At 42.2% G+C, this 56,646-nt stretch overlaps 4 protein-coding genes and 1 long non-coding RNA gene across 5 annotated transcripts; all 5 read right to left on the bottom strand.

Annotated features, from left to right (window-relative positions):
- Positions 1 to 4,132: 4,132 nt before the first annotated feature.
- On the bottom strand, positions 4,133 to 7,499 carry LOC115666411 (receptor-like protein EIX2). The gene has a single exon (XM_056320601.1). The coding sequence runs from the start codon at positions 7,112 to 7,114 to the stop codon at positions 4,133 to 4,135; it is 2,982 nt and encodes a 993-aa protein (XP_056176576.1). The 5' UTR covers positions 7,115 to 7,499.
- A 10,240-nt stretch (positions 7,500 to 17,739) lies between these two features.
- LOC130140589 (uncharacterized) lies at positions 17,740 to 19,725 on the bottom strand. Its single transcript, XR_008818569.1, has 3 exons — positions 19,618 to 19,725; positions 19,430 to 19,502; positions 17,740 to 17,875 (listed from the first exon to the last, which is right to left on the bottom strand). It is a non-coding gene; the product is annotated as an uncharacterized LOC130140589 (long non-coding RNA).
- Positions 19,726 to 22,068: 2,343 nt separating this feature from the next.
- Positions 22,069 to 25,701, bottom strand: LOC115693975 (uncharacterized). Its single transcript, XM_056320602.1, has 11 exons — positions 25,470 to 25,701; positions 25,150 to 25,264; positions 24,932 to 25,043; positions 24,761 to 24,805; positions 24,605 to 24,672; positions 24,078 to 24,223; positions 23,844 to 23,961; positions 23,528 to 23,661; positions 23,262 to 23,409; positions 23,074 to 23,153; positions 22,069 to 22,255 (listed from the first exon to the last, which is right to left on the bottom strand). Exons 1-11 carry the CDS (start codon positions 25,634 to 25,636, stop codon positions 22,150 to 22,152), a joined length of 1,239 nt encoding a protein of 412 aa, XP_056176577.1. The 5' UTR covers positions 25,637 to 25,701; the 3' UTR covers positions 22,069 to 22,149.
- Positions 25,702 to 26,031: 330 nt separating this feature from the next.
- LOC115693971 (receptor-like protein EIX2) lies at positions 26,032 to 28,605 on the bottom strand. Its single transcript, XM_030621055.2, has one exon. The coding sequence runs from the start codon at positions 28,537 to 28,539 to the stop codon at positions 26,032 to 26,034; it is 2,508 nt and encodes an 835-aa protein (XP_030476915.2). The 5' UTR covers positions 28,540 to 28,605.
- A 5,512-nt stretch (positions 28,606 to 34,117) lies between these two features.
- On the bottom strand, positions 34,118 to 37,148 carry LOC115693973 (receptor-like protein EIX2). The gene has a single exon (XM_030621057.2). The coding sequence runs from the start codon at positions 37,146 to 37,148 to the stop codon at positions 34,167 to 34,169; it is 2,982 nt and encodes a 993-aa protein (XP_030476917.2). The 3' UTR covers positions 34,118 to 34,166.
- Positions 37,149 to 56,646: the final 19,498 nt, after the last annotated feature.

Genomic DNA, 56,646 nt, shown 5'->3' on the forward strand with positions numbered 1-56,646 from the left:
TTTCCCCGTGGTTGGTCGGCCAAGGAGGTATTTATAGCTTTCATAAGTCTAGTTCAAATCAGGATCAATGATAGACTGATTAGAGTTCGAATGGATTTGGAAATTATCCTCAAGACTTTGACCGGTTTTGGTAATTATCTCTTACGCGCAGGATCGGATGAATGACCAAGATTCAAAGCCAATAGATAACGTGGTTATTCAAGAATGAAAGATATCAACATTTTCATAACAACCTGAAGAGATAAACTCCACCATGCGAGAGAGAGTGTACCCAATTGACAGCTCTCTCTGCACGGCGTGAAAAGTGGCGTCCAAGAGGAGGGGCAAGCATTATCTATGCTTCTCGTGGATGAGACCAGAAAGCACATCTTTTTGTTTAGATTTATCCCACTTTTATCTCCATTTTTGAATGTTCCCCTCCACTTCTTCACCAAATACTTCCACGGCCGAACCTACACTCACCAAATCACATGTTCTCTTGAATCCCAAGTCCTTATCCGAATTGAAATAGACACGAAGTAGCCGGGCATGTGGAATTCTTGTCCTATGTGGATACGATCCGTGGAGATATGAATATCATATCTGAAGCTCGCCTCTCCCTTTCCAATCACCAATCCTTTATTGCGTCATCTATTGAGCTCGCCTTAGGCTTCCTAAAAGATGCTTGATGCAAATAGATAATCCATTATGCCAAATTTTTGTCTGGGGTCGTACCAACCTCTAATTTTCTTATGCGATAAAGAATTAAATATAATAGCCAAAATTTAGGTGTCAACAATGACACATACAAACTTTGGCCAATGTGCAATGTGGTCTCTGAACATTTAATTTGTTCAATGTCGTCCCTTAACTTTTGATACATGCTCAATTCTATATAAATGTAGCAAAAGTTCAGGGATCACATTGAACAAATTAAAAGTTCATGGACCATATTGAATAGTAGATTAAAGTTCATAGACTATATTGAATAAATTAATAGTTCATGAACCACATTGTACATTAGATCAAAGTTTAGGAACTGTTTATGTCATTATCCCATTACTAAACAAACATTTAAAATTACAATATAAAGGCTTAGACCTTCCGTTTTATACAAAAGAGCACATAACTATAACACTTGATAGCAGAACTACACACTACGGTGCTGCATATAGCTGCCGTATTGTCAGAGGCCTATTGCATACATCATAAACCTTGAAAGGGTCGACGGACTAAACAAGTCGCCAACTGCAATCGGCATAAATTGAAATGTAGATAGAGCGCATGGATCGCTCTAGAAATGATCTTAATGCTGGAGGTTTTAGACAATTGTGCGAAGTGCATGCTATGTTATCTGTTTATGAATGTAGTTCAAGTACGAACCCATAGAACCCTCCAACCTTAAGTCGCAAAAATTCCTGCATTAAGGTTCACGGTGTCGAGATTTTTACTCACTTGGTCTAGTAGCTCTCCAACAATTTGGACGGGAACGGAGTGCAGTCCATTTCCACTGCATCACCGATGAAGACCTCTCAATACCTCGAGTTGGGGGGTCTCGATCGCACAGGAAGTTCTTCAATAGTTTGCATTCTTTGGACAATCAGATATTATAGCCGATGTCAACTATGCTTCTTTTTGGTACACCAGCATGACATGTTACATTAAGCCTGAAAGTTCAAGAGAAATATAATAAATAGATCAATAAATGTGTTTCTTTTTGAAGAATCGCATCTTAAGGGCTTTGCTGTTGGAGATATGCGTGTATCAATTTAGGATTATAATTGATTGACTGACTCAATCCAGGATTAGATTTGATTTCGTGTATCCGTCTTTATTATTTCCTTAATTGCTCATACATTGAATAATAAATAGGGACTCATACATGTAAAGAAAACAAAGTTGAATCAATATAATATACAATATCCTCTCAACTTCCTCTTCTTCTTCACTCCGTGTCATGGTATCAGTGCCTACAGTTTCTATCGATTGCCTCTGGTTTTCTATCTTCTATTCTTGCTATTGCAGATAAACACAAACCTGCAAAACAAGGTTAGCACTCCGGTGTAGGAATCAGTAATTGAGCAACTAAACACAAAGCCAATTCACTTCCTTACCGATACCATGCCGAAGAATCAGTCACCTTCTGAAGACAACAAAACTCCAGAAATTTCTGGTATGGAAGAGACCTCGCTCACCTTCGCATTCGAAGCTACCTGTTGAAGGTGTGTCGAATCAGAATCTCGGAGCCTAGACACAGCCCATCCCATGGTTTCCTTGTTCAGGCCCAGCCAAACCAGGGGCAGCCCATTCCGAGCCAACCCATCTAGTGGTTGCCTATTCAGGCGCTGCCCAATCCATGGATGTAAGGATAGGCCCAACCCAACTCATGGTTGATTCCTCAAGGGCCGACGAATCAGGCCCACAGTGAACACACCCAACCCAGGGAGAGCTCACTAGCCATTGTCGGGGCAAGCCCAACTCTTGGGCCAAGATGGTTCCATTCGAGTCAACCACCCGAATCGGGCATATCGGGTCTTGGAATGAATCCCTATTCGATTTTCCAATTAGGATTCGTGCCTTATCAAATCTCTGCCGCAAGTGGTTCCTTGGAGCCCGGTGACCCATTATATACCTCCACAGTCGATGGGCTGAAGCTACGCCTCATCACCCAACAACTCTCCAATGCCGAGAACTACTCAACGTGGTCTTGAGAGTTCCGGCGAGCCATGGTGACAAAGGACAAGGACGTTTCCTTGACGGAACCATCCCGATTCTGTCCGACGATTGCTTGGCGCGACATTGGAGGAAATGCAATCAACTCGTTTGAACATGGATCGGAAATGGCATTGTCCCAATGGTCGTGGCTAGGCTCCCTTCGACGGAAGACTTAAAGACTGTGGGAGAATAGAAAAGAAATGTACGAGAAACTTGATCTGGTGAAATTTTTTGGCCTTACCCAGGCATTATCAGAATTAAAACAAAGGAGCATGTCGATTACGGCCCTCTGGAATGAATTAAAGGCAGCCAAAGAGAAGCTCAAAGGACTTGAGTCGACTCTACAACAATACAGAAACATCAAGGAACAAGAGAAGGTGACTCGTTTCCCGAGTCAAGTTTTTTCTCACTTAAAGAATTTTTTTCACCTTATTGAAAAATTAGTTTGGAAAATCTGTTCAACGCATTTGAATGGATAATGGGAAAGAATTCTTTAGTCATGAATATAAATATTTTTTTCTCTTCCCATGGAATTCTGCATGAAAGTTCGTGCACCTATACACCTCAACAAAATGGAATTGTGAAGCATAAACACTGTCACCTATACACCGTCATCCATTCTTGAAACTTTTTGGGGAGATTGTGTGGTCATGACAATTTACCTGATCAATCGCAGCCCAACTCAGGTTCTCACTATCACCTTTGAAGTACTTTTTGGAAAGAAGCTTGAGATTTATCACTTGAGAATTTTTGACTGCCTATGCTATGTCACCACTTTGGGCCCTCGAGATAAAATGAGTTCCCACGCCTGTTGATGCATTTTCGTGGGATATCCAACCCTCCAAAAGGGTTATCGTGTCTTCGAAGCCTACTTTTAGACCTTGATGGCCAAAGCTGTTTCTAAAATAGTTTGGATGTGAGGCCTACTTTTAGACCTCAATGTACAGGTTGAAGGGCCAACCAATTTATTTTGCAATATGTAAAATGGTCCATAAACTTCTAATTTGTTCAATGTGATTTTCAAAATTTTGGTACATGTTCAACCTAGTCCCTGGAAATATTGAACATTTTCAAATAGTGCAGAAACTAGCTTGAGCATGTACCAAAAGTTCATAGATCACATTGAACATATTAAAAGTTCGGGGACCACAGTGCACATTGGGCTAAAGTTAATGGACTAGATTGAAAATTTAAAAGTTCAAGGACCACATTATATATTAAGTCAAAGCTCGTGGACCATTTGTGTCATTATGAAATTTGCATAAAATTCAGTCTTTCTTTTACTGCCCAAAGCTCATTTTATTGACAATACTGGAAACAAGTACAGTATGTTCCCTATGCATGCTTGTAAATAGCTGCTACATTCATATGATGTCTAATGATGGTATGGAAGACAGATCTACGCAAGCATCGAATCGAATCCTAACATGCTTGCAGACTAGCCCGTCCGACGTGCGGCGAGCGCGGTTAGCTTGTTCTTCATTCTGTCGATGTAACAGTAGTAAGCCTCTCTCCAAGACTTCTTTAAGATCAGAGTGCCGCATACGCCCCAGAACCCAACGAAAAAACCGAACCCAATGCTCAGGATGAGCCAAAGGTATTCGAGATCATCGCCTCCGTCCTCGCTCTCGTTGTTCTCGCCCCCATCGTCAGGAGATTGGGGCTGTTTCTCGTCTCCCGGGCATAACTTTGGCAATGGAATCCCACAGAGACCGACGTTGCCCTCGTAAATAGATGGGTCGTTGAGGGTTAGGAACTGGTTGGCCATAGGGATTTTCCCCGACAAGTCATTGTACGACACGTTAAAGTGATTTAGCTTTGTTAAAGCGGTCATGCTCGGAGGAAGCGGCCCCGAGAGATTGTTGCTCGATAAATCGAGAGTTTCTAGCCATTCCAAGTTCCCAATGTCGATCGGTATTTTTCCAGTGAGATGGTTCATGGACAAATTCAAGGTCCACAACCTCACGAGGCTTGTTAGCGCTTCAGGAATCTCCCCCGACAAGCGGTTGTCCGAGAGATCCAAACTGTTGACGAGGTAAAGAATGCGTTGATCATATTGAACAAACCGTCCTTTGGCCACCACGGTCAAGCGTCCCTCATACCTCTCCGTGTCAGCATCCGTGAGCTCCACTTTCAAGCCCGTTAAGTTTCCGATGCACGGTGGGATCGATCCTGACAAGCTGTTGTGCGAGAGGTCTACAATGTGGAGATTTGAAAGACGGCATATTTGAGGAGGAATTTCCCCGGTAAACAAATTGGACCGCAGGCGCAAAATCAACAACGAAGGAATGTTCTCTGCAATCCATGCCGGAATGTTTCCCGAGAACTTGTTCTCACCTAGATCGAGACTGTCTAAAGAGCTGCAGTTCTGCAAGGAGGACGGAAGTTTGCCAGAGAGATTGTTGTTACTGAGTATGAAGAACTTGAGAGAGGAAAGAAAGCCGACCTCGCTCGGTATTGGTCCCGAGAGGCTATTGTTCGACATGTCGAGAATATACAGCAGAGAAAAGTTGCTCCAGAACCACGGTATTTCTCCAGATAGGTAGTTGTTGGAGATGACTAAGGTTGTCAAAGTGGCCATATTCCCAATGGACAAGGGAATGGTACCATTTAGGTCATTCCGAGATATGTCTAAATCTGTTAGGTAAGGCATGAGCTCGCCGATGTTGGGAGGAATGGGACCGGAGAAGCGATTATCTCTGAGATACAGTGTTGTCACGTTGGAAGACCAGATAGGAAGAGGACCTTCGTAGTGGTTCGAACTCAAGTCGACATTAGACTGGTCGTCTCCAAATATCAGTGAGGTGGGTGGCTCGCCGGTGAGTCGATTATACGCGACATCTAGTTCATCTAATTGCAGATTCAGCTGGAAGAACCAATCGGGTATGGTTCCTGAAATGTTAGCGTTGTTCAACACCACGGTCTTGAGGTTGTTTTGATTCCTGAGCCAAGTAGGAAACTCGGGACCCAATTGGCAAGACCTGATGTAAAGGTACCTGAGCTTGAAGGGAGGAATCCAACCGGGGGCTATGTTGAATGCCAAGGAAATGTTTGGAGACAATTTATTCAAGTCAAGATCCGTGAGGCTCGAGAGGTTTGCTAGATGGCGCTCCGTCACGACTCCTTCCCACAAGTTCTCAGAGAGATCCACTGCAACCAGCGTCGACAGTTGCCCGAAACTTTCTGGAATCCCACTCATCCTGTTGTTGGCCACGTAAAACTCTTTCAAAGAAGACAAGTTTCCAATCGTCCGTGGAATGGAACCTTGAAATGAATTGCCCAAAAATTGGAGGTACCTTAACTTCTTCAGGTTCCCTAGAGAATCTGGGAAATTACCAGACAACTCATTGATCCCCAAGTCCAGATTCTCCAACTTGCTATTGTTGCATCGAGCTAACCCGTTGATAAAATCATTTATCTCACCGGTGATTCTATTGGCTGAAAGCTTTAGGACACTCATATCACATAAGCTCCCCAATGATTTCGGAAGCCGACCTTCGAGGTACGAATTCCGGGACATGTCGAGTTCTTGGAGGGATGCTAAATTCGCAAATTTATCTGGAAGCTCGCTCCCGAGACTATTTGAGTTTAGATCAAGATGAATGAGGCGAGTGAGATTGAATAGCCACCGGGGTAATGTAGAGTTGAAGTTATTGTTCGAAAGATCGAGGACCTCAAGCGATGTGACATTGATGAATGGAAGAGAAAGAGGAAGCTTTGACAGGAAAAAGTTGGGCAAGTGCAACTCTATGAGAGAAGGTAGCAAATTAATAGCTTGAAGCCATTGATCCGCGGCTTTACTGAGATCGATGGCTCCGAGATTAAGGTATCTAAGGGAAGAAAGGCTAGGAAGCCAGCGAAGATCGTTTTGGCTCGATCCGGCAAAACAATTGCTGAGGTCCAGATACTGCAATCGTGAAAGATTCCTGATACTCTGAGGGATCGTTCCGCCGAAAGATGCGCCCGACAGATTGAGGTATCTCAGCTGCTTTAGCGAACCGATGAATCCCGGGAGTTTGGTGCCTCCAAAATTGTTCATGCTCAAATCCAAGTACTTCAACTCTTTGACATCGAGCAAAGAAGGACTGATCTCACCCCCTAGCGCTTGTCCCGGCTTGAGATCGCCGCTTAGATTATCATCCACATACGGGTTGTGGAGATTAATCTCGACGACTCGCCCAGTCAGGTTGCTGCATACAATTCCTCTCCATTTGCAGCAATCTTTCCCGACCCACGAAGCGAGCTGGCCCGAAGGATCCGTGAAGCCACCTTTCAACTTGGCGAGTGCTCGTCTTTCACTTTCAAAGCAACCTGAAGTGATTCCCCCAGTGGAAAGTGCAAATTTTACAATTTCAGGAAATAGAAGTCCTGATAGGAACAGGAGAGGAAGAAGTTCAATGCGGGAGATCTTATGAGCCATTCTTGCAGGCAAAACAAGAATAGACGAAAGGAGGGTAGTATCAGAAGTTCAGACTAGCTTGTTTAGACATATATAGGGGACTAGTGCCCGCCTATAATGCAAAGTAGGCAGCGTCCATTGTTAGTCTGACTTGACTTTGACTTCGAGTTGATGTCATCAAAATATAACGTCGAACCAGTTGAGCGTCATCGACCATGTCATCTAAACTGTTCTTGTTTTCCCCTTGTCTGGAACGCATTTAAAACTTGTAGACTTGGATGACAAGTTCTGGTCTATGGTTTTTATGACATAGAAGCGCCATCCGGACGGTCAGAAGATTATATGTTCCTTGCCCATGTTCTTGAAAGTTGTCAGAATTCGGTAGTTCACCACGAGGTCCATCGAATTAAGTTGATCACACCGGGGACTCGAATGAATCTAAGTTGATCACACCATGGACTTGGACTGCATGAATCGAGTCTATGTAATGACATTTTTTCCCCCTGCACAGCTAATGTCATAGGGGAGGCAGTTGTCCAGGTGACATGAATCACGTACTCTACATCTACCGCGCAGATGCACCCACGTTTACGCGTATCCGGGATTTGCTTGCTCGGTCGCGTTGTATGACGCCCTAGATTAACTCACCGGAAGCCTTCCAAGAGCCACTTCGGTTTATTCCTACTCTTTCGCCATCCTATAAGCCTGTCATTAGCCGCTCTTTATCTAGACCCGTTGGTCCCGCCGACCACTCTCTCTTCTCATCGGACCGGGTCGTTACACCATTGTTCCTTAGTTTAGGGAATAGGAGCGTGAAGAGTCCACAAGTGACGGATTGCATCTAGAGGACAGCGTTGGACAAGGCAATGATGGTGGTCAACACACGCCAAGGGCTCTTTGAAGGGATTGACTTGAGATTTATCTACGTATTCTCTGAGACATTTCACAATGGGCATTTTCTTTCTCCAGCTTAGGCGGCTGGAGCTCAATCAAACAACTTTTCTTCGGGACGGAGAGAATTTGGTGGGGGGAAGTTTTGGTGTTTTGGTGTTAATGGAGAACGAGACGTTCCTCGAAATCGCAATGAAGGGAAAGACTTACTCAAAACGACGTATTCAGCAGATGTGGCTTCTTGACCAAAAGCTGACCACACGGTTTGACTACGAAGACTCCTGCATCCACATTACAATGGCTAGACGCCCAACGTAAAGCATCACGCCTGCTTCTTCGATGAAGAAACCACGGTAGCAAAAAAGAATGTGAGGAACTTTACAAGGTGCTCCTCAAATGCCCCGGTGACCACCATTCCATTGAGTTTTGGTGTATCATCGGAGAAATTACCAAAAAAAAATCATAAACCTATTGCACTTGTGCCGATTCAGATACTAATTTTTCAATTTGGCCAATTTAGTCCTAAACTTTTTGACGATTTGCCAATATAGTCATTCCAGCTAATTTTGGCCAGAAATCGCTAACGTAAACGCCGGCAATGCCACGTAGGACGGTTGGCACTGACGTGCACAATTTTTAAAATTTTAAAATTTTCTTTTTTTTCATTTCCTTTTTTTTTCTATCAAGTCCGGCGAGGGTTGCGAGGCTTAGAAGGAAAAACGGGAAAGAAAAAAAAGAAGAAAAAAATTTAAAAAGTTTATTTATATTCGCGCTAGCCGTATCACATAAGACAACCGACGTTCACACTAACGATTTCCAATCAAAATTGGCTAAAAAAACTAAATCGATAAATTACCAAAAAAGTACATGACTAAATTAATCGCATTGAAAAGTTTAGACGGCATATACTCTTTTTTTTTGATAATTTTTCCTCTCTCATCAAACATATAAATTACAAAATAACGACTTTGACCACTTCGTAGGCAGATCTACGGTGCAGAAAAAGCCGCCGTACTGTCGAAGGCCAAACGTATCCATCATAAATCTGGAAAGGGACGTGGGACTAACTTGAGACGACAGCTGAAATTGACATAGATTAGAACACAGACCGCTTGGCGCATGGGACCACTCTGGAAATGACCTTAATGCTGGAGCTTTCGGACGAATACGCGCAGTCACCGTGACGGAGACAATTTGGTGGGGGGAAGTTTTGGCGTTTTGGTTTGTGTTTGGATCTAATGGAGAACGAGACGTTCCTCGCAATCGCAATGAAAGAAAAAGACTTTCTCGAGAGGGCATTCACATTCAGATGTGGCTTCTTGACCAAAAGCAGACCGCACGTTTTGACTACGAAGACTCGTGGTCCACTGGGTTGACGCCCAACGTAAAGTATCATGTCCGCTTCTTTGATAAGAAACCACGGGAGTGAAAAAAGAATGCGAGGAACTTTTACGAGGTGCTCGTCAGATGCCACGGCAGTAGACATGGCCACGGGCCGGTTTTGGCCCGAAACCGGCCCGACCCGGGATCGGCCCGTTGACCGGGCCTGCGGTTCCGGTTCCGAGCCCAGTTCAAAAAAAAAAAACTGCTGCTGCAGCCCCACGTTCCCACCCCCACCCACGCCCACCTCCTCCAGTCCTCCTCCTCCAAATCCGTCCTTCTCCCCTCTCCCCTGCGCCTCCTCCGGCCCTCCCCTTTTCTCCTCCGCCCGCCCCCGTCTTCCCAGATTTGACCCCCGCCACCGTCGCCCCCGCCCATGGCCGCAGCCGCCGACGCCCCCTCCTCCTCCCCCCTTGCTACCCTTCGCCTCCTCCCCTTTTCTCCTCTGCCCGCCCCCCGTCTCCCCAGATCTGATCGCCGCCCATGGCCGCAGCTGCTGACGCCGACGCCCCCTCCTCCTCCCCTCCTCCGACCCCACCCAGCCCCCGGAGGAGGAGGACCCCCCGCTCCTCCTCCTCATCCCCGTCCCCCTCCCCCTCCCGGCCCCCTCCTTCTCACCCTCGCCGCCGCCCTCGGCTCCCGCTTCATCTCCTTGCCGCCTCGAACCCCGCCTCCGCCACCGTGACCAAGGCCACGAAGCCCGAGCGACAACCGACGGAGGACCAGGCCTGCAATTTTTATTTTATAATTTATTTTATTAATTTTTAAATTACGAACCGGAACCGGCCGGAACCGGAACCGGCCCAAAACCGCCGATTCCGATTCATACATGGCCATGAACCGGAACCGGCAGTTCCTGAACCGTGGCCATGTCTACGCGGCAATCGCCATGCAAACATTTATCATTGGAGAAATTACGAAAGAATCGTAAATTTATTACGCTTTTAGCAATTCAGTCATAAACATTTCAGTTTGGCCAATTTAATCGTAAGCCTTTTGACGATTTACCAATGTAATCTTTCCGGCCAACGTGAATGCCGATAATGCCACGTAGGACGATCGTTACTGATGTGAATAATTTTTTTATATAAATTATATTTTTTCTATTTTCTAATTTTTTTTAATAAATTATTATATTTTTCTTTCTTTCCATTTGTCTTTTTTTTTTCTATCAAGTCATGGTCGGGCCAGGCTTAGAAGGTAAAAAAAGGAAAAGAAAGAAAGCAAAAGAAAAAAGAGAAAAAAAATTATAAAAAATTCAAAAAATTCAAACAAATTAAAAAAAAAATTATCCATATCAACGCCGGCTATGCCACGCAGGACGTCAATAATTTTTTTATCAAGATTGGCTAAAAGACTTAAATTGAAAAAATTAAAAAAATTTGACCTAAATCGGCTTAAGCACAATAAATTTAGGATTTTTTTAGCATCTTCCCCTCTATCGTCAAACATATAAATTACGAAATCGCGACTTTGACCACCTCGTAGCACATCCATAGTGCAGAAAAAGCTGCCGTACGGTCGGAGACCAAACCTATCCATCATAAATCTGGAAAGGGACGTTCAACGAACTTTGAGTCGCCAGCTGAAATTGACATAGATTAGAGCACAGACCGCATGACACCACTCTAGAAATGACCTTAATGCTAGAGGTCCGAAATTGACATAGATTAGAACACATACCGCATGGGACCACTCTAGAAATGACCTTAATGCTGGAGGTTTCAGACGATTACGCGAAGTCACCATGACTCGATTCAGAAAGGAAGCTCCCCAGCAGTCTGCACTTTCTGGTCGACAAACAGATAAACAGCCGCGGCAGCACGGCATGACTGACGTTCAAGAGTTCATTTGTCGAGCGCCTTGTAAAAGTCCTCACGTCCTTTCTTACTCTGATCTTCTTAAGAGCTGTCGTCTCTGCTCATGCCATCCATGTCGTTGCCGTGGCCTGAATGATAAATTCATTCTCGAAGTTTCTCTCGACGTGACCTCGAGAGGTCATTACAAATTGAAGTCAAACTCATGACCTCGCTTCCTAAGTCAAAAAATTGTCGTGCCGATTCACCTACTCAATAGATCCTTTAGTCCACTCCAATATCTAACCTCCAAAAAATTTATCCATCATGGCTCACGGGCAATGAAGCTAGAACTGTGCTTTTGCGAACTCCGACTGGTCGATTTTACAGGGATTTACCTTTATTAAATCCCACTAATGGTTATCATCAAAGTTGAACCACAGCAAAAGCCAGAGGACAAAGATCCCTCCAAGGAGATTCTCATAGAAAATGTATTAGCTTGATCTAACACTAACCCACTATTCAACAACAGAGTTTCCTTTATAAATAACTGATGCAAGTCGCTAACTGCAATTATTTACAAACTTAGTTTCAGGACGGTTTGATTGTAATTGAGACTAAATGAGGAGACCCCCCTCTATCTCTGTATGTATCAGACCGCAATTAAGGGCATTTACCTCAATTAATAGCAGGTCAAACGAATGTCTGCTCCTCAAGGATCAATCGTCAGTACCAAAGTAACGATCGCCGAACTCACCCATACCCGGAATAACATGGAACTCTTCATTCAACGCAACATCAATCTCTGAAGTCACAATTTTCAAGGAGGGGAATCTTTTGGAGACGCAATGGATTCCTTCAGGAGCATGCAGTTATTGCAGCAGTAGGATAAGCCAAACTTGATTTGCAAGAAACTACAGTGATTAATGTTAGGAAATAGTAATAGAGGTAGAATAGTCAATAGTTATTTTATATTGAGAGGGTTATCCATATATATATCGTATGTATTCTTGTAACCCTTTCTTTGATTAAGAAATAAAAAAAAATACCATCAACATGGTATCAGAGCAAGTAAAAAAAACCCTAATTTTCAACCCCGCCGCCGCCACCCAATGACCGCCGTCACCGGAGTCAACACCTCCACCCAATCACCACCGCCACCCATCTCAGCCCCACCGTCGCTGTCGCAACTCTAATACCAGATCTGGAACCAGTGAGCAGCCCCATCGTCGTCACCGTCGCCCCATCTCAGCCCCATCGTCGTCGCCGTCGCCCCATCTCAGCCCCATCGTCGTCGCCGTCGCCCCATCTCAGCCCCATCATTGTCGCCATTGCCCACCGTAGCCACAACCGTCGTTGCCATTGCTCCATCTCAGCCCCACTGTCGTTGCCGTCGCCCACCGCAAACACCACCGTCACTGGAACCATCGGTATTTGCTCATCTTTTATTTTCCATGACGAAGCAATTAACATTGGTGGATCTACTGCAATTCGTGTGCCTGCTGTTTGACTACTTGGCTGAGGAGTTCGGCGGCTGCCCGATCGTATACTAGGGGTTTCCCCAAAAGGTCATCGAAAAAAAAAAAAGAAGAGAAAGGAAAACAGAACTGGAGACAGCGGCTGATGTTGTCCAGTAGCCTTCTATGACCTATTCCTACGGCATATTATTCCTTCAAGTGCTGGTTGAAATGCACCTCGTATTCTTTGGAGTGTTGGTATGATTTTATGGTCTCTTGGCACATTATTATGACTTAGTGGTGAACCCGACGTGGACCGATTGAACCCTCATTTGTGTTTATTATTTTGTGGCTGATTGCACACCTGGAGTTAAGTGCCTGATTATTGTGACATTACTCTTGGGTTCAATCGTATCTTGTGTTCAACCTATTTGGCTGATTGTGTTATTGGAGTTAAGGGGAGTCAATATTGATGGCTTCTGACCACCCGCCTGGGTGGCGCTGCTGGAAAGGGCACTCTTCCTCTCGCAAAAGGTTGGGTGTTCGAATCCCGGGCGTCGCAGGGTGACTTAATCGGTGCACGTGTGTGGTGGCTAGCACGTGTCGTCCCCAGGGTTTACCTTCCGGCTGTCGGCCGTGCGGGGGTTCCCTGGGTTACCAAAATATATATATATATATATATATATATATATATATATATATATATTGATGGCTTCTGGATCATCTACTGGTCCACCACATTTTCAATTGACATATGTCAAGTTGGATAGCACTAATTATCCATCTTAGTCCAAAGCTGTAGAAGTTTATCTTACTGTCACTAGACATAATGACTTTCTTACGTCTACGATCCCCTCAGATAAGAGCAAGATAGATGACTGGATTGCAGGAGATGCGCTGATTCGTGCACTGTTATGGAATAGTATGGACCCTAAAATTAGTCCTCACTTCATTCAGTGCAATTCTGCTAAAGAAGTTTGGGAGAAGTGTGCTTTACTATACTCAGGCCAGAATAATATGACACAAGTGTGTGACACATGGGAGGCCCTGTTTGATCTTCAGCGTGGAGATCAATCTCTATCTGAATATTATGCTCGTTTTACTACACTTTGCCGACAACTAGATACTTATCTCCCAGATTCAAATGATTTGAACGTTTTAGTCAAACGTCAGGAGGATCTTCGAGTGATATTATTTCTTAAAGCACTAGGGCCTGAATATTCCTCCCTTCGTCAGCAGATTACGTCTGAAAGCTCCCTTCCTACAGTTGATGAGGTTTTCTCCCGAGCCCTTCGCTCGACACCTACCGACAAGATCTCAACTACTACGTTAGAGGCAAGTGCCATGGTTACTCATGGCTCTAGTGGGACGTGGAGCTCGTGGTCGTGGTTATCAACCATGTTACTCATGGCTCTAGTGGACGTGGAGCTCGTGGTCGTGGTTATCGTGGTCGTGGATGTGGTTTTGTTCAGAGTGGTAGTCGTGGTGGACGTGATAGAGGTATTGGTGGCCGTGGCTCCCGCTATTGTAATCATTGTCAGAGGGTTGGACATACCAAAGCTTACTGTTACATGCTTCATCCTGAGCTTCGACCTATGCTTGTTGCATTTGCCGAGGTGGAAGGTTCTTCCTCATCAGCTCAACTGAATCCTACTAATGTGCAGAATACAAAAGATTCTATTACATTGACACGTGCTGAGTATGATGCTTGGATTTGCTCCCAACAGATGATAGGAACTTCAGCTCCCACTGCAACTCTAGCACATACCTCAACAGGTAGTTCATCCTGCTTACTTTCTACTGTGTCAGACTCCTGGGTTATAGATTCTGGAGTTACTCATCATATAGCCAGTAACTCTAAGTTAGTGTCTTCATTACATTCCACACCTCCTGGGGTGTCCAACTTTGTTACATTAGCTAATGGTTCAATTTCCCAAGTTACTGGTACTAGTGATGCTCATTTGAGTTCCTCCCTTTCTTTATCATCCATCCTTCATCTCAAATCTCCATACAATTTGATTTTTGTTAGTTCATTAACTAAAGAACTAAACTATTCGGTAACCTTTTCTTCTTCTCGTTGTGCCTTTCAGGATTTGAAGACTGGACAGATGATTGGTGGGGGACATGAATCAAATGGCCTGTACTATCTTGACAAGAAGGTCATAGCTACAACAGCTGTGCAGCGCCCATCCCCTGATGTGTATCGGATGCATTATCGTGCTGGTCATCTACCACCGAACATTCTTCAACGTTTGTTTCCCGAGTCTGAGTCTGTGAGTACTTTTGAGTGTGAAGCTTGTCAGTTTGGTAAACACCATAGAGCTTCTTTTCCTTCTCATTTTTAGAGTCGTGTGTCTAGTCCCTTTGAATTGGTTCACTCAGACGTATGGGGTCCGTGTCGTGTTCCTGATATATCTGGTTTTAGATATTTTGTTACATTCGTGGATGATTTTTCCCGAATGACTTGGTTATTCTTAATAAAAGACCGTACTGAGATTTTTCATTATTTTCGTCTATTCTATTTTGAGGTATTGAATCAATATAATACTCATGTCAAAACTCTACGGTCAGATAATGCCAAAGAGTATCTTGCTGCTACTTCTAGTTTTCAACCTTTTCTTGCTTCTCATGGCATTATTCATCAAACTTTCTATTCATATACACCACAGCAAAATGGTGTAGCTGAATGCAAAAATCATCATCTTCTTGATGTTGCTCGTTGTCTTATGTTTCACATGCATCTACCGAAAACCTTTTGGGGCCATGCTGTTCTTATGGCCAGCTTCTTAATTAATCGGCTTCCAGCTACTGTTCTTTAGGGGGAGACACCTTTTTTTTCCATTTTACATCCAAATCGTCCCCCTTTTCCATTACCTCTATGTGTCTTTGGTTGTGTTTGTTTTGTTCATTCTCTCACTCCAGGCCTTGATAAGTTGGATCCTCGTGCTGAAAAATGGGTAAAAGGACACTATAAGTGCCATAACTTATGTACGGAGATCACTTTGGTGCCATAACTTTTTTTCGGATCACTTTGGTGCCAAGTCGGAGGAAAAACGATCACTTAAGTGTCATAAGTTTTTTTTGGATCACTTAAGTGCTAAAATTTTTGAAAAACGATCACTTAAGTGCTAAAAATTTTTAAAAACGATCATTTAAGTGCTAAAATTTTTGAAAAACGATCACTTAAGTGCCAATCTCCAGCGAGCCACATCAGCTTCAGAAATTAATAAAAAAAATGCCACGTCGGATTTCCGGCAAAAAATTGTGTACGGCACCGGAGTTGGCACTTAAGTGATCGTTTTTCAAAAATTTTAGCACTTAAGTGATCGTTTTTCAAAAATTTTAGCACTAAAGTGATCCAAAAAAAACTTATGTCACCAAAGTGAGCGCCGTACACAAATTATGGCACTTGTAGTGTTCTTTTGCCCCGAAAAATGTGTCTTTATTGGATACTCTCGAACTCAGAAGGGCTACAAATGTTACAGTCCTACTCGTCGTCGTGTGTTTGTGTCAGCAGATGTGACATTTTTTTAGGACCAGTCATACTATAATACTTAGACGACCCCTACTGTGCCTCTTGATGTTGACGAGTGTGTCTTACCTCTACTTCCACCAATTTCACTTCCTCTAACATCATCCACAGGATTTCAGTTTGCTGACCGCACCTACCATAGACGTGGAGCAACTCCCACTACAATAGTACGGTCATCACTTGATTCATTTGTTCCTTCATCGGTTGATGTGCTGTCTTCTGATCCTGATCCTGATCCACCTATTACTACTCGAAAAGGTACACGTTCTTGTGTTAGTCGTCCTGTGGATCATTATACACTTTACTCTAGTTTGTCTAATTGTCTTCGTACTCGTCACCTTATTCCCAACTTTTTGTCTTATGATCGTTTATCTCCTACCTTCTCTACCTTTGTCTCGTCCTTGTCCTCTGTTTCTGTGCCTAGCAATGTTGCTGAAGCTCTTGCTCATCCTGGCTGGCGACAAGCCATGGATGATGAAATGAAAGCACTCATTGACAACCGCACTTGGCAACTCACTACCTTGCCTGCGGGAAAGCAACCTGTTGGTTGCCGTTGGGTTTTCACTGTTAAGGTTCCCCCCGATGGCACCCTTGATCGATTGAAGGCACGATTGGTTGCCAAGGGGTATACTCAAACCTATGGTGCTGATTATGATGACACTCTCACTAGTAGCCAAAATTGCATATGTTCATGTCTTTATTTCCCTAGCAGCACGTTTTGGATGGTTTCTTCATCAATTGGATATCAAAAATGCCTTCTTACATGGTGATTTGTCTGAAGAGGCATACATGAAGCAACCACCGAGATTTGTTGCTCAGGGGGAGAATCCGGTATGTCGTTTACAGAAGGCTTTATATGGACTCAAGCAATCTCCTCGTGCTTGGTTTGGTAGGTTCAGTGACATTGTTATCAAGTTTGGATTAAAGTAGTGTCAAGTAGTTCATTCAGTCTTTAGTTCTGTCTCCTCAGCTGGTTGTATTCTTCTAGTAGTATATGTGGATGATATTATCATTACTGGTAGTGATTCAGATGGTATTCAATGACTCAAACAGTTTTTGCATACACAATTCAGTACTAAGGATATGGGACGTCTGCGATATTTCCTAGGTATCGAGGTAGCCTACTCGCATATATGTATCAATTTAACCCAGCGAAAATATGTACTTGACATTCTTGATGAGGTTGGGCTTATTGGAAGAAAACCAGTTGATACTCCTATGAAACCCAATGTGAAACTTGATGCAGAACATAGAGAATTATTATATGATCCAGTGAAATATTGGAGATTAGTTGGTAAGCTGAATTATCTTACCGTCACGAGACCTGGTATATCTTTTGCTGTCAGTGTTGTAAGTCAATTCATGAGTTCTCCTCAGACTACTCACTAGGATGCTGTGCTTCGGATTATCAAATACCCATATACATATATATATATATATATATATATATATATATATATTCTTGTAACCCTTTCTTTGATTAAGAAATAAAAAAAATACGATCAACAATTAACATTATGAAAAGACCACTCACATAGATGAGATTCAGGAATATTATGTGGGACTCTGGAACTCCTTTCCGGATGAGTAGCTTGATTAGCAGAATTACCTTCCAAAATAGCCATCAGAGAAGTACATCCATCAATGCCATGCATAAAATGAATGCGAAGAAAAGCATACTAGCATTGTCTAGTTGCATCAGCTGTGCTGTTATCAATTTCATCAGCTTTGTGGGATGTCAATAAGATTTGAAACCCTTCATGGGAATGCCAACTCCAGAAGAAGACAAACTAACTGACATTCTTCGAATCTTTTCACCTATTCTTGATACACAGTTCTTGGCCCATAAAGTTGGCAAGGAATTAAGAATCTATAACGCAGACCTCCTTGGGCATCAAAATGTTGGGCGAAGAACAGTAGAAGTGTCAAAACTTATGTACGGTGCTCACTTTAGTGCCAAAAGTTTATTTTGGATCATTTTAGTGCCAAAATTTTTTTAAAACGATCACTTAAATCCCAACTCCGGTCAGTAGCCGAAAATCCGACGTGGCATTTTTTTTTATTAATTTCTGAAACTGATGTGGCTCGTTGGAGAATTTAGTTAGCATGTATACATCAAAACGACGTAGTTTAGCATATACACTTGGATTTTTCAAATATTTTTTCTGATTTTTTTTCCTTCTTTTCTTTTTTTCTTCTCTTTCTTCTTCTTCTACCTCCAGTCACCGGCTGTGGCCAGCCGCCTGGCCTCGCCCGGACGAGGCCACCATCACCCACCACAGGTGAGGCCCGGCCGACCCTCACCTGGGTGAAGGCGAGCCCTGGCGAGGGCTACCCTCGCCAGATTCGGCGAGGGCTCCCCTCGCCAGATCCGGCGAGGCCGCCCGTCGCCCAGGCCACGACGGCCTCGCCGGGCGTCGCCCGGGGGAAGGTGACGTCCGCCGAGGCCATCGTGGCTGGTGACGCGGCCGGGCTGCGACGGGCGGCCTCGGGCACCGCGGATCTCGGCGAGCGGCCGGCGTCGCGCGAGGTGGCCATGGCGGCCTCGCAGGCGTTGCCTTCCCCCAAGCGACGGCCGGCCTCGCCGGATCCGGCGAGGGTCGGCCTTGCCTCGCCCGAGCAAGGGCGAGCCCCGCGCGGCGAGGTTGACCATCGCCAGATCCGGCGAGGCCGGTCGTCGCCGGGGAAGGCGACGCCCTGCGAGGCCGCCATGGCCACGGCGACGGCCGGCCTCGCCAGATCTGGCGAGGGCGAGCCCCGGCAAGGGCTCCCCTCGCCAGATCCGACGAGGCCGCCGTGGCCTCGCTGGGGCTCGACCTCGCCTAGGTGAGGCGAGGTCGACCCTCGCCGGGGCTCACCCGCCCTTGCCTAGGAGAGGGTCGGCCGGGCCTCGCCTGCAGCGGGCGACGGTGGCCTCGTCCAGGCGGCTGGGCATGACTGGTGGCCGGCCTCCGGTCACCGGCGGTGACCAGAGGTAAAAGAAGAAGAAAAAAAGAAAAGAATGAAAAAAAATCAGAAAACCTATTAAAAAAATCTAAATATACACGTGGAAATGCCACGTAGACTTATTTTTTTAAAAAAAAAAATCCAACTAAGATTAATATTTTAATTATAAAAGTCACGTATTAATTTGGCTGGAATTTCTAGCCGTTGGCACTTAAGTGAGCCGGCGAAAACTTTTGGCACTAAAGTGAGCGCCGTACACAAGTTTTGGCACTTTTAGTGTTTTTCTCCCCAAAATGTTCAAGAATCTTTCGAGGATAACATGATCTGTAGTTACCTGTAGCTAGAACCGGATCTTGCAGTAAAACATGACGTTCAGATATATCCTTGGGAAGCTTCTCAAATAGAAGCTGCTCAAAATACATCCAATGCACAGATCACACTCATAGAAGTGAAATGTCCCCATTAACAAGAAAACAGCAGGCAACTAAGAGGAAAATACGTCAAATGGAGAGGCACATGCACCTGTTTCCCATTGTCTCCATCTCGGTGGATCAGAATTTTTCCAATTTTTATACCTTTGCAGCAAGCACATAATGCATTTTCCACGGTCTCTCCACTACACAGACAGAGAATATCCCAAGCATTGAATCAGCATCTAGACACACGCCCTGCATCTAGACGATAGGGTTGGACGAGGGAGCGATGCTGGTCAACACACGCCCAAGGGCTCTTTTGAAGGGATTGACTTCAGGATTCATCAAAATCGTGATCACATCCCCTTCCATTAGGTTGACTGACTACCCCCAAGTCCCAACGTAAAGCATCATAATGCCCGTTTCTTGATAAGAACCCGCCCACGTTAGTGGAAAGAAAGGAATGCCGAGGGCACTTTACAAGGTGCTCGTCCAATGCCGCGGCCACGCCATTGGATGATATACTTCCGAATATCTTTTCTAAGGAAATTACCAAAAAAATTTCTGGATCGGCGATGATCCCTCTCCTTTAACGTGAAGACTGCGAAAATAAGTTTGAAAGGAGGAGGAGGGGCTCGTGGGCCCTCTCTATCTCTCCGGGTAAATCGAGACATGAAGGGAAAAAGGAAGAATATTATGATGGAACCTGTTGACCAGGAAAGATCCCAGTTTTCATCCGTGAAACGAATTTATCCACACAAATTGTCTCGTCGAAAGGTCTCGACTTTAGACTTTTGCCTCAAGGACCATCTAGACGAATGTCATGTCGACCAACGTGGTGAAAATTCCAAACAAGAACAATGTCCTTTTCTTTCAGGGGGAGAGAGGGGGGCCGAGAAATCTCAATTTGGTTTCATGAAGCCCTAGCTCGAACAACGTCGTTTTTTTTTATAAAACCGAGGGGCACGGTCTCCTTTAAGTTAACCAAAGTCTCAACTATATTGATGACGCGGTAGTCGCCGTTGGTCACGTCACCATTCATTTAACAAATCGGATGCCATGTAAGCGAAGTTTTAATGGTGGCAATATAGACGGCCTTCGAAACACGAGACTTGAACACTAATCGAGTAATGTCAAGTATACTAAAATTAGATTACGACGTCCGTATACTCATTAATACGGCAGACTACAAGCGAAAATCTCATCAAGCGTGTTATATTCAATACCCCAAAGCCGTCTGCCAAAATCATCAGGGGTATAAACTTTGTAAATGAGTCTCAGAAAATCTAGAATTTTTTCGTACAAGGTGCGTTCGTTTCGCGGAAAATGAGTGATTTGAAAAACATTTTCCAAAAAATGATTGTTTATATCGTTTAGAAAAATTAGTTAACTTAAAATATTTTCATTATCGATGACAATCTATGTCTAATTATTTTCGTGGGCGATGAAAAAATCTTCCATTAGTTTATTTTTCCAAACAATATAAGCAATTATTTTTCGAAAAATAATTTCAAATCACTTATTTTTCGCGAAACGAATGGACCCTAGGAATCTGAAATCATGCGCATGGTCGGATGATCGATCGACTTATCCGGTTCGAGCTTCGCTCGAATCATTGGGCCAAGCCCGAGAGGAAAGGCCCGTTGAGTGGACCCAAAAGGATTGAGCCCAGCCCATCAGATGAGCCCATTAAGCCAAGCCGTCTGGATGAGACTGGACCGCCCATAGAAACAGGTCCAATTTCTGGTTCTGGTAAAAACAATTTGATCCCCGATCTCAAATTTTTGGAACCGGTACTGTACGGGTAGGTTCCGGATTGTGGGTGTTAAACCTACCCATCCAACAACCCACTCAAGAATCGATTAGAACCTGTTCTTTAAAGTTAGAAGAAGATGATTTATCATTCTTAAATGAGCTTAACTTCCTTATTGCTTGATATTTCTTATTGTTTTGTATCGATATTTTACTTTGAGCCATTTTGTTGCTCATACTATTTTGCCATAATTGCTATTTGTCTTAATTTTTTTTAAATGAAGCAAAAAAAAAAAAGAAGAGAGAAATTGATTCCCAAGTAGACATTAGAATCGGACCAAACAAAAGGGCAGGTTCTAAAATTAGTTCCAAGACAAGCATGGTAAGTTTTTTTTTGGGTAAGGAAGACGAGCATGGTAAGTTCAAGGTTTCTAAAATTGAAAATCAATTCTAACAAGATATGTTTCAGTTTGAATCCCTAGTTTTAACCCTTTGGATACCACTAGGATACGAGCCGTGAGTCATTAGATGAAGCTCGGACAATGACATGTCGAACCATCGGTCTAAGCATCGAGCAAGTCGGTCCCTTCCATTTCTGTGGGTTTTAGCAATGCCGGACAACCGAGACCGCAACAAGTCTCTCCCTGAAGCAAAAGGCTCCACATCGTCCCTTTCTTTCATGGAGGAGCGTCTTTTGGCATGGTCTGGCAGGACCAAAAGGGTTTTTAGAATGCTACAACACTTCCTGATACTACTCTCCAGCCTCCAGTAGTTCATCAGCTCAATGCGATATGCTTTTGGCCTAGAAGAATGAAGTAGACCGCGAACAAAATTTTTTCCGTTTTCCTCTGTTGAACAGACGGGATGGGGTCCAGTATACGTTAGTGCATCAATGCCCTTTGCTCCAACGCAGCTGATTTCTTCTTTTCTTTCCCGCCTTCTTTTTCTTGATGTGCATATTTTCCCTTCTTTTGAACACCGCCAAAACTTCAATGCTGAAATCACATTCTCATCATTCAGACAGCTTACACATAAAACGTACACATAAAACAAACACAACGGCTGGACAAGACTTCATTACACTGCATGTGTTAAGGATTCCAAAGGCAGGAAGCTTTATCCCTGACCATAATTTGCAAGATTATGCTATTCTTGGGAGACCTAAGAGACAGGAAAATGGTTGGATAACACCTCTAATTTAAATTTTTCCTCCATTTCTTTCTCATAAACATATTAAGATTTTCACAAATTTCTCTGCCGAATTTTCATTTCTCAACTCTTCACCCTTAGCCAAACAGAGCCTTAAAGTTTCTAAAGACAATACATCACACAGCTGGTTCTAATACAAACACATGAAAATGTAAATTTTAAAACCTTCTCAAGTGAATCCTGATAATCTGGGAGGACTATTTGGCTAAGGCAGAACATTCGGTGTACGTTTGTGGTTTAGACCAGCTGAAAATACTATCGCATACAACTTATGTTTGATGTTAACATTTCACTTTTTTAACTAGAAAATTGCATAATTTTCAGAGAAGTGTCAATCCAAAACAAACTAAGACGAAACGTTTCTCCAGATCTTTGAGGAACAAGACCTACATAATTAGTATCTCAATTGAAATTTTAAGATCATTGAGACTCGCTCAGATATTTCAGGTTCAAATCTGAGTAATTCCCAACTACTTGCGAACGATGTAAGATCACAATTCAGAATCTCAGCAACTTTCATCTGATTAAAGTAGACAGACGTTAATTCAACATTAGCTTCTTAATCATGCAAAGCTACAGGATTGCAATATGAGGGGAATAATACCTTTGTGTGCCAGGGAAGAAGTTAAATCCATGGGCTTTTTCCAAATGCCATGCCTTGCTAGACAGCAATGACTTACAGTCCTGTAATTTATTCACTCAACATTAGCTCCTCAAGATATTTAGTATTCAGCTTATAAGAAAGCAAACTAAGCACCAAAGCTGCACTTTAGTCTCTTAACTGCAATTTACCTCCTTAAAGCTTTCCCAGCCACAGCTTATGTAGATAAGAGTATGAGGCGCTGAGTGACGGCTCTCTTCACTTAAATCATTTCCAAATCGAACAAAAGCTTCCCTAGCACGAAGTACCCACGGTCTCTTTTCTTCTTTTGTCTTGGAACTAATACCAGAGACAGTATAGAAAAATTAATTAATGCTGGAAGGTTGTAGAATGTTATTTTCGTGAAGATATCGCTGTCATGCCTTGATGCAAAGAAAAGCTAAAGATAAGCCCCTACCTTTCAGGTGATGATCTAGTTTTCAGTTCCCGTGATGGAAGGGTCTGCAGGGCACCCACCAGAGACGCTTCTAGTCCTTTTCTAGGAGGATCAACAACAGTCACATCTGATCCCACAAGCCAGGAAGTAGGCTCCTGATTTGATTCCAACAAAAACGTAAGAACTTACTACTCTATTACAATCTTAACTCTGAAGAAGATTAACTAAATATATCTCCCAGTGAATAGTAATTTTCCATGCAAAATGGATATAAAAGTCATCAAGTTGACAAGATTGATTAACTATGACATCAATGAGATTCTTTTCGGGGACTTACAACTGAAGTGTCAGCTTGATACCAACTGATGCTGCTATCCACATATGTTGGCAGGCGTTCAACTATCTTTTCAAAAGACAACTTGGATTCTTTGTTAATTTCTACACATTTTACAGACCTGGAAGAGATGAATTACAAATTTGTAAGCCTTTCCTTAATGAGAACGAACAATCTGGAGCATTTAATGGAAAGAGGAACCGGCGAGCAAAAGGAAAGAGAACTCTGGATTCTTGCCTGCATTTTCTTGTAGCAGCCAAGGATAAGCCAATGACGCCAGATCCTGCATATAAGTCAGTAACTGATGCACCATAAGGAACATACTTCTGTAACTTTCGGAGCAAAGAATCAAAAGCCTGAAGATGACCAAACAAATAGCATCGTTACAAAGTATCAGTTACATGAATTTCAATTAAAAAGGGATAGACTCTCTATTCTCGATGAACGATCAATTATCATTCATATGCAACTGGGTTTGCATGCATTATCAAGCGGGGCCAAAAACCTGAGCAAATCAACATGTGTCACTCAAAAATTTTCTTGGCTATCAAAGAAGATGGTTGAGCGAGATACAATGGAAATCCAAAATTGGATTCCTATCATCAAGGACATGCCACAGTCAATGCTAAACTAACATAACATTCGATGCTATCCGGCAAAACAAGTAACTTGATGCCATCTAGCAGAAGCACAAGAACACATAAGTCACTGATTACTAGCATAACTACAAACTTAACAAGATATCCCCAATAACTAAACACTACCTGCACGTAGCGCAGATCACCTGTCCCTTGATCCTCGTCATGCGATTCTATACCTAACTCTATGATTCCTGTTAACAATTTCTCCTGCGGAATAAAGAAAGTACGTTGTGTTCGAGAAAGCACACCAAATCTTTAGACATCATCCACAAAATATACCTTGCTTCAACAGTTCCATGGCAGCATTAATATTTGGATGATGAGCTGCAAGAACAAGCAAAATGAGGCATTAACCGCACCACCATTGCCACTAGTTTCATCCTTGAGGCCAATTTTGCTCTAACCAGTTCAGAACTTCATTTTTCACGATCCAACTTGCGAAAATTGTACCTTTGCAATCAGGGATGTCCACCACACTATGCGTGCCCTCCTGATAGACTCCAATGAGAGGATCCACCGACGAGCCGCGAACCACGAACTTTGCACGGCATCTCCACCCCCACTGCATCACGCACACACACAGCGAGAAATCGATCAAAACTAAGGCTGCACAAGCTGAAAACCACACCAACATGTCGACTCGAATTGAGAGAAAAAGGCGAGCTTACGAGCTTGCAACTATCGAAAGTGAAATCCGAGACGCCTAGGCTCTTGAAGAAATCGACGGCATCGTCAACGACGCTCGGACGGTGGAGGTTCAGCTCGTGAGTACAACCTGAGCACCTGCATATTCAAGCGAACCACAATACACAAGAAACGCACTCGCAACTGACAAGAACACGCCAGAGTTCACACACTCGCACTCGTGAAAATCCGGCGAAATGCACGGATTCATCGACGCGAACGCGACGAAACGAAGTGAGTTACGACATTTGACAAAGAAGTAGAGAAAGAGATGACGAGCTAAGGAAAGCGTTGGCGCGCGTACGATTCGAAGTGAGGGCATTGGAGCGCGCAGGTCAGCGAGGGCGGGCTCGGACGGAGAGACGCCAGAGCGAGCGGCAGCGGGGAGGGAGGAGCTGCGGCAGCGGCGGGGGAGAGGTGGCGGGAGGTGATGGGGTGGAGGGAGCGAGAGGAGAGGAGGCACGGCAACATCGGTGGAGCTGGGCGAGCGCGGCGGAGCTTCGCCGCAATTTGATTTTGGCCGGAGTGGACAAAATGGGAGATGACGACGAAGTTAAACGAAGAATATCTTCGCCCAACGACCGGGTCGGGTAACCGCCCGGTGCTTCCGGGTTAGATTCGGAGTTGGGTCTCGGGCGGAGGGTCCGGAAGCTAATCGGGTTCAATGGATTCGGACCCGCCCGATTCCGAAGCACAAAAGTCCATAGAATACAGTCAAAGCTCATTTTATTGACAATATCGGAAACATGTACGGTATGTTCCCTATGCATGCTTGTAAATAGCTGCTACATTCACGAGATGTCTAACGATGCTATGGAAGACAGATCTATGCAAAGCATCGAATCGAATCCTAATATGCTTGCAGACTAGTCCGTCCGACGTGCGACGAGTGCAGTCAGCTTGTTCTTCATTCTGTCGATGTAACCGTAGTAAGCCTCTCTCCAGGACTTCTTTACGATCAGAGTGCCACAGACACCCCAGAACCCAACTAAGAAACCAAGCCCTATGCTCAGGATGAGCCAGAGGTATTCAAGATGATCGGCTCTCTCCTCACTCTCGCTGTTCCCGCCGCTATCGTCAGGAGATTGCAGCTGTTTCTCATCTCTTGAGCATAACTCTGGCAATGGAATCCCACAGAGACCGACGTTGCCCTCGTAAATAGATGGGTCGTTGAGGGTCAGGAACTGGTTAGCAGTCGGGATTTTCCCTGACAAGTCGTTGTACGACAAGTTCAAGTGATTCAACTTTGTTAAAGAGGTCATGCTCGGAGGAAGCGGCCCCGAGAGATTGTTGCTCGATAAGTCGAGAGTCTCTAGCCTTTCCAAGTTGCCAATGTCAATTGGTATTCTTCCAATGAGATGGTTCATGGACAAATTCAAGGTCCACAACCTCACGAGGCTCGTTAGCGCTTCAGGAATCTCCCCCGATAAGCAATTGTCCGAGAGATCCAAACTGTTCACGAGGTAAAGAATGCTTTGATCATATTGAACAAACCGTCCTTTGGCCACCACGGTCAAGCGTCCCTGGTAACTCACCGTGTCAACATCCGTGAGTTCCACTTTCAAGCCGATTAAGTTTCCGATACACGGCGGGATCGATCCTGACAACTTGTTGTGCGAGAGGTCTACTATGTGGAGATTCGAAAGATGGCATATCTGAGGAGGAATTTCCCCAGTAAACAAATTGGTCCGCAGGCGCAAAATCAGCAGCAAAGGAATGCTCTCTGCAATCCATGTCGGAATGTTTCCCATGAACTTGTTCTCGCCTAGATCAAGAGTGTACAAAGATTTGCAGTTCTGCAAGGAGGATGGAAGATTGCCAGAGAGATTGTTGTTACTGAGTATGAAGAACCTGAGAGAGGAAAGAAAGCCGACCTCGCTCGGTATTGGACCCGAAAGGCCATTGTTCGACATGTCAAGAATATACAGCGAGGACAAGTTGCTCCAGAACCGCGGTATTTCTCCGGATAGGTAGTTGTTGGAGATGACTAAGGATGTCAAAGTGGCCATATTCCCAATGGACAAGGGAATGATACCATTTAGTTCATTCCGAGATATGTCTAAATCTGTCAGGTAAGGCATGAGTTCGCCGATGTTGGGAGGAATGGGACCGGAGAAGCGATTATCGTTGAGATACAGTATCGTCATGTTGGAAGACCACATAGGAAGAGGACCATCGTAGAGGTTCGAACTCAAGTCGACACTGGACCGACCGTCTACAAACATCAGCGAGGTGGGTGGCTCGCCGGTGAGTCGATTATACCCGACGTCTAGTTCGTCTAATTGCAGATTCAGCTGCAAGAACCAATCGGGTATGGTTCCCGAAATTTTAGCATTGTTCAACACCACGGTCTTGAGCTCGTTTTGTTTCCTGAGCCAAGTAGGAAACTCGGGACCCAATTGGCAAGACCTGATTTTCAGGTACCTGAGCTTGAAGGGAGGAATCCAACCGGGGGTTATGTTGAATGCCAAGGAAATGTTTGGAGACAGATTATACAAGTCAAGATCCGTGAGGCTCGAGAGGTTTGCTAGATGGCGCTCCGTCACGACTCCTTCCCACAAGTTCTCAGAGAGATCCACCGCAACCAGTGTCGACAGTTGCCCGAAACTTTCTGGAATCCCACTCATCTTGTTGTTGGCCACGTAAAACTCTTCCAAAGACGACATGTTTCCAATCGTCCGTGGAATCGAACCTTGAAATGAATTGCGCAAAAATTGGAGGTACCTTAACTTCTTCAGGTTTCCTAGAGAATCTGGCAAATTACCATACAACCCATTGTTCCCTAAGTCCAGATTCTCCAACTTGCTGTTGTTGCATTGAGCTAATCCATTGATAAAATCATTTATCTCACCGGTGATTCTGTTGGCTGAAAGCTTTAGGACACTCATATCACATAAGCTCCCCAATGATTTCGGAAGCCGACCTTCGAGGTACGAATTCTGGGACATGTCGAGTTCTTGGAGGGATGCTAAATTCGCAAATTTATCTGGAAGCTCGCCCCCGAGACTATTTGAGTTTAGATCAAGATGAATGAGGCGAGTGAGATTGAATAGCCATCGGGGTGACGTAGAGTTGAAGTTATTGCGCGAGAGATCAAGGACCTCCAGCGATGTGACATTGATGAATGGAAGAGAAAGAGGAAGCTTTGACATGAAACAGTTGGGCAAGCGCAACTCTGTGAGAGAAGGTAGTGAATTAATAGCTCGAAGCCAATGATCCTCGGCATTACTGAGATCGATGGCTCCGAGATTAAGGTATCTTAGAGAAGAAAGGCCACGAAGCCAGAGAAGATCGTTTCGGCTTGATTCGGCAAAGCAATTGCTGAGGTCCAGATACTGCAGTCGCGAAAGATTCCCAAGACTCGGAGGGATCATTCCACTGAAAGACGCACCTGATAGATTGAGGTAGCTTAGCTGCTTTAGTGAACCAATGAATCCCGGGAGTTTGGTGCCTCTAAAATCGTTCATGCTTAAATCCAAGTAGTTCAACTCTTTTATATCGAGCATAGAAGGACTGATCTCACCCCCTAGTGCTTGCCCTGTCTTGGGAGTGCCGCCGCTTAGATTATTATCTACATACAGGTTGCGGAGGTTTATCTCAATGACCCGCCCAGTCTGGTTGCTGCATACAATTCCTCTCCATTTGCAGCAATCTTTTCCGATCCACGAAGCGAGCCGGCCCGAAGGATCCGTGAAGCCACCCTTCAACTTGACAAGCGCTTCTCTTTCGCTTTTGAGGCAACCTGAATTGATTCCAGCAGTGGATAGTGCAAATTTGACAGTTTCAGGAAACGTAAGTCCTGATAGAACCAGGAAAGGAAGGAGACCAATGCACCAGATCCGATGAGCCATTCTTGCAGCCAAAACAAGAATAGACAGGATGGTACTTGAAAGTTCATATTAGCTTTGTTTAGGCATATATACTGGATCTGTGTGCTCCTATAATGCAAAATGAGGTTGCGTCAGTTATTGTCTGACTCGACTTTGCTTTGAGTTGATGTCATCAATATAATATAACATCAAACTAGTCAAGTGTCATCGACCATGTCAAAAATACTTTTCTTGTTTTTCCCTTGTCTGGGACACATTCTAGACATATATAGTTTTCTATCGCAGATGTGCGCACTTTTACATATCTCCTGGGTACGCTTGCTTATTCGCGTTGTTTCTTGGTCTACATAATAGAAGTGAGAAGAAGAACAACTAAACGCAATTTTAATTCGTCGATAGCGTTGAACAAGGGAAGTGATGGAGGTTAACACACGTCAGGCTCTTTGAAGGGGATCGACCTTGGGTATACCAGTCTTATTCTAAACCATTCACAATGACAATTTCTTCTGCCTGCTAGGCGAGTATTTTGTTGTATAGTGAAGTGGTGAGAGCTCAATCAAAGAACTCTTCTTCAGGACAAAGTGAAGGAGACGTTCCTCGAAATCGCTAGGAAGAAAAGACTTCTCGAGACGACGTATCCAAGCACACTCTTCCAGAACCTGAGTGGCTTCTTGACCAGAAGGACTTTTACAAGGTCCCCGTCAAAATGCTACGGTTGCACTACGCTATCTAATTTCTAGATGTTGTACTTCCCAACATTTATTACCAAACAAACATAGAAAATTACAATATCAAGGTTTTGATCTTCCTTTTTAAACAAAAGAGCACATACTTATAACACTTGATAGCAGAACTACACGCTACAGTACTGCAGATAGCTGCCGTATTGTCAGAGACCTATTGCATACAATAAATCTTGAAAGGGTGACGGACTAAACGAGTCGCCAGCTACAATTGACATAAATTGAAATGTAGATAGAGCGCATGGGATCGCTCTATAAATGACCTTAATGCTGGAGGTTTCGGACAATTGCGCGAAGTGCATGTTACATTATCTGTTTATGAATATAGTTTAAGTACGAATGCATAGTGTTAAATTATGTGGCGAGTTTGAGCTATACACGATATTCGATCCGTACGCTCAACATGTATTAGTACTCTGAAGAGAAGAAGCACATCCGTAGAGCATTTAACGAGAATAGCGCCAATCGTGGAGCATTAAATGAAGATGGACAAATCTTCTGCACATGTGTTTTACGTGCATGCTTTCACATAAATTTTCTTCTTCCTCATAAATTCATGCACATGAATTGTGAATGCATGGCCGTAGAAAAAGTATGTGAGCATCAAAGTCGTCTTCTTTTTCTATGGTTATCTTTTGTGGGCTTTCTTTGTCCTTCTGTTAATAAATGAAGAAAGAGCGAAGATAGAAGCTATGCTCATTTTTCTTATGGCGGTGCATGATGGTCATACCCACATGCCATCATTAATTGCACGGAGACGCATGGCTTCTGAAGATGGGCGCCATTTTTTTCTTGTTCCTCCATCCTTTCTCCTATAAAAGGAGGATCGTAGAGGACGGAGATAAGCCGAAAAGAAGAGAGAGCTCAAGAGAGGCAGAAGCATCGAGAGATTTGTGCGGATTCGAGTCAATTGAGTTGAGTTATTAAACACTGTGGGTATTGGGTATATATACTAGGGCTGGAAAACACTCATGTATGTGAGTAACTGTAAACTCTGTAATTCTCCGATTCATTAGTAGATTATTTGCTGCCTCTCCCCGTGAACGTAGATTCCGACATTCGGACGGAACTACGTAAATTGCTCATGTCCTTTTATTGTTCCTCGTTTATTTCTCTGTCGAAATTTCTATAGCTCCCGACTTAATTGCAAAGTTACGATCCGCTTCCACCATGTCGCCGATGTATAACACATAGAAACCCTCCAATCTTAAGTCACGAAAATTCCTGCATTAAGGTTCACGGTGTTGAGATTTTTACTCACTTGGTCTAGTAGCCCTTCGACAATTTAGACAGGAACGAAGTGCAGTCCATTTCCACTGCATCGCCGATGAAGACCTCCGAATACCTCGAGTTGTGGGGACTTGATCGCATAGGAAGTTCTTCAATAGTTTGCATACTTTGGACAATCAGATATTATAGCCGATGTCAATTATGCTTCTTTTTGGTACACCAGCATGACATGTTACATTAAGCCTGAAAGTTCAAGAGAAATATACCAAACAGATCAAGAAATGTGTTTCTTATTGAAAAATAACATCTTACGGGCTTTGCTATTGGAGATATGCGAGGATCAATATAGGACTTTATTTGATCGACTGACTCAATTTAGGATTAAATTTTAATTCATGTATCCGTCTTTATTATTTCCTTAATTGCTCATCCATTGTATTATAAATTGGGACTCATACATGTAAAGAAAACCAAGTTGAATCGATACAATATACAATATTCTCTCAACTTCCTCTTCTTCTCCACTTCGTGTCATGGTATCGGAGGTTATATTCCTGGTCCAGCTTTCCCAGTTTCTATCGTTTCCCGAGGGGTTGACGAATCAGGCCCATGGCGAACACACCCAGTCCAAGGAGAGCTCACTAGCCACTGTCGAGGCAAGCCCACCTCTTGGGCCGGGATGGTTCCACCGGGTCAACCACCCGAATCGAGCACGTTGTGTCCTAGAACGGATCCCTATCCGGTTTTCCAACCAAGATTCGTGCCTTACTAGATCTCCATTGCAGGAGGTTGCCCGGAGCCCAGTGACCCATTATATACCTCCACAGTCGATGGGCCGGAGCTACACCTCATCACCCAACAACTCTTTGGTGCCGAGAACTACTCAATATGTTCTCGCGAGTTCCGGTGAGCCTTGGTGACAAAGGACAAGGACGTTTCCTTGATGGAATCGTCCCGATTATGTCCGACGACCATCTGGCGCGACATTGAAAGAAATGCAATCAACTCGTCCGAACATGGATCGGAAATTGCATTGTCCCAGAGGTCGCGGCTGAGCTCCCTCCAACGGAGGACTCGAAGACAATGTGGGAGAATATAAGAAAATGTACGAGAAACTTGATCGGGCGAAAATTTTTAGCCTTACCCGGGCGTTATCAGAATTAAAATGAGGGAGCATGTCGATTACAGCTTGTTTCAACAAGCTTTCGTCCCTCTGGAATGAATTAGAGGCGGCCGAAGAGAAGCTCGAGGGACCCGATTCGACGCTACAACAATACAAAAACGTCGAGGAACGAGAGAAGGCGACTCGCTTTCTTTTGATTCTAAATGATTCCTACTTACCTTTCCGATCTCAGATTTTGGCCATGGAACCCATGCCGTCGCTTGGCCGGATTTACCAACTCCCTGTCCAGCAGGAAAGTCAGCGACTCGCTTCATCAGATGGCATCAAAGTTGGGGGAGAGCATTCTTCTCGCGGCTCAGTCGAGGCACCAGCAGCGAGGACCGGCCAGGAAGATGAGCACCGACGGATGGAGAGGGCACGCCACGGCGCTAGGGTTTTTGGAGGGAAGGGGAGAAAGAAATTTCATGAAGAATGGGACAAACGGTCGCGATTTGAAGACCAGATCAGACGGTTCTCACATCACTTATCCAGCGGTTGGACCGGTAGTATGATGCCACATCGGCCCAGGCGATAAAATTAGGTATCGAATGATAACCAATTCACGTTCGGAATGAGTTCCGAACCGAGAAATAGATTTTCTATTTCGGTTCCTGGATGAGTTTCGAAAAAAACCCGTTTGATAACGACCAAAATTTTTATTTCTAGAACGAAACCCGTTTGATAACGATTACAAAATTTCTATTTCGAAATAAAAACCCGTTTGATAAACAAGAGAAAATTCTATTTCCAGGAACAAAAATCCATTGTTTTAGAAATGGAATAAAAATAATAAAAAATCCAAAAAATTCATAAAATACATGTAGCCACCCACTTTGAGTGAAATTTAAATTCTTTAAGGTGCCCAATAAAATTTACCTTACTCTTTCTCATTCAGTTTGGGTCACAATGTTTCTTTTCCACACCCTCAATGCCAAATATGTTCTCTGGCAAAATAGTTATGTGTGCCTTTTTCCGTAAGTAAATCTCGTGCTATAGATATTTTCTCAGTGATTCATGCCGACATTGGGGGCCCTTTTATCACACTCTATATCGTGATGGATCCCGATTTTTCCTTACGATTGTGGAAGATCATTCTCATGCCACATGGGTTTTCCTTAAGGAATCAAAGAGTCAAGTTTTTTCTCGCTCAAACAAAATTTTCACCTTATTAAAAAACCAGTTTGGAAAATCTGTTCAACACATTCAAACGAATAATGGGAAAGAATTCTTTGGTCATGAATATAAACGTATTTTTGTCTCTTCCCATAGAATTCTGCATGAAAGTTCATGCACCTATACACCTTAACAAAATGGGATTGTTAAGCGTAAACACGATTGCACGTCCTCTTAAATTCCAAGCATCCATTCTTTAAACTTTTTAAGGAGATTGTGTGATCACGACAGCTTAACTGATAAATCGCACGCCAACTCGGGTTCTCAGTGGACGAACCCCCTTTGAAGTACTTTTTGGAAAAAAAAGCTTGAGATTCATCACCTGAGAATTTTTGGCTGCCATGCTATGTTACCACTGTGGGCCCTGACCAATTTATTTTGCAATATGCAAAATGATCCCTAAACTTTTAATTTATCCAATGTGGTCTCTAAACTTTTGGTATATATTCAAACTAGTACCTGGAAACATTGAACATATTCATATAGAATAGGAATTAGTTTGAACATGTATCAAATGTTCAGAAACTACAATGAACATATTAAAAGTTCAGGAATTACATTGCATATTGGGTTAAAAGTTCAGGAACCACATTAAAAAATTAAAAGTTCAATAACCACATTGTAGATTGAGTCAAAGTTCATGTACCATTTGTATCATTATCCCAAAGAAAAAAGTGAAATTTGCATAGACTTTAGTCTTTTTCTTATTGCCCAAAACTCATTTTATCGACAATACCGGAAACAAGTATGATATGTTCCCTATGCATGCTTGTAAATAGCTGCTAATTTCATAAGGTGTCTAACGATTGTATGGAAGACAGATCTACGCAAAGCATCAAATCGAATCCTAACATACTTGCTGACTAGTCCGTCCGACATGTGATGAGTGCAGCTAACTTGTTCTTCATTTTGTCAACGTAACTGTAGTAAGCCTCTCTCCATGACTTCTTTACGATCAAAGTGCCGCAGACGCCCCAGAACCCGACGAAGAAACCTAGCCCAATGCTCAGGATGAGCAAGAAGTATTCGCGATCATCACCCCCATCTTCGCTCTTGCTGTTTCTGCCGCCATCGTTAGGAGATTGTGGCTTTTTCTCATCTCCCGGGCATAACTTTGGCAACGGAATCCCACAGAGGCCGACGTTGCCCTCGTAAATAGATGGGTCGTTGAGGGTGTGGAACTGGTTGGCCATCGGGATTTTCCCCGAAAAGTCGTTGTACGACACGTTCAAGTGATTTAGCTTTGTTAAAGCGGTCATGCTCGGAGGAAGCGGCCCCGAGAGACTGTTGTTCGATAGGTCTAGAGTCTCCAGCCATTCCAAGTTCCCAATGTCGATCGGTATTTTTCCGGTGAAATGGTTCATGGACAAATTCAAGGTCCACAACCTCACGAGGCTCGTTAACGCTTTAGGAATCTCCCCTGACAAGCAGTTGTCTGAGAGATCCAAACTGTTGACGAGGTAAAGAATGCTTTGATCATATTGAACAAACCGTCCTTTGGCCACCACGGTCAAGCGTCCCTGGTACCTCTCCGTGTCAGCATCCGTGAGCTCCACTTTCAAGCCAGTTAAGTTTCCGATGCACGGCGGGATCGATCCTGACAACCTGTTGTGCGAGAGGTCTACTATGTGGAGATTCGAAAGACGGCATATCTGAGGAGGAATTTCCCCAGTAAACAAATTGGACCGTAGGCGCAAAATCAGTAATGAAGGAATGCTCTCTGCAATCCATGCCGGAATGATTCCCGAGAGCTTGTTCTCGCCTAGATCGAGACTGTCCAAAGAGCTACAATTTCGCAAGGAGGACGGAAGTTTTCCAGAGAGATTGTTGTTACTAATTAGGAAGAACCTGAGAGAGGAAAGAAAGCCAACCTCACTCGGTATTGGACCTGAAAGGCTATTGTTCGAAATGTCGAGAATATACAGAAAGGGCAAGTTGCTCCAGAACCGTGGTATTTTTCCAGATAGGTAGTTGTTGGAGATGACTAAGGTTGTCAAAGTGGACATATTCCCAATGGACAAGGGAATGGTACCATTTAGGTCATTCCGAGATAGGTCTAAATCTGTCAAGTAAGGCATGAGCCTGCCGATGTTGGGCGGAATGGGACCGGAGAAGCGATTATCATCGAGATATAGTGTTGTCACATTGGAAGACCACATAGGAAGAGGACCTTCGTAGAGGTTCGAACGCAAGTAGACATTGGACTGGTCGTCTACAAACATCAGCGAGGTGGGTGGCTCGCCGGTGAGTCGATTATACCCGACGTTTAGTTCATCTAATTGCAGATTCAGCTGAAAGAACCAATTGGGTATGGTTCCCGAAATGTTAGCGTTGTTCATCACCACGGTCCTGAGGTCGTTTTGATTCTTGAGCCAAGTAGGAAACTCGGGACCCAATTGGCAAGACCTGATGTTTAGGTACCTGAGCTTGAAGGGAGGAATCCAACTGGGGGCTATGTCGAATGCCAAGGAAATGTTTGGAGATGCTTTATACAAGTCAAGATCCGTGAGGCTCGAGAGATTTGCTAGATGGCGCTCCGTCACGACTCCTTCCCACAAGTTCTCAGAGAGACCCACCGCAACTAGTGTCGACAGTTGCCCAAAGCTTTCTGGAATCCCACTCATCCTATTGTTGCCAACGTAAAACTCGATCAAAGACGACATGTTTCCAATCGTCCGTGGAATAGAACCTTGAAATGAATTAATCGAAAATTGGAGGTACCTTAACTTCTTCAGGTTTCCTAGAGAATCTGGCAAATTACCAAACAACTTATTGATTCCCAAGTCCAGATTCTCCAACTTGCTATCGTTGCATTGAGCTAACCCATTGATAAAATCAGTTATCTTACCAGTGATTTTATTGACAGAAAGCTTTAGGACACTCAAATCACATAAGCTCCCCAGGGATTTCGGAAGCCGACCTTCGAGGTACGAATTCTGGGACATGTCGAGTTCTTGGAGGGATGCTAAATTAGCAAGTTTATCTGGAAGCTCGCCCCCGAGACTATTTGAGTTTAGATCAAGATGCACGAGGCGAGTGAGATTAAACAGCCACTGGGGCAATGAAGAGTTGAAGTTATTGTTCGAAAGATCGAGGACCTCAAGCGATGTGACATTGATGAATGGAAGAGAAAGAGGAAGCTTCGACAAGAAACAGTTGGGCAAGCGCAACTCTGTGAGAGAAGGTAGCGAATTGATAGCATGAAGCCAATAATCCGCGGCTTTACTAAGATCGATGCCTCCGAGATTAAGGTATCTAAGGGAAGAAAGGCCAGGAAGCCAGTGAAGATCGATTTGACTGAATTTGGCAAAACAATTGCCGAGGTCCAGATACTGCAGTTGTGAAAGATTCCTGAGACTCGGAGGGATCGTTCCGCTAAAAGACGCACTCGACAGATTGAGGTATCTCAGTTGCTTTAACGAACCGATGAATCCTGGGAGTTTGGTGCCTCCAAAATTGTTCATGCTCAAATCCAAGTACTTCAACTCTTTGACATTGAGCAGAGAAGGACTGATCTCACCCCCCAGCGCTTGTCCCGGCTTGAGATCGCCGCTTAGATTATCATCCACGTACGGGTTGTGGAGATTAATCTCGATGACTCGCCCAGTCAGGTTGTTGCATACGATTCCTCGCCATTTGCAGCAATCTTTCCCAACCCACGAAGCAAGCCGGCCGGAAGGATCCGTGAAGCCACCTTTCAACTTGGCGAGTGCTTCTCTTTCACTTTCGAAGCAACCTGAAGCAATTCCCCCAGTGGAAAGTGCAAACTTTGCAGTTTCAGGAAATAGAAGTCCTGATAGGACTAGGAGAGGAAGAAGGTCAATGCACGAGATCTTATGAGCCATTCTTGCTGCCACAACAAGAATAGACGAAAGGAGGGTAGTATCAGAAGTGCAGACTAGCTTGTTTTGACATATATAGTGGACTAGTGTCCTCCTATAATGCAAATTGAGGTAGCATCCATCGTTAGTCTGGTTTGACTTTGACTTCGAGTTGATGTCATCAAAATATAACATCAAACCAGTTGAGCGTCATCGACCAAGTCAGCTAAACTGTTCTTATTTTCGCATTTTAAACTTGTAGACTTGGATGACAAGTTCTAGTCTATGGTTTCTATGACGCTGAAGCGCCATCCAGACGATCAGAAGATTGTACGTTCCTTGCCCATGTTCCCAAAAGGTCCACCGAATTAAATTGATCACGCCATGGAGTTGGAGCGCATGAATCGAGTCTGTGTAACGATGTTTTTTCCCCCTCCGCAGCTACTCTGTCATGGGGGATGCAGTTGTCCAGGCGACATGATTCGCGTGCTCCGCATCTATCGCTGATGCTCCCACGTTTACGAGTATCTGGGGATCGCATTGGGGAATAGGAGCGTGAAGAGTTCACGAGTGAAAGAGATTGCATCTAGAGGATAGCCTTGGACAAGGGAGTGATGGAGGTCAACACACGCCAAGGGCTCTTTGAAGGGATTGAGTTGAGATTTATCAAGTCTTCCCTAGACCATGCACTATGGCATTTTCTTTGTCCAACTTAGGCGGCGAGAGCTCGATCGAAGAACTTTTTCTAAGCGATTCAAACACCGAAAAATGAGAAAAATATTTTTCGCGAAACAAACGGAGGTGGCTTTCTTGACCGACAGCTGATCGCACGTTTTTTTTACTATGAAGAATTGTGATCACATCCCATTCGTTGGGTTGACTCCCAGTCCCAACGTAAAGCTCTCATTGCCCACTTCCTTGATAAGAACCCTTGGTAGCGGAAAGAAAGGAATGCCGTGGCGTGCACGTCGAATGCCGCGGCGGCCACACCACGTCCTGGTCGAATTTCTGGATGACATTCTTCGAAACATCTATTATCAGGGAAATTGCAAAAACAGAAAAAGTCATGAATTCATTATACTCGTGTCAATTTAGTCATACCTTTTTCAATTTGGTCAATTTAGTTCTAAGCCTTTCGACGATTTGTCAATTTAGTTATTCTAATCAATTTTGACAGGAATAGTTGACATGGACGCCAGTAGTGCCATGTAGAACGATCACATAGATAATTTTTAATTTTTTTCCTTTCCTTTTATCAAGCCTGGCGAGGGTCGTCGATCTTATAAGAAAAAAAGAAAAAAAAGAGAAGATACACCCAATGCCGATCGTGCCACGTAGGACGACCAGCGTCTACATCAGCGATTTTCTATCAAAATTGGCTGGAAGAATTAAATTGACAAATCATCAAAAGGTTTAGAATTAAATTGGACAAATGAAAAAATTTAAGACTGAATGCATAAGTACAATAAATCGATGATTTTTTTTTGGTAAATTTTTCCCTCTGTTATCAAACATATAAATTACAATTATAACGACTTAGACCGCTTCGTAGCAGATCTATGGCGCTGAAAAGTCGCGGTACCGTCAGAAGAGGCCAAACTTATTCACCATAAATCTGGAAAGGGACGTTGGACTAACTTGAGTCGCCAGCTGAAATTGACATAGATTAGAACACAGACAGCATGTCGCATGGGACCACTCTAGAAATGACCTTAATGCTGGAGGATTCGGACGAATAAATGAAGTGCATGTTACGTTGTTTTGTCCATGAATATATATAGTCCCACGTATAAACCCATAGAAACCGTCCGGTCTTTCTTCTCTAACGACTTAAATGGAACCCAGTGCGGTCCATTTCCGCCTAATGAAGACCCCCGAAATACCTCAAGTCGGGGTGACTCGATCGGAAAAGAAGCTCCGCGGCAATTGCACTTTCTGGACAATCAAATAAAAGGCCGTGGCAGCACGGCATGACCGACCTCAAGAGGTCATGTGTCGAGCGCCTTGTAAGAGTCCTCACGTCCTTTCTCACTCCGGTCTTCTTAAGAGCCTTTTGTCTCTTCTCAAATTAGGGGTGAGCAAGTTTTCAGGATAGAATTGAGAACTTGGAACCGACCCGTGGGAACCTGAGAACTTGACTAGTAGGACGGTCTAGTTTCAAGTTCTAGGATATGCAGGGTAGATTCCAGCTTGCAAAAAATTGGGAAACTTGTGCTGTTGGTTGGTTCTAGTTGGAACAAGTCTTTGTCTTTTTCTTGTTCTATGTCTTCGTGCGATCTTAAGGCTTTCTATGGCGTTCAATGGCGAGTGTGTAATATGAAATCACTAGTATAAACTTCCATTGCCGGCAATATCCATAATTAATACTTTTACTTTGTTAATGTTTCATATTCATTGTATGTCTAAATATGAGTTGTGATTAGTGGATTGTAGCAAATTGTGATCATTAGATGATTTACTGCAATCATTCAATTAAAAATACAGGTGGAACCTGAGTAAACCTTATAATCAACCATGGAACCTATAACAGGATAGGTTCCAGGGTTTCTGAATATGCAGGGTAAATTTCAGATTTTAAAAATTAGAAAATCTATTTCGACGAATAGATTCCAAGCTCTCGATTTGATTTCAACAAAATATTGAGAACTTACTACTTCATTACAATCTTAAGTTTGAAGAAGATTTACAAAGATAAATATATCTCCCACTGCATAGTAATTTTCCATGCAAAAGGGCTATAAAGGTTCTCGAGTTGACAAGATTGATTAACAATTACATCAGATCCATCAGTGAGACTCTTTTTGGGGACCCACAACTGAAGTGTCAGCTCGATGCCAACCGATGTTGCTATCCACGTATTTGGTCAAGCATTCAACTGTCTTTTCAAAAGACAACTTGAATTCTCATACAATTTCTACACATTTCACAGACCAGGAGGAGACAAAATAACAAATCTGTAAGCGCTTCCGGGATGAGAACGAACAATTTGGAGCATCTATTGGAAAGTGGTCACTGGCCTGCAAAAGGAAAGAGAACCCCGAATACTTGCCTGCATTTACTTGTAGCAGCCAATGATGGTCCCCATCTCGCCAGATCCTGCATTCAAATCGGTGACTGATGACCATAAGGAACAAAATTCTGTAACTTTCGGAGCAAAGAATCAGAAGCCTGAAGATGACCAAAGAAAAAGTATCATTACAAAAGTATCATGAATTCCAATTAAAAGGGATGGACTCTCTATTCTTGTTGATCGATCATATTACATCATTCATATGCAACTGGGTTTGAATGAACTATCGCATGGGGCCAAAAACCTGGGCAAATCCAGATATGTACTAAAATTTTTTATAGGCTTTGGTTGAGCGAGTTACAATGAAAACCTAAAATTTAGTTTCAATGATAATGCCCATTTCAAAAACATGCTGCAGTCGATGATAAACTAACATGAGATTTGATGCTATCTGGCAAAACAAGCAACTTGATGCCAGCATGCTGAATGCAAATTTTACGTTAAATTAACAGTAGGTTACAATATTTTCCTGTTAGTAGCGCTTTCCAGAGTGGAAGCTATGTCTAACCCGCTATTTGCTTGGCCAAAGCTGGATGGAGCCAGTGAAACACCAATGCCTCCGAGGTGTTGTCATGAGTCCCCATCTCCTATATATGTCCCCACCAATTCCAAAGATTACCTATACAATCAAATGAGAGTCAACTCAAGCAATTCAAGCCACGAAAAATGATCATAATGATAATAATAAAAGCTCAAGCTTGAGAACAAGTTTTCCGGTGAATAGACACACTTGTCATAGACGGATTGAATTGAAAGGTACATCTAGAATCGGAATTTCACGTTGTTAGCATGATGCCGATACTATTTTCCTCGTCGGCGATATCAAAAACATTAACATACGAGCAGTTAGATACCACTCGCATTGCTAGTTGACGTCTGAAAATTGACCCACGCAGAATGTAATAACGGGACTTCGCTCTCTGACCCATCTTTTTGCCATAAAAACTGCAGATTAATAGAGAAACACATCTTACAGGTTAATCGAGATATGGTCTAGGATGAGCAAAATAAAGAAAGAGACTTCGGCGTCCTCACATGAGCGAAGGCATTCAGCTTAACGGAATCGGGTGAATTTTCATTAGAATTCCAAACTAGAGCAACCTGATGAAGGGTTCATCAACGGTAATAACGTAGCGGAATATAGAACCCTAGACAGGATCCATCTGTATATTAAAATCGAGACAGAAGTTCACCTTTTGCAAATCGAACGTAAATTGACAATTGATTGTGTCTGGATGCTACCCCAAGTGTTGCGCCTCTACCGGTATCCACACACGCGAACAGAAGTCTCCAACGATCCAAGTGCTAGCTAAAGATCTTGAAGTTTCTTTTCTTTAACGCCTTTTGATTTTCGATACTCTATCGAAAAAAACCCTAGACAGAGAACGATTCTCTATCTATTTATACAGCCTCATTATCCAGCGGAATTAAAAGAAGTGGGCCAGGCGATTTGGGTCCACCAAACCGTCTACCTTCAATCGTACATTTAATCGTTATCTCATAACGCGCACGACCGCGTAGATAAGTTGAATATGAGAATAAATTAAAATCTACTTCTTATTTTAAGTAGATTCCGGCGCACAGAAAATATTAACTCAGTTCGCTTTTGTGTGCGACCCTGTAGGTTCACTAAACATTAGCAGTGTGCTCAAAACCTTTTTTGGCCCACAAGTCACAAGCGGTCTCTAGCAAGACATTATGACTACCTAAGTATAGTAAATGTCGATTTTCCGACACAACCTAATCCACAACTAATATTAGAGTATCAACCTTGATTGATTCCTAGGGCAGACCACTAACAATCTCCCACTTGCACTAGAACCAATCATATAAACTAAGTCTCTTTGTCACTTGATTTCCGAGTTAAGCATAAGGCAGGACAAGTGTCATCCTTATATAGCTTAAACTCATTTTCCCGATACCGCAGTTAGACTGTCAAAACAAGTAGTTGACTCTTCAACTCACTTGAGCATGGCCATGCATTTCACATTCTCAACTCTACGGGAGGCCAGGAAATCATACCCTCGTTATATAAGAGGGACAAATCCCATCTTGTATACTCACATTACTCAGCACGATTCATGACATGCCCAGCCATTATCTTTATAATCACCTGTTACGGCTGACGTTTGGCAATGTTAAAGCATGCCAATCCACGTCTAGGAAACCATGGCAGACTCAGGTCAAAGGACTATACTCTATAGTTGTGATGAGAAATACTGATGACATTATATAACAATCCTACAGTATTCTCATAGTGGGTCTATCCAATACAATGTTCTCCAACATGTATTCCATGTGATCAACTTTATATCTCTATATTCATGACTCGTGAAATTTGGTCATCAGTTGACTCATATGCTAGTCTCAAACACCATTTACTTCCCAATGCACAATGACAATTGACTAGGGACATTTAGAATATTAATATCCACTCTATTAATAGAGTTTCACGATCAAATCACGTATTTGATTATCTATTAAGGATATTCAATATTCAGGGGATAAAGATTTCGCATTAAACTATATACTCAAATTAAATCGAAATCGAAATCAAATATAATATATATTTTATTAATGAACAATGAAAATGTATATCACATATACTTCCACTCAAATCAAGACCAATCACTAATGTGTCTAAGGCCTAAAGCGTTACAATGACGCTCATGCTTAGGTTGTAGAAGAGCCTTCGTCAACGGATCAGCTGAATTCAACTCCATTGCAACTTTGCACATCTTGACATCACCTCTTTCAATGAATTCTCGAATGAGATGATACTTCCTGAGTATGTGTTTGGTCTTCTGGTGAGACCTAGGCTCTTTAGCCAAAGTTATGGCCCCATTGCTGTCACAATATGGGTCTGCTGGATTCGAACTAGTGGGACTGATTCCCAGTTCTTCTATGAACTTTTGAATCCAAACAGCTTCCTTTGATGCTTCAAGCAAGCAATATACTCGCACGTCGTAGAATCTCGCAAGAGTGTCCCGCTTGGAACTCTTCCAAAGACACCGCTCTCCACCATTCACGCAAAAAACAAAACCTGACTGCGATCGAAGGTCGTCTTTGTCGGTTTGGAAACTAGCATCAGTGTAACCACTTACAGTGATCTGTTCCTCACCTCCATAGACTAAGAATAAATCCTTAGTTCTTCTCAAGTACTTAAGGATATTTTTGACAAGAATCAAGTGAGGTTCCCCTGGATCCGATCGGTATCTACTTGTCATGCTCAATGCATAAGCAACATCGGGACGAGTGCACAACATAGCATACATGATGGATCCCACAGCTGATGCATAAGGAATCCTACTCATGTGGTCTTGCTCATCTTGTGTTGAAGGACACTGAGTCTTGCTAAGACTTATGCCATGTGTCATCGGGAGAAAACCTTTCTTGGAGTCTTGCATATTAAACCTATTGATGACTTTGTCAACATATGTACTTTGACTCGGTCCAATAAGTCTCTTAGATCTATCTCTATAGATCTTGATCCCCCAGATATAGTTTGCCTCTCCCATGTCCTTCATGGAGAAAAATTTTCGTAGCGATGTCTTAACTGACTGAAGCATAGGAATGTCGTTTCCAATGAGTAGTATGTCATCCACATACAATACTAGAAACACAATTGCACTCCCACTAGACTTCTTGTATACACAAGCTTCTTCTTTGTTTCTGATGAAGCCAAACTCTTTGACAGTTTCATCGAAACGAATATTCCAGCTCCGTGATGCCTGCTTCAATCCATAAATAGAACGTTGAAGCTTGCATATCTTTTCAATATTATCTGGTGATGTAAAGCCTTCAAGTTGTGTCATATACACATCCTCCTCTAGTTTTCCGTTAAGGAAAGCTGTCTTTACATCCATTTGTCATATCTCATAGTCATAATATGCAGCAAACGCTAGGATAATCCGAATGGACTTAAGCATGGCCACTGGCGAAAAGGTCTCGTCATAGTCGATACCATGAGTTTGTTTGAAACCTTTAGCTACTAGCCATGCTTTATAGATGTGAACATTTCCATCCATATCAGTTTTCTTCTTAAAAACCCACTTGCACCCTATAGGTTTGATACCTTCACGTGGATCAATCAAAGTCCAAACTTTGTTTTGATACATTGAGTCCATTTCGGATTTCATGGCCTGAAGCCATTTATCGGAGTCTAGGCCCATCATAGCTTCTGTATAGGTCGTAGGTTCGTCATTTTTTATTAACAATAGATGACGATGTTCTGTCACGTGAAAACCATATCTCATAGGCTCACGATGTGTTCTTTCAGACCTACAAACTATAGGTGCCACTGGAGTAGACTCTACAACTCTTTATAGATCTAATTGAGGTTCCTCATGAACTGGAACACCCTCTTGTGGCACAATAACTTCTTCGAGGTGTACCTTACTCCCACTGGTTCCTTTAGTAAGAAACTCTTTCTCTAAAAAGACACCATTTCGAGCAACAAACACTTTGTTCTCTGATGGATTGTAAAAGTAATATCCTTTCGTTTCTTTAGGATATCCCACAAAGAAGCATTTATCAGATTTGGGTCCAAGCTTATCAGAAAGTAAACGTTTTACATAGGCTTCATAACCCCAAATCTTTAGAAAAGACATACTAGGAACTTTTCCTGTCCACATCTCATATGGTGTCTTCTCTACAGCTTTTGATGGACTTCTATTTAGTGTAAACGCAGCTGTCTCGAGTGCATATCCCCAGAAAGACAATGAAAGATCTGAATGACTCATCATTGATTGAACCATGTCTAACAAAGTTCGATTTCTCCTCTCGAGACACCATTCCACTTGTGGTGTTCCGGAGGAGAGAGGCGTGAAACAATTCCACACTCTTTGAGATGGTCATTGAACTCTTGGCTTAAATATTCTCCTCCTCGATCAGATCGAAGAGCCTTGATATTCTTGCCAAGTTGATTATATACTTCATTCTGAAATTCCTTGAACTTTTCAAAGGAGTCGGATTTATGTTTCATCAAGTAAACATATCCATATCTACTGAAATTATCAGTAAATGTAATGAAGTACTGATAACCTCCTCTGGCTGTAGAACTTAGTGGTCCACACACATCAGTATGTATAAGGGCCAATAATTCTTTTGTCCTCTCACTTTGATTAGTAAAAGGAGCTTTTGTCATTTTTCCAACTAAACAAGATTTACATGTATCAAATGATTCAAAATCAAATGAATTTAATAGTCCATCGCTATGAAGCTTGTGAATTCGTTTCTCGTTTATGTGGCCTAATCGACAATGCCATAGGTAGGTTGGATTCAAATCATTAGATTTAAACCTTTTTGTATTTATATTATAGATTGGCACATCAAGATTTAGAACATATATCCCATCTACAATATGGGCGCTACCATAAAATAATCCATTAAGATAAAACGAACAACTATTGTTCTTTATATCAAAATAGAAACCTTCCTTGTCCAAACAAGAAATAGAAATAATATTCCTGCATATAGCAGGTACATAGTAGCAATTATTCAGTTCTAAAATCATGCTAGAAGGTAAAGCTACATCATATGTTCCTATAGCTAATGCAGCAACTCTTGCTCCATTTCCAACTCGTAGTTCCACTTCACCTTTTGCAAGTGTTCTACTTCGTTTTAGTCCCTGCACATCCATACAAATGTGAGTACCACAACCGGTATCCAATACCCATGAAGTAGAACTAGTAGTAACATTTACTTCTATAACATAAATACCTGAATCGGAAGTCTCACTTCCCTTTTTCTTCAGATCCTCCAAATATTTCTTGCAATTCCTCTTCCAATGTCCATTCTCACCACAATGGAAGCATATAGCATCAGCAGTCGGACCCGGTTTGGTCTTGGATTTGGGTTTGGGCTTAGTGCCCTTGCCCCTACCCTTGACCTTACCTGGCTTCTTAAAGCCTTTCCCCTTTTGAACCATGAGAACATTAGGGGTAGGGTCCTTCTTGATATTCTGCTCAGCAGTTTTGAGCATCCCATGCAGTTCAGTCAAAGACTTATTTAGATTATGCATGTTATAGTTCATAACAAACGTGTCATAATCTTGAGACAATGACTGAAGAATAATGTCAGTAGCCAACTCTTGGCTAATGGGAGAGCCCAGCCGCTCCAAGTTTTCAATATAACCTATCATCTTTATGACATGTGGGCTAACTGAGCTCCCACTTGCTAGTTTGCACTCAATTAAGGTCTTTACCGTTTGGTACCTTTCAGTGCATGCCTGCTCCTGTAACAAATTTTTCAGGTTCATGATCATATCAAAGGCATCCACGTTCTCAAACTGCTTCTGAAGGTCTGAGTTCATGGTAGCTAACATTAGACATGATGCATCCAATGCATCATCTTTATGCTTCTGATAAGCATTCCTTTCAGTATGGGGAGCGTTGGAAGGAGGTGCCTTCTGAGGGAGTGGTTTCTCCAGGAGATAATCCTTTTTCTCCTGCTTGAGAACAATTCTCAAGCTTCTATACCAGTCCAAAAAGCTTGAACCATTCAATTTGTCCTTCTCAAGGACAGATCGCAGTGAAAAGTGTGATGCAGAGCTATTTGCCATTATCTATAACAAATATGCAAAGTGAATTGTTCATTAATATTATTTATAATAAACTCCCACTATACTTTTATAACATGTGTCCCAATAAGTATAGTGGACCAAGATCCATATTTTACCAAGACTCAAGTAAACTTTGGCTTACCGCTCAAGACTAAGTTATTTAGGTAGACAACTCTTTGTCAATTGTATCAAATACAACTCTTGGTTGTTGGGGTTGACATCTCATATCTTATCCCCAAACACTATGCCTCAAGGCCCAAAACTGTTTTGATAGTCTCGTTAAGTAAACCAACCTTGACTTATGGATCCTATTTTACTCAAATAGTTAAAGACACCCTGCTTTGGCAGGCCCATCTATTGACGATTCAAGTCTTAATAGGTGTATGATTGGAAAGGCATCATATTATTACTTAATTTTATTAGGGACTCTTAATGTTTATTTAGTGATGAATGTATGCATGTTATAAACATAAACGAAACATCACTTATAATAACAAAGGTACATCAATCATACGGGAACGACCAATTCCATGCAAGGGTCAAGGGGGCTGCGCCCCCTTGCAGGGTCGAGGGGCAGCGCCCCTCGCGGGGTCAAGGGGTAGAGCCCCTTGCGGTGGTCTCGCTGACTGGTCAGCGAGCGGGGTTCGAAGGGGCAGCGCCCCTCGCGGGGGCTCGGGGGCAGCGCCCCGAAACCTAGACAGAATTCTCAATTCTGTTTTCCCAGGAGATCCCCGAAAACATAGACAAAAGTCTCAATTCTGTGTTCTCGGGAGACTATCCGTCGCTGCCACCTCCCGCGCCCTCACTGTACGCATTTGGCCGAACGCCTCGAGTCCTGGACGCGCCGGATGACCAGGCGCGTTGCCGTCTCCGCCTCGGGCAACAAACCCAGACGCGCCGCCGTCTCAGCCTCGAGCAACAGCCCAGGCGCGACGCCGTCCCTGCCTTGGGCAACAGCCCCAGGCTCGAGCGGAACATGATCGATCCATCCCTGCTTCGTTCCTTCTCAATTGATCATATCAATTCGTATTTCAAATTCATCTAACCCTAATTTAGACTCACTTCAGGCATACATCATATGTATCAACAATTAGGGTTTTCGATTCAACTTCAATATATCACAAGTTGCTCTGATACCACTGAAGGGTTCATCAACGATAACAACGCAGCGGAATATAGAACCCTAGACAGGATCCATGTATATATTGAAATCGAGACAGAAGTTCGATACGTACCTTTTGCAAATCGAACGTAAATTGACAATTGATTGTGTCTGGATTAGCGCCCCAAGTGTTGCGCCTCTACCGGTATCCACACACGCGAACAGAAGTCTCCAACGATCCAAGTGCTAGCTAAAGATCTTGAAGTTTCTTTTCTTTAACGCCTTTTGATTTTCGATACTCTATCGAAAAAAACCCTAGACAGAGAACGATTCTCTATCTATTTATACAGCCTCATTATCCAGCGGAATTAAAAGAAGTGGGCCAGGCGATTTGGGTCCACCAAACCGTCTACCTTCAATCGTACATTTAATCGTTATCTCATAACGCGCACGACCGCGTAGATAAGTTGAATAGGAGAATAAATTAAAATCTACTTCTTATTTTAAATAGATTTCGGCGCACAGAAAATATTAACTCAGTTCGCTTTTGTGTCCGACCCTGTAGATTCACTAAACATTAGCAGTGTGCTCAAAACCCTTTTTGGCCCACAAGTCATAAGCGGTCTCTAGCAAGACATTATGACTACCTAAGTATAGTGAATGTCGATTTTCCGACACAACCTAATCCACAACTAATATTAGAGTATCAACCTTGATTGATTCCTAGGGCAGACCACTAACAATCTCCCACTTGCACTAGAACCAATCATATAAACTAAGTCTCTTTGTCACTTGATTTTCGAGTTAAGCATAAGGCAGGACAAGTGTCATCCTTATATAGCTTAAACTCATTTTCCCGATACCGCAGTTAGACTGTCAAGTTACATTTAACAAGATTTCATAAGCTACACCAGTCTTAGCAAAAGTAACTCTTTCAAATACGGTGTGAATTTGCTGATAGCACAAATGATCGATTAAATATGTAATTTCAATGAGTCTTGTGTACATGTTTTTCTTCTCCATATGTGGCAATTTCAGCTTTTGCATCGAATATCCCTTAGCTTGTGTTCTGAGCCTCAAGCCATTTTCTCTTTACTCCAATTATCAATCAATCATCCCGTATGTGGACCTTGTTGATTTAACACGCACATTGTCTCGTTTTCACCTTCTAACTATGGAGTTTGGATTCTTCTTTGTATATTTATTCTTCTTATAAGGAATCGATGATGACGACAGATTTAGAATAACTTGCAGTGAATGGCCCCAATAGAGAATTTAGTACTTATCTCATCTGACCCTCTTCTTCCACCTTTAGCTTTGGAATCTGAAACTTTATTCTTTTACTTTTCAAATGAGACACACTTTGAATTAAAGAAAAAAAAAAGGCTCACATAAAACTGTGTGGCTAAAAATTGGGAAGAGTTTCTTTCAAGACTGAATACTCCAGCAAAAAATGTCCTCCACCTTCTTCCTTGTCTTATTTTTTTTTTCTTTTGAAATCTATTTTGAAAAGTTAATATGTGAAAGATAGAGGCCGAAAAAATTGAAAAACGAAGTTATTCGGATAGTCAAATAACTCATCATATGTTTAAATTTGAAAAGAAAAATCAAACTTTTTAAACGGAAAGCCAAACCAGCTCCTTTGAGCTACAAAATTGCGTCCAAGTAAAATTAGAGAAAGATCAATAGTTTTGGTGAAAGAGTGGATGGTTAGCAAACTGGAAACTTTTCAGGAGTTTTCACCTCACAGAGCAATACAGGGGCTGAAGAACAAAAGCAAAAGTTGCATTACCTAAGACTGAATTTCCAAGAGAAAAGGGAAAAACACTCTTACAACAATTCACGATGATAATAGGAAATGGGACACAAAAGACAAAGAAAATTTAAGATTAAAAAAAAATCTTTAGTCAAGTAGAGAAATAAGTACCGAGAATGAAGATTAATAGTTCGATTTGAAAAATCATATGGTAGATGTGTTGATCATGGCACTCATTGGTGGGATCGATATCTACTGTGAACCTCTTAACAAGTATTGCATCTTTTAAGTACTTTCTCTACCAACGGCTAAGCTCAATATTATATTGCAAAGTGATTTATCAAGCATGAAGTAATTGACTAGGCCGGTCTTGCATAAAATTACAATGGAAGATCTGTATCCTTTAAACGAGGAGATGTGTACTCAATATGGTATGTAGAATTTTTGGCGGAATCACTGCCAACTGTTCTAAAAGTTTAGTCTGGTCTTTTTTGCCCAGTACTAAGCGTAGACATATTTAATTGGAAAGTAAATAGGGCCTGTAAAGATTCGAATTCAGGACCTGCAGCTCTAATACCAAGTAGGATTTTTGGTGGGACCATTGCTAACTGTTCTAAAAGCTTACACTGTTAGATGAATGCGTGGTTTAAATATTGGTAAAAATATTCTATAAATAGGAGGGCTCTCAATTCAATTTGGGAAGAGTAGATGGAGAGTTTAAATTTTGTAGATTTTGCTATGAAGAAGTTCCTAATAATTAAGGTCATCACGACCCCAATCAAATTTTTTCTCATCAACACCTCAGCAACAAGTCGTCAAGAACTCACCAAATGTTCAGGTCATCAAGATCTCAACCATATTCAACTACAGAGCAAGCCTTCGAGGCCCTATCTGGTTCGTGAAGAGGAGTCAAAGATCATGCCATCTTATTAGAGATGAAGCCAATAGGCTCCTCAAATTGAGCTCATATCAATGTAACACCACATATTAATCTTACGCCTTCAAAAAGTATGATCTTTTTCTACAGAAATACAAAATATTGCCATTAGATAAATGCATCTTTTTCTCTTACATGACATCTCATATCATTGGAATACTATCAAAAATATGAAAAGACAATGTCTTCTTTTCCCGCTTTGCATTTTCCGGCAACCTAAAAAGCATTAGTTATTCCATCGTGAAAGCTCCATGCAAACATTGTCGTGATTCCTCTATCAAAGAATCCGATCTTTCGGTGGGCAAAATAAAATTCTTATCCTTTCCTTTACATGTTGTGGAATGTTAAGATGATACCTTCGGAATAATTCCTTCCTTCTTTTTTGCTATTAATAATCTGAACCTTATTAGAAACAAGCAACTTATATTTCCAATATTTTTTCTTTTTCTGAGTCCTAAAAGAAAAATCTTTTCTAAAAACGTATAGTAGTTCAGTTTTTGTTACACTAATCGAATCAGTTCCTCAGGTTTGTTTGGATGTTTGGTAAAGTTAGACCAATTCGATTATCCAATGAAGATCGCACGGTAAACAATTTTTTTTTCGTACATTATAAGTTGCTTCTAAAAACAACATTTTCATAATATTTTCTCATATGTTGAGAACGTTTATTTCTACGGATCATACATGACATTTTATAAGAAAACAAAAAATCTAAAAGCACAAGATCATTTTTTGTTCATATTTTCAAGGAAAATAAAAACCGAAACACTTTCACGAATTAACATGGGTTCAGAGCCCCGAGCCGGTTACTTTTTGCTCCCAATTATCAATCAATCATTCCGTATGTGGACCTCATCGATAAAACACGTACATTGCTTCGTTTTTACTGTCTAACTATGGAGTTTGGTTCTTCTCTGCATAATTATTCTCCTCACAAGGAATTGATGATCACGACAGATTTAGAATCACTCGTACTGAATGACCCCAATAGAGAATCTAGTACTTATCTCATGTGACCCTCTTCTTCCTCCATTAGCTTTGGAATATGAAACTTTATTCTTTACTTTTCAAAGGGGACACACTTTTAATTGGAAAAAAAAAAAAAAAAGAAGGTCACGTCCAACGTGTGTGTGGCCCTTGGCACAATATTCCTCTAGCGAAGTAGACGAGATCAAATTGGACAAGATAAGTGTACTTGTCATAAGAATAGGTATATCGGATTGGTTGCGCCACCTCGATGCACTTAATCAATGAGCTTTTCAAATGATTTGGATTTAAACATATATGAAACTGTTCATAAATCCTCATTTGGGAAGGGAGGTCTGCATAGAAAAGAAGTACCTATACATGAGAGATCATATATTCCATGGAACCTTAATTTACTAAAAAAGAGGGGTGGAGAAAAGAAGAGAAAAGAAAAAGGAAAGACGAAAGGTGGGTTAATCATTCCCATCGTGAACAGTAAAAAGGCCAAATTATCCCTGATTAGTGCATGCTATTCAGTATATATAAGCGTTTCTCTAAATGGATTGATAGGCACCGAACATTACTGTTGATCGACATCGAACATTACTGAACGAACAACATGTCAACTTGGGTGGCAAGCGGGAGGCAAGCCAACTTTGCGAAGGATTTTGGCGTAGTCGGCGATCCTAATGACAACAAAACCAACCCAAAAGTGATGGACAAGTCTCACATGGCAAGCCCTCTCTCTCTCTCTCTCTCGATTCGATAATGGATGTATATGAAAGATATGCTTGTTTGTGTTTAGAGTCGAGCACTTCGCGAAAAGTTCATAGAGCACTACCAGAGAAATGCCCAAATTCTTCTCTGCATGTGAACGTCCATACGTGTATATACATGTTGTGCGCGTCCTTTTTTCTACATTTGTCATTGAAGAGAGTAATTCACGTTCCAAAGAGATGTGGTTGTCGATTAATTCAACCTCGAGGGAATCGTCTTCTCTTTCTCTCTCTGTTTAACTAATTTCCTATACGTTTCCCGTCCGACCAGATAGGTATATACACGAATAGCGATGCATCGTACGATTACTCGAAAATGTCATTTCGAATGGGTCGATAGCAACTTTGCTAACAAAGTTCCTCCTCCTACTTTGACCTCCTCGCACGTACTGATTGATGTCTCTCTGCTCATATTTCAAAACTCTGTTTGTGGCAGGAAGATTCGACTGATGGCCACGCCCTGGGCTGCCTAGACCTGGGCTACTTCAGAATCTATGCTAGGGAACTGACCATCCTCCACAGTGATAACAAAGAAAAATGGGTTTGGAAGTGGGACTGGTGGGACTGGTACTTACGAATCCTTAGAACAGCATATATGCGTATCTTTTATCATATGGTGCACCTTGCCTTACACCACGAGTCTAATTAGGCTTTTTCATATTTTAGTGAAGCATGAGTGACATCGGACAAATGGGAACCTATGAAAGATAAAGGAAGGCAATCCATGGGATTTCTCTAGGGAAAATCTAAATAAGGAAACCATAAAAGGACAGAAATTTGTTCGAGGGTGCCAATGCAAGTCCACACAATATTGATCTTTCTCTTCTCTCTTATAATTGATAATTCTTGGAATTATTCTTTTTGGTACAATGTTGTTGATGTTTCACCCTCTTGTGCTATATGGATAAATGGCTAGGGGATAAAGTTTGTTCTACTTGAACACATTAAATGTCCGCGTGATTTCATCGACTGAACTTGAGATATAGATTTTGACTTGCATCCTGGTGTGCACGGATCTAATCTTATCTATTTGCATAAATATTTCTTTGTTCTGAATGAGTTGAGAATTAACCATTGAAAAATAGTAATAGTAAACTCGAAAGTCATAAATTTAGGCTTGCATATACTCCATATATTAAAGTAATACGTTTATTATAGTCCCAAATCATTGAGTCATTACTTTACTCAAACCCAAATACTTTATCCGCCCTATTGGTTCCTATATATACTTTTAGGGTAGAGGTAAATCCGTAACTCTTCGATTAATTCCCACCATCTAGGGAAAACTGTATTAATATCCCTAGCAAAGCAGGAACCGTTCTTCGGTCTTGGTATCTAAATTTTCATTTTTGCCTTCATAAGGTCGCGATAGGCCAATTAAATTAAGAGCACAAGATGACATTAATGAATAAAAGTTCAGCTTCATCTTCAAACATTGCTGTCAAAGTTAGTGAGTTCATTATCTGCTAAGAACTATATACTATGACCTATTTGATTTGTTTAAAAATTAGAAAATCAAAATTTTTTAATCTCTCTAGTCTTTTTAAATTTTAATGGTACTATTTACTTCAATTTATGGTCATAATATTGTAGTTGTAGTGTTCTCTTTTGTCCTTTTCACTTAATTGATCAAATTTAACCGAGTTATAATTTATCAAATTGTAATGTACTTGAGCTTTTCCCATATTTTCTTCTTTTCATTATAATTTTTTTTTAATTTATGAGTTGATGATAAATAAGGAGAGAGTATGATGGGTTTCTAGGGGTAGTGGGCTTTACGGTGGTTGGGAAAACTACGGAGAGAGTAGAGATGCTATTTCGTCTTTGGTGAATAAATAAATAAATACACATACTCACATATATGTATAGTCAGCCAAATTAAGAATAATGATAAAGGAGGAAGAGGAGATTGAGAGGTAAATAGGAAGAAAAGCCCGTTGAGCTTCTTTAAGAATACGCATTATTCCATGAGATATCCTTGTATTTTTACGGAGTGATAGATACTGACTTAGCTGTTATTCCTATTTATCATTTGAAGTAAAATCATTTGCTTTGCTGTTCCAGTAATTCATAATTTCATAATAAATATACCTAATCAAAGTGTCCTCCAAGTTGACTTTTGTTTTAAAATTTTTTTGTCTAACCATAATTAATAAAAACAAGTCTCGTTAATGAATGTCCCGAGGCACTTGCTAGACGTACTTAGTATGGAATACTTTAATTTTTCTAAGTATTGATTACTCATAACAAAGAAAAAGAGTGTATGGAAAATTGCAAACTTACCTTCTTACGGTCAAGTTTATATATATATATAATTTTCAATATGTATATATATATAATTTTCAATATGCTTTATACTTTTGTTCTCCGGTTACCCTTGACTTACAGAGTTTGTCTAATATAGATCTCTATATAGTTATAATAAAAAAATTTATCAGGTCTACTATCAATGTAAAGAACTTTCCATACATTTATAATTGTGTAACCGAATTTTATTTACACGTCACTCGTCCAATTATGAAAAAAAAAAATTACGCTTACAGTCAACGTAATAATTATCCTGATCAATAACATTTAAATAAAACTACTTCAGCATCCGCCTCGAAAAGGTAGAAGTGGCAGAAATGGTGGCGGAGACAGAGCTAGATGCCAGAGGGTCGTTTGACACAAAGAAACTTAAGTGTGGGGGAAAGTACAGAGTCTCGTTTCTGGTGAAGATGACGCGAGACAGCACCTTAAGGGGGGCGATGGTGAATGTGAAACTGACACAGTCTCTCCTGGGGATCGACCAAACGAAGCAGGCGCTGTGGGTCCAACCGCAGCAGGCGCAGTTGCCCACATCGACAGATATATGGGAGGAACTGGAGGTCGGAGAGTTTGAGAAGACGAAGCAAAATGTGGGTACTGTGACTTTTGCCATGTGGCAATCGTTCGAAAATCCGAAGAAAGGGCTCATCATCGGGGGCGTTGTGATCAAGCCCGTGCGTTAGCGGGAGTGATCACAAGCAGTTACATATGCAATAAGAGCAATTGCAGAGCAATTGCCTTCACGGAAGTGACTATGGTGATATGTGTGTATGGTCGTGCATGCGTGTTTCGTGTGCGCTTTTCTTAACTAGTAATAGTAAATAAAACAACTTGATCACTCATATGTGTATGAATGTCTTCTATTTCCGGACCCTGTTGTCTTATCTATGATAATTATTTGTTTATCTGCCTATCCTAGATTACTAACCATTCACGGGAAGTAAATCAAACTGTAACTCAAACATAGTTTGATTTAAACTTTTCCATCTTAATATGTAAAAGTCATTATTAATTACGCACTTCACATTTAGGATCATAAGAAAAAAGGTAAAAAGAAAGAAGAAAGCGATAGTGTTTGGATCAATAGTTATCAAGAAACACCGTGCAAATTCGTTGGGTAAGATTCCGACATCACAATTTTTTTGAGTTTTGTGGCTATTAAGTCGGCTCTTGGAGAAGCAGAACCTTTGGTCAAGTACTGTGATTTTTCTAGAGAGACTCTGATAGAACCGTGTGCGCATTTTGATCCATTGTCAAGTTATGATTTTTTCTTTTCAGTCCGGGTCGAGTTATGATTTTTTTTTTTTTTGGTCGGGAGAGTTATGGTTCAAAAGCCACTAATTTCATGCGATTTGACATCACAATTAGGAAGAAACGGGGTCGAAAGCTTCGAGCGCGCGGACTGCAACTCAAACCATGAACAGCCCATTTTGGACTGTGAATAGTCTATTTTCTGGGAGAAAGTATTCAATAATTGCAAAGTATCACGTGATATGCATTTTTTGGTGAAATCCGATCATAAATTGACACATGGCAATGACATGGATAAATGTAAACAAAATTAAAAATCTATCTAGACCACGCACACCGCCCGCAGCCGTGGACCTCCGTCAACCTGCCTCTGTTTTATTTTATTTATTTATGCTTTTTGAGCATCCAGTCTCCAGCAAGCATGAACCATCGACAAGCTGCCTCTATTGTATTTCTTGTTGCTTTTTGAGGCTATGGACAACAGCGTCACCAGCCATGGACGAGCCAGTCTCGCAAGCGACTCCGATGCTCTCTAAGGGTGTGCAAAACGGACCATTCGGATCGAAAACTGCCCAGATCGGAGCGAATTGGCCGATTTGGTCCACTTCTTGGGAATGTCGGTTCAGTTCCCGATTTCTAAAAGTGAAACCGGTGTCCAAGTGGTCCGGTTCCCGGTTCCACGGGGGAACCGGACCGGACCGACTATATATATTTTAATTTTTTAAAAAAAATTAGTTAAATGTGAAGTGAATCCTAAGTTCCGAACAAAAAAAAAACTAAACTCTAAGTGAACTT

The sequence above is a fragment of the Syzygium oleosum genome, unplaced genomic scaffold (assembly GCF_021117445.2).
Source record: "Syzygium oleosum isolate NSW1041296 unplaced genomic scaffold, Sole_v2.1 Sole_v2.20, whole genome shotgun sequence".
Lineage (NCBI taxonomy): Eukaryota > Viridiplantae > Streptophyta > Magnoliopsida > Myrtales > Myrtaceae > Syzygium > Syzygium oleosum.

What these genes read in the sequence shown, in the direction of transcription:
- LOC115666411 (XM_056320601.1), bottom strand. Translation starts at nt 7,114, where the DNA reads ATGGCTCATAAGATCTCCCGCATTGAACTTCTTCCTCTCCTGTTCCTA.
- LOC115693975 (XM_056320602.1), bottom strand. Translation starts at nt 25,636, where the DNA reads ATGTTGCCGTGCCTCCTCTCCTCTCGCTCCCTCCACCCCATCACCTCC. An exon ending in GCTGCTACAAGAAAATGCAG is followed by an intron (nt 23,962 to 24,077) that starts GCAAGAATCCAG and finishes CATCTCTTCCAG; the next exon opens with GTCTGTAAAATGTGTAGAAA. An exon ending in ATCAAGCTGACACTTCAGTT is followed by an intron (nt 23,662 to 23,843) that starts GTAAGTCCCCGA and finishes GAATCAAATCAG; the next exon opens with GAGCCTACTTCCTGGCTTGT.
- LOC115693971 (XM_030621055.2), bottom strand. Translation starts at nt 28,539, where the DNA reads ATGATCCCTCCGAGTCTTGGGAATCTTTCGCGACTGCAGTATCTGGAC.
- LOC115693973 (XM_030621057.2), bottom strand. Translation starts at nt 37,148, where the DNA reads ATGGCTCATAAGATCTCGTGCATTGACCTTCTTCCTCTCCTAGTCCTA.